General features: G+C 43.0%; 1 protein-coding gene across 1 annotated transcript; it reads right to left on the bottom strand.

Annotated features, from left to right (window-relative positions):
* Positions 1-32,563: 32,563 nt before the first annotated feature.
* On the bottom strand, positions 32,564-70,251 carry LOC134585259 (alpha-1,4-N-acetylglucosaminyltransferase-like). Its single transcript, XM_063440697.1, has 4 exons — positions 70,059-70,251; positions 63,764-63,837; positions 63,199-63,630; positions 32,564-33,151 (listed from the first exon to the last, which is right to left on the bottom strand). The coding sequence occupies exons 1-4, from the start codon at positions 70,249-70,251 to the stop codon at positions 32,564-32,566; spliced, it is 1,287 nt and encodes a 428-aa protein (XP_063296767.1).
* Between the last annotated feature and the right edge of the window lie 1,838 nt (positions 70,252-72,089).

Genomic DNA, 72,089 nt, shown 5'->3' with positions numbered 1-72,089 from the left:
ATATTTATGGGAGATCTAGATAGAGAGGAGGGGAGAGATTTGGGAGATGTTGGGGTTTATTCACAAATAATGTGTAATCTAACTGCAAAATATATACTAAAATAGCCAGGCAGTGACTATAACTGCAACGATAGATAGGCTATAACTGCAATAAGATAAAGCCTATTTTTAACATGTGTTTTTAATTTCACTGTAATTCAGAGTTTAGTCAATAAGACCTATGAGACTTTTAGAGTAGGTTAGCAAAGACTTAAGATTAGGGAAAATTTACAGGATTAGTCCCAAAACATCACTAACAATGATTGAATTCCAACTGCAATGGCAATTCTCATATTTACTAAAGTCAAATACTATCATGGGAAAAAGAACCCTCTTTGAACTCTATGTTTTTACATGTTGGGATATACTGACAATCATCTGTTCCTTATCAGGTCTTAAAATTAGGTTAGTACAGCCTCAAATTAACAACACATGACATATTACACTATGATTTAACAAAAATAAAGTCAAAATGTATAAGCCATTTGGGAAAGTACAACCTTACTGCTTCCATAGGAATTAAGAGACTGAGTAGCAGACATGTGCTGCTAATCACATGATCTTTATTAATTGATTACCAGAAAGTGTGGCTACCTCTATAAAAGCCAAAGTTTTTGCAGTTTGCTGGTCTGGAGCATTCAGGTCTGTGCTAACACAATGTCAAGGAATAAATGAATCAGCAATGATATTAGAGAAGCAATTGTTGCTGCCGAAACTGGGAAGGGTTAAAAGGAAATTTAAAGTCCATCTTGAGGAATGGGACATTTTAGCTATGAAGAAAGTTTAACAAATTTAAACCTCTTTAGTTTTGAAAAACATTGCCTCAGAGGGGATATGATAACATTATATAAATATATCCGTGGGGCCAATACAAACCATTATGTGGAAATCTATTCACAAACAGTACTTTACATAGTACACAAGGTCATGTGTTTAGATTTAGAAAAAAGATTTAGTCTAAGGGAAAGGAAAGCTTTTTTTACCATAAGAACAATAAGGATATGGAATAATCTGCCTGAAGAAGTGGTTTTATCAGAGTCTATACAGATATTTAAACAGCAACTAGATGCATTATTGCAAAAACAGAATATTCAATGATATAATTTTTTAACTGTAGGGTAATAGCGTCTTGATCCAAGGATAAATCTGACTGCCATTCTGGGGTCAAGAGTGATTTTTATTTCCCTATTTGTTGCAAAATTTGAAGTGCTTCAAACTGGGGTTTTTTTGCCTTCTTTTGGATCAACAGCAAAAAAAAAAAAAAAGGAAGGCTGTGAGGAAGGCTGAACTTGATGGACGCATGTCTCGTTTCAGCTTATGTAACTATGTAGCTATCTTTCTACAGTGAGAAAGATTATTCAAATGTGGAAAACACTCAAGACAGGTGACAATATTTCCAGGAGTGGATGTCCCAGCAAATTCACCTCAAGGTCAGACTGTGCAATGCTCAGAGAAATTGCAAACAACCCAAGAGTTACATCTCAAATTATATAGGCATCAGTTAGCATGTTAAATGTTAAAGTTGATGACAGTAAAATTAGAAATCGTTATATACAGGTGATACTCGAAGAATTAGTATATCGTGCAAAAGTTCATTTCCTGGCCATTCATGGCAGCATCACTAATGGGTTAGCTCCACCCCTAACAGGAACAGGACAGGAAACAATCAATTAATCAACCAGACTATAGGTATAAAAGGTCCCTCCTCCTTTAAATTTTATTTTTGAGGCCACCTTCCCATGTTTACCATGGGTTCCTTCCAGATAAAGTTCAGCCTCTCTTTATCTGAAGAACTCAGTAATCAGCCAAGAGCAGGACTAACTGAGTTAGGGTACATTTTAGTATATGTACCTCTTTAAATGGAAAGGGCTGTATAAAAGATTAAATGATGTGGGGTCGGTTTATCCTTAAAAATTCCCCTTTAAGCATCAATAACCCCTCCCCCCCCCCCCCCCCTCAGATTGTGGCAGAAGAGAAGCTGGGTAAGTGATTGATTGGATCTTACCCTAAAATACTGGGCTCAGGCTGGTGTCTGGGATTAAATTCATGGTGTTGGCTTGTGTTCCCCTGGAGTAGAGAGTGCGCATCTATGGCTGTTCGCTGAAGCCACTTCCGGGTTCGGAAGACGGGGCATGCGCAGTAGCACCGGCGTCGGGAAATCACTATTGCGCATGCGCGAACCGCCGGGGCTCTTAAAGCAATATCGCGCCAAAATAAAAAAAAAGGGAAACCATAAATAAGCGTTTTTTGGACGTTCGCAGTGCCCTGGCTGATGTTTGGGAACTGTTTTGGCTGAATTCTACTGAAGTAAGGTAAAGATTCTTCTTCTTGATAAATTTAAAAGTTTTTTCTTGGTGGCTTAGTTGTCTAGTGTATTAGGATAACAAAAAATACTGTTTTTGTTTAAATAGATGGCTTCTCACTCTGTTTCAAGATCTGTGTCTAGAAAACATAGGTGAGCCTCATATATATTAATTATCCTGTATGGGAGGGGGTTAAAAGAGTGCCACTATGGGCCAAAAATATACGATTATAAATATGGCATATGAGTTTCAGCGCTAAGTAGATATTCCCCTTCAAAAATAAAAAGGGTGCATAAATATGTAAAAAAATATATAAAAAATCATATAGATCAGAAAAAAGAAAAAAGAAAAAAATGTGTCCAAAAGTTCTGTCTATAACAAAGTCCTGAACAAGAGTCCAAATTTCGTGATGGTTTGCAGGGACTTGGTAAAGAGTGGAAATACCTTAGAAAAACGGAAACAGGGAAAGATACATAGCGTGATACTGTATCAAAAAAAATATATTGTCCAAAATACAGGAACAAAATAGAAAGGATCCCCCCCAACATAAAACTCTTACATAGAGTAAAATATAGTACTCATCGTGATATGTAATGCAGAAAAAAGATCTGTCCCAGCGGCTCGTGTATTTCCCTGTGAAAGCTCCTCTCCGGTGCACTCGGGTAGGCTGTCGGTAATGTGTTCAGAGGGAAAACGCTAGCTGGAAAATCCGGCTTCTGGTAGGCGCTGGTACAGTCTGCTGCAGATGGTTGTTGCCAATTAATAAAAAAGCACCCTATCAACGCGTTTCGCCCTTCTACAGAGGGCTTTTTCAAGATAGGTGCTTGAAGCTTAGTTTGGCAGTTTTATACCTTGCCGGGTAAAATAAATTCAAATTTCTTAAAGGTGTACACCCTTTTTTTAAAAAATGTGAAAAATAAAATAAATTCGTATAGGTAAAAGCTGAAGAGAGCTTACTTATAAAACATATAGTAAAATATAGTACTTATATGAACTAAAATTAGTGCATCAACACTCGTAATAAGTTAAATTGAAATTGAAATATAAAGCAGCTCTATAATAATACTTATTACACATTTGTAGATCTAACTTACTTCAGGCATGATTATTTACGTTTGTCATGAAACAGTCATAAAAGCAGACATTTGCAATGATTGCATGTAATTGCATCTTGATATAATACCATTAATTGAGAATATTTAAATTGTGTTTAAATTATGTATAAACATAGGGACAAGTTCTTAATAGCCAATGTAGTCATTAGTCCATGGAATATATACTTTGTTTCAAGTTTTCCCATCAGGACTGAAACTTAATAACAAGAAATATCCAAAAGCGTGATAGTCTTATAAATTTATAAAAAAGCAGAAGGGAGGAAAGGCTGATTTATAAGACTTGAGATGAAACTAGAACTTAGAGTCCATGGTTGAAACAGAAACACATGAGAAAATATGGAGACTAATGTAGATTTTACTACTTAAATTCTAGAAAAGCTCCGTACATGAGAAAAATATGAAATCTAAGGCTTAAGCTACTTATTTTTAGTAAATGATGGTCAAAGGCTAGTTCCAGTTCTGGTCCTCCATTATAGTATGTGTCACGTTTAAACATTTGTTATGAAGGAACACAACTGCAGATTTCTTATAGCTTGAATATTTATTATAACAATTAGAAGATATTGTGACTTGAGTCCAGAATTACAGGCACTGTAGCTTTAAATAATAAACGGTTTCTTAAGTCCAGAATTACAGGCACTGTAGCTTTAAATAATAAACGATTGCTTAAGTCCAGAATTACAGGCACTGTAGCTTTAACTAATAAACGGTTGCTTAAGTCCAGAATTACAGGCACTGTAGCTTTAACTAATAAACGGTTTCTTAAGTCCAGAATTACAGGCACTGTAGCTTTAACTAATAAACGGTTGCTTAAGTCCAGAATTACAGGCACTGTAGCTTTAAATAATAGACGGTTGTATTTAGCAGGTTCTGAATCAATTAGAGTCAGCAAGTGAGTTAACAAATTAGGTGATAAGCAATTACAATAGTTGTTCCATAGAATTTATCTGAAGCAAGGCAGGTGCAGCTAACTTGAATAGTGGATAAGTTGAAGATAGCTGTAGCTGGGTTGGTTTATAGTAAAACTTTGGTAACAGGCAAAAAAGGCTTTTGATATGTAACTCTTATCACAGAGGTTTTACTTAGCTTCCGGCAATTAGAAAACTGGTTCCCGAGTTCTCCTCAGAGGTGGTTATATCAAATGAGGTATGTGAAGAGTTCAGCTTTAGTCGTGGATGAGGAGAGGTGAAGGGAACGTGAAGAGTCTTCCAGTCCGGTCCGGTAACAGATGGCTTTCACAACGAAGTTTGTAGCCGGTTCGTGAGTACGGAACGTAGTTCAATAATCCAGCGTCTGTCAGCTGGTGCGGTCGCATTAAGTAAGGAGACCGTGTCATAAGGGGGTGTGGCTAAGCTCCGTGGAACACGGAAGTAAGAGGATACCAGAGTTAAGGCATGACAGTATGTTAGCTAATTCTAGCTCAGCATTCAGACCCAAAGGGGTCAAGGTCTTTAGGGTATAAATCCAGAACATTTCCCGGTATGTTAGGGTTTTGCTTGGTTCGCCTCCTCTCCATGGTATTTACACCTTCTCTATCCCACAGTATGAAAGAAGTGTAGGATCCCTATTGTGGTGTGTTCTGAAGTGGTTGGAGAGCGAATGTTGCTCAAAGCCCCTTTTAATATTGTATACATGTTCTCTGAGTCTAATCTTGAGTATCCTTTTTGTTTGACCCACGTATTGGAGGCCACAAGGGCACTCCAACTTGTAGATCACTTGTTTGGTATTGCAGGTGATGCAGTGTTTGATGTTATAAGTTTCCTTTGTGGCTGAGGACTGGAAGGAGGTTTGATTTTTCCCTTTGGAGCTTGTTTTACATATGTTACAGTTTCCACATTTGTAGAATCCCTTTTGACCTGTTAGAAAATGAGTAGGTTTCGTGGGTTTGTTGTAACTATGTACTAATCTATCCTGTAGTGTGGGGGCCCCCCTGAATATTATCCTGGGTCGTATAGGTAAAAGTGTGGCTAAAGCCGGATCTTGCCGGAGTAGATGCCAGTGCTTTTGTACACTTGCTTTTATAAAATTCGCTTGTGCACTATAGTTGAACACCACCGGACACATGTTCTCCGTATCCTTATCCCTTTTGGCTTTCTCCTGCTTTGTTTGTAAAAGGGTAGTGCACTCTATTGTTTTCACTTTCCGGAGAGCTAGTTCCAGTGATTTCTCGCTGTAATCTTTCTCAGCAAACTGCTGTTTTACTCTTAGTGCTTGCGATTCATATACCTCGGGGTCTGTGCAGTTCTTTTTGATCCTTAAAAATTGGCCAAATGGAACATTTGACAGCCATGATGGATAGTGACAGCTTGAAGTCCAAATGTAACTGTTTACGTCCACACTCTTAAAAAAGGTCTTTAAAAAGGACTTAAGCAACCGTTTATTAGTTAAAGCTACAGTGCCTGTAATTCTGGACTTAAGCAATCGTTTATTATTTAAAGCTACAGTGCCTGTAATTCTGGACTTAAGAAACCGTTTATTATTTAAAGCTACAGTGCCTGTAATTCTGGACTCAAGTCACAATATCTTCTAATTGTTATAATAAATATTCAAGCTATAAGAAATCTGCAGTTGTGTTCCTTCATAACAAATGTTTAAACGTGACACATACTATAATGGAGGACCAGAACTGGAACTAGCCTTTGACCATCATTTACTAAAAATAAGTAGCTTAAGCCTTAGATTTCATATTTTTCTCATGTACGGAGTTTTCTAGAATATAAGTAGTAAAATCTACATTAGTCTCCATATTTTCTCATGTGTTTCTGTTTAAACCAGGGACTCTAAGTTCTAGTTTCATCTCAAGTCTTATAAATCAGCCTTTCCTCCCTTCTGCTTTTTTATAAATTTATAAGACTATCACGCTTTTGGATATTTCTTGTTATTAAGTTTCAGTCCTGATGGGAAAACTTGAAACAAAGTATATATTCCGAAATCATTGACTAATGACTACATTGGCTATTAAGAACTTGTCCCTATGTTTATACATAATTTAAACACAATTTAAATATTCTCAATTAATGGTATTATATCAAGATGCAATTACATGCAATCATCATTGCAAATGTCTGCTTTTATGACTGTTTCATGACAAACGTAAATAATCATGCCTGAAGTAAGTTAGATCTACAAATGTGTAATAAGTATTATTATAGAGCTGCTTTATATTTCAGTTTCAATTTAACTTATTACGAGTGTTGATGCACTAATTTTAGTTCATATAAGTACTATATTTTACTATATGTTTTATAAGTAAGCTCTCTTCAGCTTTTACCTATACGAATGTATTTTATTTTTCACATTTTTTAAAAAAAGGTGTACACCTTTAAGAAATTTGAATTTATTTTACCCGGCAAGGTATAAAACTGCCAAACTAAGCTTCAAGCACCTATCTTGAAAAAGCCCTCTGTAGAAGGGCGAAACGCGTTGATAGGGTGCTTTTTTATTCATTGGCAACAACCATCTGCAGCAGACTGTACCAGCGCCTACCAGAAGCCGGATTTTCCAGCTAGCGTTTTCCCTCTGAACACATTACCGACAGCCTACCCGAGTGCACCGGAGAGGAGCTGTCACAGGGAAATACACGAGCCGCTGGGACAGATCTTTTTTCTGCATTACATATCACGATGAGTACTATATTTTACTCTATGTAAGAGTTTTATGTTGGGGGGGGATCCTTTCTATTTTGTTCCTGTATTTTGGACAATATATATTTTTTTGATACAGTATCACGCTATGTATCTTTCCCTGTTTCCGTTTTTCTAAGGTATCTCCACTCATTACCGAGTCCCTGCAAACCATCACGAAATTTGGACTCTTGTTCAGGACTTTGTTATAGACAGAACTTTTGGACACATTTTTTTCTTTTTTCTTTTTTCTGATCTATATGATTTTTTATATATTTTTTTACATATTTATGCACCCTTTTTATTTTTGAAGGGGAATATCTACTTAGCGCTGAAACTCATATGCCAATTTGTTTTTTAGAATCTGGGAGAATTCTTTTCGTTTTAGCAGCTATCATTGTCTGAGTACCAGAAGGTACCATATGCATTGTATTATTTAAGCTATATTTTGACTTTTTATACAGGTCCTTTATTTTATTTTCATATTGCGCTCTCTTTTCAAGTATGATTATAAATATGGCTCTTGATTTTACAGCCCGAGCAATCCACAAGAGGATTCACCTAGAAAACATATAGAGAAAACGGATAGGTGTGTGAACTGCAATCAAATTGCACCTAGTGGACGTAACTTATGTCTAGATTATCTGACAGAAGCCGCAGAAGGAAGGGAGAGAAGAAAGTCTCCACAGACAGAATTGAAAAAATGGATTGCAGAGGCAATCGCAGAAGGGTTCAAAACCACAAGCAAGATGTCCTCATCTAAACGCCTGAGAAGAGAAGAAATCTCCTCGGAGTCTAGTGATAATATGGAGATGCAGGATATGTCAGACGACGAGGGTGAAGCTGAATATGTTTCAAAAAGTCTGGATTCTAGAGCAGTTGACAAATTGATCAACATAATCAGAGAGACCCTGAGATTCCCAGAGGAAGAAACTGAAATGAAGGAATCTGATAGATATTTTGAGGATTTGAGAGCCAATAGGCCTTGTAACGGATCACCTGGCACCCCGACTGAGTACCTCCGTTAATGGATGCTCCTAGCGCTTCCTGAGGACTCCAAGCACTCTGGCAGACACCACAATCACCGAATCCGAGAAACCTTTTAAATTCTCCCAAGCATATGAATGCTGTAGACCATTGAATAGGAACCATACGAATAGGCTTGTACTCCTAGCAGTCAACTGGAACAGCATGCAATAAATCCTTCCCCCCAATAATGAGACGACACATCACTTTGAGGGTAAAACAGGAACCCTGGACTGGCTCATCCAGCCTGGCTTTTATTTCCAACTCACACATACAGGCCACACCCAGGGGGAGGCATAAAAGAACCAATGACATAGATGTTACATCCCACACATCCCCTCCCCTTAGTGTGACACATAATCCCATTATGCATACAGTGTAAAATATACTTTTACACAACTTTCATAACTTTAAAACCATACATCACATTCACATAAAAATACATATCCACAATCAATCCATTCAGGGGAACAACATATTAAAAAATGGCATGAATCCGACCAGGGGTTCAAAAGTTACTAAAAGTATCTTTTGTTCCTTTCTGGCTGGCAGAAAAACATCCCCACAATGCACCCTGGTTTCCTCCCTTCTGCCCTGGAGTTAATTGGAGAAGTAATCCAATTACCCAGGACTAAAGGCAGACTCCATTAACCACATGGTTGCAAAACGACATAAAACACTTTAAAATATATAAAGTCACATTTACACATAACACACAGACATTTCACCTATCCCCAGATAGCTGGGATCTGCACGCACAAAACTACCGAATAGCGCGCAGATCCTACTCCCACAGTACAATTGCCATGGAGCTAAAGTCTTTCCCATAGTCTTTCATTATATGAATAGGCTCCATGGTATTGCTATCTGGGGTATCACATTCCCATAAAGTCTGGTCCATAGTCCAAAGGCAAGAGGCGGGCAATCAGCCCCCTCCAAGGACACGTGGCGAGGTCGGTTTCGCCACAGGCCTACTTTCCCAGTACACGCTACCATAAAAGAGATAATTTCTCAAGAATGGCAAAAACCAGAAAGAAAAGCGACACTGAAAAGTAAGGTGTACAGATTATATCCTTACGCTAAGGAAGACTGCAAAACCTGGAATTCTGTTCCCAAGATTGATGCCGCAGTCATTCATATGGCAAAAAAGACAGCCCTTCCCATTGACTCCATGGCTTATTTGAAAGAACCTATGGAGAAAAGGCTAGATGCCAGCCTGATAAAGTCGTACCTGGCTTTAGGATCAGCACTTCATCCAGCAGTAGCATTAACAACATTAACAAGAGCTTTTAAGGTATGGCTAGACAACTTAGAAGAAGATATCACTAAAGGAGTTCGCAGAGAGCATCTACTGGAAGGAATGAGAGATCTGAAGCTGGCAACTGAATTTTGCTCAGAAGCATCTCTGGATGTTACCAGAATGGTGGCGAAAAGCATGGGCCTCTCTATAGCAGCAAGAAGAGCTTTATGGCTACACTCTTGGGGGGCAGACTACGCTTCAAAAGCATCCCTGTGCGCACTTCCTTTTCAAGGTGATCTCCTGTTTGGGAAGGTGTTGGATGAAGCGATACATAAGGCTGCAGATGGGAAGAAAGCGTTTCTTCCTCAAGTCAGAAAATACAGCTCTACAACTTGGAAAGATAGGCGATATAAAGAGAAAGTAGAGCATATAAACCGGGGAAAGAATATTCCAGACCAACCTGGAGAAACACCCAGCAAAAATCTTCCAGAGGAAGGGGAGCTAGACAAGGTAAAAATTTCTGAACGCGTGCCGGCCCAGCCAGGAATTACAGGGGGAAGACTACATCTTTTCTATCCTGTCTGGGTCAGAAGTGTGACAGACGCCTGGGTCCTTTCAATTTTGGCAGAAGGATACAGGTTAGAGTTCGAGACAATGCCAACAAAAAATGTGTTTACCCAGTCTCGGGTAGCAAAAGGAGAAAAGGAGAAAGCCATGAAAGATTGCATCTCAAAACTCCTGAAAGATCAAGTAATAGAATGCGTTCCAAAAAGAGAAAAGAAGAAGGGTCACTCTTCTACTGTTTTTCTAGCCCCAAAACCTCAAAAGAAGTGGAGGCTTATCCTGGACTTGAAGAAGCAGAATTTAAAACTAAAAAGAAAATCATTCAAGATGGAATCTATTTCAACGATTATTCCAAACATCAGTGCGGGGGATTAGATGACATCAATCGACCTAAAAGATGCGTACCACCAGATCCCAATCAACATGGGGCATCGGAAGTTCCTCAGATTTTGTGTTTTTGGAAGTCACTACCAGTTCCGGGGACTCCCATTCGGATTAAGCCTGGCTCCGAGAACATTCTCAAAGGTGCTTATCGCATTAGTCGCAGTAATCAGAAAGAAAGGGATAGAGATATACCATTACTTGGACGATTTTCTGATTATAGGACCATCCAGCCAGACGGTAGCACTCCACACCAAGTGGGTCGTGAATATACTCGTGAAACATGGGTGGAAACTAAACTTGGAGAAGAGTATGATGGTTCCCTCTCAGAAGATTATATTCCTGGGGGCTACCATAGATACAGTAATCGGGCAAGTGAATCTATCAGTGGAAAGAATGGAGAGGATTCAGACAAAGATAAGGAATCTTCACTACAAGAGTTGCATTACGGCACGGGAATTTCTGAGCCTTATAGGTTCCCTTACGTCAACTATAGGCCTGGTGAAATGGGCACAGTGGAAGATGCGCCCGATCCAGTTGCAGTTTCTGCGAGAATTCAAGACGCAAGAAGAAAACTGGGATTGAAACATTCCTATTTCTCGAAGAACAATAGACGACCTGACTTGGTGGGAGAATACCAAAAACCTTTCCGTAGGGTTTCCCCTGGAGGATCCAACTTGGATCACGGTAACGACAGACGCAAGTATATGTGGTTGGGGTGCACACTTAGAAAGGGATTGGATTCAAGGATCCTGGACTCAGAGAGAGAGCAAGCTGCACTCAAACCTAAGGGAACTGAGAGCAATATTATATGCCCTGCAAGGGTTTCAACACGCAATATCGAATTCTTGGGTGAGAGTCCAGACGGACAACAGAGCAGTGGCCTCATATGTAAACAGACAAGGCGGAACCAAAAGCAAGGCTCTGTTACGAGAAATATCTCCATTGATGGAATTTGCTCAAGACAAACTGCAGGGCCTGAAAGCAGTATATCTACCTGGGAAAGAAAATGTTCTGGCAGACTATTTGAGCAGAACAAAAATTCTATCGGGAGAATGGCAATTAAACCCAGAGGTTTTTCAACAGATAGCATCAAGGTGGGGCACACCCCAGGTCGATTTGATGGCTTCGTATCGGAATGCTCAAGTCCCAAAGTTTTTTTTCTCTGAAGGCAGAATATCAGTCAGCAGGATAAGATGCCTTTTCCCATCCTTGGGACTTCGATCTGGGGTATGCATTCCCTCCCCTGCCTATGATTCACAGGTTGTTGTGGAAGATTCGGAAGGAAAAGAAGACATTGATTGCTATACTTCCGAGTTGGCCGAGAAGACCATGGTTCCCCCTCCTGAACAAGATGTGCGTGGGTCCTCCACGGCCTCTTCCTCTAAGAATGGACCTGTTGATACAAGGTCCAGCGGTGCATCCCAATCCGAACCAATGGAAATTGGCGGCCTGGCTCTTGAAAAGCAGAGACTTTTAGAACAAGGAGTACCAGAGCCGGTGGTGAATACTTTGCTGAAATCCAGAAAAAGTTCCACATCTGCATGTTACCACAGGATATGGGATGTGTTTCGTGTATGGGCGAATAATAAGTCCAAGAATTTCCTACAGCCTTCGAATTTAGATGTTCTGGAGTTCCTAAACGAAGGTCTAGAAAAGGGCTTAAGCTTAAGCACTCTGAAGGTGCAGTCATCAGCTCTATCAGCCCAGTGTAACACCTCCTGGACATTAGACCCCATCATTGCGAGGTTCTTTAAGGCAGCTATACGCATAAGACCTCCTTCTAGAAACTATGCTCCTCCTTGGGATCTTCCTTTGGTACTGGATGTGTTGTCAGAAACCCCCTTTGCTCCATTGGATGAGTTGGGTATTATTAATCTGACGTACAAGACTTTGTTCTTGGTGGCAATCACGACAGCAAAAAGAATGTCGGAGATTCAAGCCTTCTCCAGTGATCCTGACCACGTTCAAGTCTTTCATGATAGAATTATCCTAAGACCTAGAATGGAATTCCTACCTAAGGTGGTTTCTAGTTTTCATTTGGCTCAACAAGTGGTTCTACCTTCCTTTTACCAGAACCCCTCTTCTGCGGAAGAAGCTAAGCTCCATCAGTTGGATGTGAGGGAGTGTGTCATGAAATATATTGAGATCTCAAACAAGTTTAGAAAATCGGAGCAATTGTTTATTATCCCGTCAGGATACAGACAAGGGGAGGCGGCATCTACAGCTACTTTAAGGCGTTGGGTTTCTAATACCATCAATATGGCATATAAACTAAAGAAAATATCTCCTCCGGAAAAGATAAAGACGCACTCTACGAGAGCATTGGCCACCTCCTGGGCTAATTGGGCAGAGGTTCCTTCTGATGACATATGCAGGGCAGCCACCTGGTTGTCACCTATAACCTTCATCAAACATTACAAACTGGATGTGGTCTCTTCCTCATCATCCTTCGGTAGAGGGGTTTTGTCCTCAGTGAATCTCTCGTGAATAAATTCTCCTTTGCAGCATGATATTGGAGTCTCGTTTTTATTCACCCTCCCTTGATTACGGAGCTTGGGTATTACCCATTCGTGATGCTGCCATGAATGGCCAGGAATATAGAAAATTTTCTCCATACTTACCGTAATTTTCTTTTCCTGGCATAATTCATGGCAGCATCAGCAACCCTCCCAATAATTTTTTTTAAGCTTTATACTAGACTGTGGGTTGGAAGGAGGAGGGACCTTTTATACCTATAGTCTGGTTGATTAATTGATTAATTGTTTCCTGTCCTGTTCCTGTTAGGGGCAGAGCTAACCCATTAGTGATGCTGCCATGAAATATGCCAGGAAAAGAAAATTACGGTAAGTATGGAGAAAATGTTCTATATTATTTCAAACGGGGAAAAGGGGAAACTAATATATGAGATAGACGCATTACATGCAAAGCAAGCTAGTTCAAGCTGTGATTTGTCATAAGTGCGATGATTATGGCTTACAGCTCATGAAAACCCCAAATCCACAATCTCAGTAAATTAGAATATTGTGAAAAGGTACAATATTCTAGGCCAGTGGCATTTGCCAAATCTCAATCAAATACAGACACACTTGTCTGTATTTGATTGAGATTTGGCAAATGCCGCTAGTTTCATTGTTTGGATCTTCAAAATAACCATTTTTCTTATCTATATCATGATAGAAGAGTTTTTCCTTGCAAGTATAAATATATTTGGTCAGAATTACGTCATCTGTGAAACTGTTGTAGAATTATTAGACCCCTTATAACCTATAACCATTAATAGGCCCCTTATAAACTATATAATCCTTACTGGGCCCCTTTAATACTATATTCTCATATTCAGCTCTCAGGCCTCATAGTTTAAACTTTACAAGATTCCTTTGTTCGTAGAAACAGCATGTCAGCAGAAAGTGCTAGAATCTTCTGATTAAATGAAACTCTGTAGCAGATAGTCTTGATAGAGTGCATAATTGCTAAAGAAGCCTCGAGATGCTAACCTTGAAAAGACTAAGGTACCAGTCACTCCTTATGGAAAACTGCCAAGCCCCCCTCCCATCGAGAAAGCTCCCTCGTGCTAGCAAAGATGGCGCTGAAACCTGGAGGAGCTCATCATGACGTTAGTTATGACATAAGACGTAACACCCAACAGGGAGGGCATTTGACTGACCACTTTACACCTTTAGCCAATTGACAATGTTTTCTTACTTTTTATCTTGATTTTACAATGATGTAATTTTGCCTTTAAAAGAGCTTGCAAGCCTGCTTTTAACCAGATGCCATTAAATTTTTTAAAGTGCTTTTAACCTGAACTCCATGTGTCAGTGTGAACTTACTTCTGCGTATACGCAATTTAATCATCTCAGATTTGGACAGGAACAGATAGACATTTAAACATATTTGTTTATTTCTAAATTAATCTACATCAATTTGGCGCCCAGAACGTGGGGCACCGGGCTATGGCCTCTGGCCGGTAAGCCGTCCTAAGGAAGATGCTGTTGGACGGGGGAATCCTGGGGGAAGGAAAGGAGACTGATCACCTCCCTGTACACGGTAGAGACTTCTGCAGAGCCTAGCCGGTATGTTCCAGCCCCTTTGATTGACCCGTCCCAGTGTCTGTGACTGCTACCGGGAGGACATCAAAGACAGGTAATATCTTGCCCGGTGTCTTGTTACTCACTTGTTTACCTGCATTTAGTCTATCTGTTGCCTGGGTGTGTTTGTATTGGTCTGTCTTTAGCTTAAGTGCCTGGGTAGAGTGTTTATCTGTGTACCCCTTTTGGCATGAAGGGGGGGTGGACCTGTGGTAGTTTGCCTGGGGGTCCTCTGTTGCCTGTTTACTCCTTTTAGGAGCCACGTGGCTGTGGCTGTAGGGAAAAAGGGGGGTGGATCTGTGGAAGTTTTCCTGGGGATCTTCTGTTTGCCTGTTTTCCTCTTTTAGGTGCCGAGTAGCTACGGCAGTAAGGAAAAAGAGGGGGGGGGAGAGCTAACCCATTAGTGATGCTGCCATGAAATATGCCAGGAAAAGAAAATTACGGTAAGTATGGAGAAAATGTTCTATATTATTTCAAACGGGGAAAAGGGGAAACTAATATATGAGATAGACGCATTACATGCAAAGCAAGCTAGTTCAAGCTGTGATTTGTCATAAGTGCGATGATTATGGCTTACAGCTCATGAAAACCCCAAATCCACAATCTCAGTAAATTAGAATATTGTGAAAAGGTACAATATTCTAGGCCAGTGGCATTTGCCAAATCTCAATCAAATACAGACACACTTGTCTGTATTTGATTGAGATTTGGCAAATGCCGCTAGTTTCATTGTTTGGATCTTCAAAATAACCATTTTTCTTATCTATATCATGATAGAAGAGTTTTTCCTTGCAAGTATAAATATATTTGGTCAGAATTACGTCATCTGTGAAACTGTTGTAGAATTATTAGACCCCTTATAACCTATAACCATTAATAGGCCCCTTATAAACTATATAATCCTTACTGGGCCCCTTTAATACTATATTCTCATATTCAGCTCTCAGGCCTCATAGTTTAAACTTTACAAGATTCCTTTGTTCGTAGAAACAGCATGTCAGCAGAAAGTGCTAGAATCTTCTGATTAAATGAAACTCTGTAGCAGATAGTCTTGATAGAGTGTATAATTGCTAAAGAAGCCTCGAGATGCTAACCTTGAAAAGACTAAGGTACCAGTCACTCCTTATGGAAAACTGCCAAGCCCCCCTCCCATCGAGAAAGCTCCCTCGTGCTAGCAAAGATGGCGCTGAAACCTGGAGGAGCGCATCATGACGTTAGTTATGACATAAGACGTAACACCCAACAGGGAGGGCATTTGACTGACCACTTTAAACCTTTAGCCAATTGACAATGTTTTCTTACTTTTTATCTTGATTTTACAATGATGTAATTTTGCCTTTAAAAGAGCTTGCAAGCCTGCTTTTAACCAGATGCCATTAAATTTTTTAAAGTGCTTTTAACCTGAACTCCATGTGTCAGTGTGAACTTACTTCTGCGTATACGCAATTTAATCATCTCAGATTTGGACAGGAACAGATAGACAAATACAAAAAGAGAAGTCCTGCGCTTAAGCTGCAAGGACTACAACACACATCAGCCCCAATATATAGTAAAAACCAAAGAAAAGAAAATGTTACTTGCGCTTTTTCCTTAATCCCTATGTATAGTTAGACAAATGGAGGTCAATTAGTTGCTCCAATGGCCATTGGAGGGATGCCCGCCTGCCAACGTCAAGGCAGACCCCCCCTAAGCGGGTCCTAACACTGACCCTTCAGCCTGCTTCCTTGAGCTTCTGGCAAAGATATCTCTAATGAGACAGAAAGGGGTATTTTTTATATACACCCCTTTACTTATTAACCCTTAATAGGGAACACATGGGATGGGTAGCAGCATTGTAACCAGGCTGTGTGATACAAAGTAAATACAAATACAAAAAGAGAAGTCCTGCGCTTAAGCTGCAAGGACTACAACACACATCAGCCCCAATATATAGTAAAAACCAAAGAAAAGAAAATGTTACTTGCGCTTTTTCCTTAATCCCTATGTATATTTAGACAAATGGAGGTCATTTAGTTGCTCCAATGGCCATTGGAGGGATGCCCGCCTGCCAACGTCAAGGCAGACCCCCCCTAAGCGGGTCCTAACACTGACCCTTCAGCCTGCTTCCTTGAGCTTCTGGCAAAGATATCTCTAATGAGACAGAAAGGGGTATTTTTTATATACACCCCTTTACTTATTAACCCTTAATAGGGAACACATGGGATGGGTAGCAGCATTGTAACCAGGCTGTGTGATACAAAGTAAATACAAATACAAAAAGAGAAGTCCTGCGCTTAAGCTGCAAGGACTACAACACACATCAGCCCCAATATATAGTAAAAACCAAAGAAAAGAAAATGTTACTTGCGCTTTTTCCTTAATCCCTATGTATATTTAGACAAATGGAGGTCATTTAGTTGCTCCAATGGCCATTGGAGGGATGCCCGCCTGCCAACGTCAAGGCAGACCCCCCCTAAGCGGGTCCTAACACTGACCCTTCAGCCTGCTTCCTTGAGCTTCTGGCAAAGATATCTCTAATGAGACAGAAAGGGGTATTTTTTATATACACCCCTTTACTTATTAACCCTTAATAGGGAACACATGGGATGGGTAGCAGCATTGTAACCAGGCTGTGTGATACAAAGTAAATACAAATACAAAAAGAGAAGTCCTGCGCTTAAGCTGCAAGGACTACAACACACATCAGCCCCAATATATAGTAAAAACCAAAGAAAAGAAAATGTTACTTGCGCTTTTTCCTTAATCCCTATGTATATTTAGACAAATGGAGGTCATTTAGTTGCTCCAATGGCCATTGGAGGGATGCCCGCCTGCCAACGTCAAGGCAGACCCCCCCTAAGCGGGTCCTAACACTGACCCTTCAGCCTGCTTCCTTGAGCTTCTGGCAAAGATATCTCTAATGAGACAGAAAGGGGTATTTTTTATATACACCCCTTTACTTATTAACCCTTAATAGGGAACACATGGGATGGGTAGCAGCATTGTAACCAGGCTGTGTGATACAAAGTAAATACAAATACAAAAAGAGAAGTCCTGCGCTTAAGCTGCAAGGACTACAACACACATCAGCCCCAATATATAGTAAAAACCAAAGAAAAGAAAATGTTACTTGCGCTTTTTCCTTAATCCCTATGTATATTTAGACAAATGGAGGTCATTTAGTTGCTCCAATGGCCATTGGAGGGATGCCCGCCTGCCAACGTCAAGGCAGACCCCCCCTAAGCGGGTCCTAACACTGACCCTTCAGCCTGCTTCCTTGAGCTTCTGGCAAAGATATCTCTAATGAGACAGAAAGGGGTATTTTTTATATACACCCCTTTACTTATTAACCCTTAATAGGGAACACATGGGATGGGTAGCAGCATTGTAACCAGGCTGTGTGATACAAAGTAAATACAAATACAAAAAGAGAAGTCCTGCGCTTAAGCTGCAAGGACTACAACACACATCAGCCCCAATATATAGTAAAAACCAAAGAAAAGAAAATGTTACTTGCGCTTTTTCCTTAATCCCTATGTATATTTAGACAAATGGAGGTCATTTAGTTGCTCCAATGGCCATTGGAGGGATGCCCGCCTGCCAACGTCAAGGCAGACCCCCCCTAAGCGGGTCCTAACACTGACCCTTCAGCCTGCTTCCTTGAGCTTCTGGCAAAGATATCTCTAATGAGACAGAAAGGGGTATTTTTTATATACACCCCTTTACTTATTAACCCTTAATAGGGAACACATGGGATGGGTAGCAGCATTGTAACCAGGCTGTGTGATACAAAGTAAATACAAATACAAAAAGAGAAGTCCTGCGCTTAAGCTGCAAGGACTACAACACACATCAGCCCCAATATATAGTAAAAACCAAAGAAAAGAAAATGTTACTTGCGCTTTTTCCTTAATCCCTATGTATATTTAGACAAATGGAGGTCATTTAGTTGCTCCAATGGCCATTGGAGGGATGCCCGCCTGCCAACGTCAAGGCAGACCCCCCCTAAGCGGGTCCTAACACTGACCCTTCAGCCTGCTTCCTTGAGCTTCTGGCAAAGATATCTCTAATGAGACAGAAAGGGGTATTTTTTATATACACCCCTTTACTTATTAACCCTTAATAGGGAACACATGGGATGGGTAGCAGCATTGTAACCAGGCTGTGTGATACAAAGTAAATACAAATACAAAAAGAGAAGTCCTGCGCTTAAGCTGCAAGGACTACAACACACATCAGCCCCAATATATAGTAAAAACCAAAGAAAAGAAAATGTTACTTGCGCTTTTTCCTTAATCCCTATGTATATTTAGACAAATGGAGGTCATTTAGTTGCTCCAATGGCCATTGGAGGGATGCCCGCCTGCCAACGTCAAGGCAGACCCCCCCTAAGCGGGTCCTAACACTGACCCTTCAGCCTGCTTCCTTGAGCTTCTGGCAAAGATATCTCTAATGAGACAGAAAGGGGTATTTTTTATATACACCCCTTTACTTATTAACCCTTAATAGGGAACACATGGGATGGGTAGCAGCATTGTAACCAGGCTGTGTGATACAAAGTAAATACAAATACAAAAAGAGAAGTCCTGCGCTTAAGCTGCAAGGACTACAACACACATCAGCCCCAATATATAGTAAAAACCAAAGAAAAGAAAATGTTACTTGCGCTTTTTCCTTAATCCCTATGTATATTTAGACAAATGGAGGTCATTTAGTTGCTCCAATGGCCATTGGAGGGATGCCCGCCTGCCAACGTCAAGGCAGACCCCCCCTAAGCGGGTCCTAACACTGACCCTTCAGCCTGCTTCCTTGAGCTTCTGGCAAAGATATCTCTAATGAGACAGAAAGGGGTATTTTTTATATACACCCCTTTACTTATTAACCCTTAATAGGGAACACATGGGATGGGTAGCAGCATTGTAACCAGGCTGTGTGATACAAAGTAAATACAAATACAAAAAGAGAAGTCCTGCGCTTAAGCTGCAAGGACTACAACACACATCAGCCCCAATATATAGTAAAAACCAAAGAAAAGAAAATGTTACTGAAGGGTCAGTGTTAGGACCCGCTTAGGGGGGTCTGCCTTGACGTTGGCAGGCGGGCATCCCTCCAATGGCCATTGGAGCAACTAAATGACCTCCATTTGTCTAAATATACATAGGGATTAAGGAAAAAGCGCAAGTAACATTTTCTTTTCTTTGGTTTTTACTATATATTGGGGCTGATGTGTGTTGTAGTCCTTGCAGCTTAAGCGCAGGACTTCTCTTTTTGTATTTGTATTTACTTTGTATCACACAGCCTGGTTACAATGCTGCTACCCATCCCATGTGTTCCCTATTAAGGGTTAATAAGTAAAGGGGTGTATATAAAAAATACCCCTTTCTGTCTCATTAGAGATATCTTTGCCAGAAGCTCAATGAAGCAGGCTGAAGGGTCAGTGTTAGGACCCGCTTAGGGGGGGTCTGCCTTGACGTTGGCAGGCGGGCATCCCTCCAATGGCCATTGGAGCAACTAAATGACCTCCATTTGTCTAAATATACATAGGGATTAAGGAAAAAGCGCAAGTAACATTTTCTTTTCTTTGGTTTTTACTATATATTGGGGCTGATGTGTGTTGTAGTCCTTGCAGCTTAAGCGCAGGACTTCTCTTTTTGTATTTGTATTTACTTTGTATCACACAGCCTGGTTACAATGCTGCTACCCATCCCATGTGTTCCCTATTAAGGGTTAATAAGTAAAGGGGTGTATATAAAAAATACCCCTTTCTGTCTCATTAGAGATATCTTTGCCAGAAGCTCAAGGAAGCAGGCTGAAGGGTCAGTGTTAGGACCCGCTTAGGGGGGGTCTGCCTTGACGTTGGCAGGCGGGCATCCCTCCAATGGCCATTGGAGCAACTAAATGACCTCCATTTGTCTAAATATACATAGGGATTAAGGAAAAAGCGCAAGGAACAGATAGACATTTAAACATATTTGTTTATTTCTAAATTAATCTACATCAATTTCGCGCCCAGAACGTGGGGCACCGGGCTATGGCCTCTGGCCGGTAAGCCGTCCTAAGGAAGATGCTGTTGGACGGGGGAATCCTGGGGGAAGGAAAGGAGACTGATCACCTCCCTGTACACGGTAGAGACTTCTGCAGAGCCTAGCCGGTATGTTCCAGCCCCTTTGATTGACCCGTCCCAGTGTCTGTGACTGCTACCGGGAGGACATCAAAGACAGGTAATATCTTGCCCGGTGTCTTGTTACTCACTTGTTTACCTGCATTTAGTCTATCTGTTGCCTGGGTGTGTTTGTATTGGTCTGTCTTTAGCTTAAGTGCCTGGGTAGAGTGTTTATCTGTGTACCCCTTTTGGCATGAAGGGGGGGTGGACCTGTGGTAGTTTGCCTGGGGGTCCTCTGTTGCCTGTTTACTCCTTTTAGGAGCCACGTGGCTGTGGCTGTAGGGAAAAAGGGGGGTGGATCTGTGGAAGTTTTCCTGGGGATCTTCTGTTTGCCTGTTTTCCTCTTTTAGGTGCCGAGTAGCTACGGCAGTAAGGAAAAAGAGGGGGGGGGATCTGTGGAGGGGTGTAGACTCACTGCCTCCTGGGGGTTTCCCATAAGTGTCACTTTGACTGCTAGCCTCATTGGACATCACTTTACTCTGCTTGTTGTGTGCAGAGAGGTGGAACACTGCAGCCTCGAGCGCTGACGCTGAGTGTTCCAGTTTAACTTTTGTGGCAGGTGGATTCAGGCTGGTATTGCTGTTTCCATCACCACGTGGTAGTGGTACTTGCAGGTGGGTCTGCAGGTGTACTACGGGATTGAGTTAGGTGGCTTTTGCCACACGTGTAAGGAAAGGGATTTTTGTTAACCCTGTTTGAACTTATTTGAACTGTGATGCATGCACTGTATTTTACTTGAAATGTTGTCTTAATTGTCTGTCACACAGATTCCTGTGTTTACTTTTATCTTACTCTCTGTACTATTTACACTTTCCCCTCCTGTTTCTCTCTCTCTCTCTCTCTGTATCTGGCACGCCTTATATAGAGGGTATGGGACAGAAATTAGGTAAACCCAGTAAGGGGTGGTTCGCGTGTGATTTGGTAGAGGATGGAGAAGGGGAAGAGATGGTTAAAAAGGTTGATAAGATTGCTAAAGTGTGTGGAATTGCTGTACCTTCATGTGGCAGATTACAGCCAGAGAGCTGGCGCAGACTACTGACAGAGAAGAGTAGCTAGAGTTATTCAGCAGGAAGGTTGGGTTGAGGAAGAGATCGATTTTTGTGTCTCTTTGCTCGCAATAATTGTAACGTAACTGTCCTTCCAGCGCTGACATGGTTAAATAAATTCATGCTGGCTCTCTCCTCACCCCTCCCTCCTTGCCTTCTGTGAGACGCGAGAGGAGGAGAGGGAGGGGTGACATTCCTGGTTTTCAGTTCTGCGTTCAGTAAAGTTATTCAGAAACTACTGATAAGACTTAGCAATGGAATTTTTGCTAGAAAATATTCTAATTGTGTATTTTGTTATTTTAATAGAAGTTGATAGGATGGTTAAGTAGTGATGTGTCGTATAAGAGGTTTCTAGGGTTTGTATATTGTTATTGTTGTTGCCATTTATATGACACCAACAGATTCCGTAGCGCTTTATATATATATATTTTGTGTTTTGTGATAAGGCAGTGAGGATCGTGTGGGAGACTAGCTCACAAGAATACATTCCACCTTTCTGAGGCTGTATTTCCTTTCGCGGTGCAAAGTATTTTCTCCAAGACTGGTGTATAAGATAGGGAGTCGGGGATGTAGCTCAGTGTTGTTTACGAAGGTTAGGAATGAATCTGATGCAAGAATAGAGAATTATTTGGACGAGTTAAAAATGTAAGGGCAAGTGTGATTTGTTGCAATACTATGCAATATGGATAGAGGGAATATGCGAAGTAGCCAAGTTAGATTGTGAAGAGGAAAAGTGATTAATGGCTGGCAGATACATATTGTATTCAACTGTCTTATTTAACCTGCCAGGTTTGTTTATAGTTTAGTATTCCATTTTTTTTTTTTTATTTTTTTTTTGCAGAACAGAATGTTGCTTCTCTGATTTATTTTATTAGCTATGATATAGTGTAAAGTTGAAACACCCTAAAAGAAAATGGCTCCTAGTACAAAAGGAGGTTGGCCCTTCTGCCCTTACCATGCCCACACCTCCTGCCCACATCCAACTTGGCCGCCACTTCCTCACTTCCTTCCACGCCTCCAATATGGCGTCCCCCAGTACCACAGCACCTCTTATGCCGGTCCTTCCGAATGATCTCCTTCCACTAACCCTTAGTACACCGGCAGCCCCAGCCGGAGGAGTGACTGTCCTGCACCCCTTAAACCCCAAAGATCTAACAGGCCCAAATCTACCACTAAGGCCCCGGCACCTCCTTCACCTGATTCAGCCCAAGAAGACTAGGATATTGGCAAGCCTGTGTCATTAACCCCTGTTATGGCAGTATCTGCAGGGGAACAAGGGGGGCCATTAGCCACTGTAACTTTACCCATTGAAGGCCACCCCACCACATTCCTTGTTGATACAGGTGCAGCCCGAAGTGTTCTGCGAGAACAAGACCTGCCTGATTCTTCCTTTTTGTCCAATATTGATGTCTCCTGTGTGGGAGTGGATGGTCTTCCAAGACAAAGCCCATTAACTACTCCTTTGCGGGTTGGCAGCTGCCCTAGTCTGCTTGCCCGTTTTCTGGTGTCATCCACATGTCCCATTAACCTGTTAGGTGCTGATGTACTTTCCCGCCTACAGGCATCAATCACTTTCACACCTGATGGCCAAGTGGAATTATCTTCAGCCCTCTCTGACTCAGATACTTCAGCCTTGTGTTCCTTACCCCTGATGCTTCATCTAGAGACTCCACAGGGCTATGCAGAAGGCATGAGAGACAATTTCCCCAAATCTCTAATGAACAGTGTCCCCAAGACTTTGTGGTCCTCAGGCCCAGAGGACATAGGCCATCTTAAAGTCCCACCAGTGATGGTCAAGCTTATCCCAGGGGCAAAGCTACCAAGAAAGTCCCAATATCCATTGAAACCTGCCCAGGCGGCAGCCATTTCCAAACAAGTCCAGGCATTACTTGAAAAAGGGGCTATTGTTAAATGTGAATCTCCATGTAATACTCCTTTATTTCCTGTGAAAAAGAAGACACCCAAGGGTGAACCGGAGAAATACCGAATGGTCCAGGACCTCAGAGCAGTAAATGAGGCAACAGTCCTGGACACCCCAATTGTGCCAAATCCGCACACACTCCTCTCTGGCGTTCCACCTTCTGCCAAATACTTCACAGTGATTGACCTAGCCAATGCATTCTTCAGTGTTCCGCTGGAACAAAGCTGTCAATACCTGTTTGCCTTCACATATGAAAAACAACAATATACATGGACTGTTATGCCCCAAGGGGCACAGAATTCCCCAAGCCAGTTTGCAAAAGCAATGAGTATCATCCTTGACCCCTGGCAGTCTGACCATCCAGAGGTTGTCCTACTCCAATATGTAGATGACTTGCTCCTTTGTGGAGATGATGTTCCCACAATAGAAAAATGCTCTCTGGATCTCATCTGTTATCTTGCAGATCAAGGATGTAAAGCATCTCTCATCAAACTTCAATTCTGCCAGCCTACTGTGATCTTCCTAGGCCACTGCCTGTCACATGGCACCAGACACCTCACACGTGACCGTGTCAGAGCAGTGTTGGCCATTCCACCTCCAAAGAGCACAAAATCCCTACATGCTTTTCTAGGCCTCATCTCATACTGCAGAGCCTGGATCCCTGAGGCCTCTCTGCTCATGCAACCCTTGTATGACGCTCTCAAATCAGACCCCTTCTGCCTGTCACCAGAGGCACTTGACAACTTCTACACTCTTCAGCGAGCAATTGCCTCTGCCCCTGCTCTTGGCCTACCAAATTATGACAAGCCTTTCAAATTGTTTGTGTCTGAAAGACAAGGCCATGCTACAGGCGTCCTCACTCAACCACATGGTCCTGGCGGACGTCAGAGGCCTATTGGATTCTTCTCCTGTCAACTGGATATCGTAGCCAGAGGCACCCCTTCCTGCCTTCGTGCTGTCTTCGCAGCTCAAGAACTTATTGACTGTACTGGGGACTTTGTTCTTGGTCACCCTCTTACTGTTTTGGCACCTCATGACATTTCTGCAATAATCAACCAAGTCCAAATCAAACATGTCACAGCTGCCAGACACCTTCGACTCCAGTGTCGTCTTCTACTGCCTGACAACGTCACCCTCCAAAGATGCCAGGTTCTAAACCCGTCCACTCTTCTGCCACTCCCTGAGGGGGTACCTATTATGGATTCATCATGGATGAAGGATATGTCCTACTCCTTACACACACCCTGGCGAAACTGCTACCCAACTTGCCTCCCTGTGACGGGCCTGAATATGCTTTTTGCACCATGTGGTACAAGCCAACCATCAACCCTGAACCTCGCTATGAAGATGAACTTTTCCAGTTGGTTGAGATAACATTCACCTTACAGGACTTCTACTATGATACTGAAGGTAACAGCATGGCTTTAGTCCAACTGCCACATGAACTTGAACATCTGTACCACCATTGGGACACAGCCATTCCACATGTCCCTGTAACCAAGTCAAAGACTAAGTCATGGGGTGATCTTGGGCCCATGGCAAAATTATGGGCCACCATGAATGATTCACAACTTCAAGAAATAGGCGTTGCCAAGTATCCATCAACTGAACGTGAACCTGTAAGAGCATGGCCACGTTACTTTCTGGAAGAAGAATTTGAAGACCTGGTCATACAGCATGACTATGATCCAGAAACCCCCCATGACTGCTTTGCACAGATGAAAATGGAAACAACGCACCTACCAACCGTGCATGAGGATCCACTAACAGATCCTGACATCACCCTGTTTGTGGACGGCTCCAGATATGCTGATGAAGAAGGAAAATATCATACAGGATATGCCGTCACCACAACAGATGAAATTATTGAATCATCATCTCTACCATCAACAAAGTCTGCACAAGAAGCTGAATTACAAGCTCTAACTTCAGCATGCAAGATTTCTGAAGGAAAGCGCGCCAATATCTACACAGACTCAAGATATGCACTGGGCGTGGCTCATGACTTCGGAGTGATTTGGAAAACAAGAGGATTTCTTACTACTGCCGGTACACCAGTCAAGCACAGTTTTGCGATCAAGGAGCTGATGGATGCCCTCCTACTTCCAGAAGAAGTGGCTGTTTTGAAGATAAAAGCACATGGGAAGTTGGACTCAGATGAAGCAAAGGGCAACCATCTAGCTGATCAAGCTGCAAAACAAGCTGCAAGAGGACCACAGGAAGTGGAAAGAAGAGTGTCCGGAAAAGAAGAAACTCCAAGAAATGAAGAAATTCCAAGAAAAGAAGAAACTCCAAGAAATGAAGAAATTCCAAGAAAAGAAGAAACTCCAATATTCACTCTGCAGACTCTTCCAACCGACCTAAAGATCTTACGAGAACAACAGGCTGCAGTAGCCCCTGAGGAAAAACAGAAATGGAAACAGAAAGGGGCTGTTCTAAAAGATGGAGTGTATTACAACAACCTCAGATTCTGTCTCCCTAAAAGTTTGTACCCAGCAGTTGTTCAATGGGCGCATGGCCCTGCACACTTATCAAAAGATCTGATGAATGCTCTCGTACAGAAGTACTATGAAGCTCCTGGAATTACCACGCTGATCAATAACTACTGCAAAGCTTGTGTCATCTGTGCTAAATGTAATCCTGGGAAAACAGCTAAAGTCCCCTCAAAGCACCTGGCTAAGCCCATGTATCCATTCCAAAGAATCCAAATAGATCATATCCAGATGCCAAAGAGCGGCAATTATGAATATGCACTAGTGATAGTGGACATGTTCTCAGGCTGGCCAGAAGCCTACCCAGTGATTAACATTACCGCCAAAACAACAGCACGACGTCTACTTACAGAAATTGTGTGTAGATTCGGATTGCCGGAAGTCATTGAAAGTGACCAAGGTCCGGCCTTCACAGCATCAGTTACCAAAGAAATTTGGACTGCTCTAGGAGTAACTCTTGCTTTTCACACCCCTTACCACCCACAGAGTAGTGGTAAGGTGGAGCGTATGAATGGTACCTTGAAAACTAGAATGCTAAAAATGTCACAAGAGACAAAAATGCCCTGGCCAGAAAGCTTGTCAATAGCCCTGTTCAGTGTCAGACATACACCCAGGGAAAGCCCTCATTGTCCCCTTATGAGATTCTATTTGGTACTGCACCCAGGCTAGGTTGCTATTTTCCCCAACAACTACAGCTTCAGACTGATGTTTTAGTAGATTATGTGACTGAACTTGCAAGTGCCTTAAACAAAATCCATGCCCAAGTTTTCTCTTCAATTCCAGATCCTGAATCTGACACAGGCAACCACAGTCTGCTCCCTGGTGATTGGGTCCTAGTCAAGAAATTTGTGCGAAAACACACTCTGGAACCAAGATTTGAGGGACCATTTCAAGTTCTCCTGATTACCGCTACCTCTGTCAAGCTGGCTGGTAGGCCACATTGGATCCACGCTTCCCATTGCAAAAAGACACCCGCTCCAGAGGAAGCTAATTCCACACAACCATGTACTTCTGGTACCTAATCCCCTTGATTGGCCTCCTTAAAGCCCAGCAGGTGGCCATTACCAGAGACGCTAGTGGGTACACCTTCTGGTATAACTCATCATGTACCCGTGTAGCCACCTTTACCTTTGATTACTGTAATATTGTAGATTGCCCATTCCCTAAATCACAGATTCAAGCCATTTATAAAGATATACCACAAGCAAAAGACCCCTACATTTGTGTAGTTGACGAACAGTGGGGGCACGATTGTAACCATTGGGGGGCGGCGGGATGGAATACCGGGCCTGCCTGGGGTTACAAACCAGAAAGTGCTTTATCAAAAGTAGATGATCATGGCAGATCCCTCCTCCAAAGAATGACTTTAAGAAAGCCTGGAGGAAGTACACCTATGAAGTTAATGTTAAATATTGAACATCCTGGCCCAGAGGATGCTGGCCAATATGTAATGGGAATGTACTGGAGAAGAGGTTCCTATATAATAAACTTGACATTTCTACCTCAATGATATGTGTCACTCTCCAGAGTGGCAAGGAGCTGTACATATGGTCCCAAATCCACTGAAACCACATATCCAGTCCTTTAAGGACATGATGGCCATTGCTAACCCTACCTTTGAAGACACCATGGCTGCTGAAACTGGATTTAATGACATTAATTTGTGGTTAGAGTGGATGAGATATAATGCCAACAAGCATAATAGAACCGCATGTTATGTATGTGGTGGTGCCCGACCTCATCTTGGCACCGTTCCCCTAATCCTCCCTTTAGAAATAGAAGAGTGTTTCTTGAGTCTTTTTGCCTACCACTATGATTTTAACAGGTCCCTCTGCGAAGCATGGACAGCAGAGTACCCTATCCTAGTAGGAGGTGTTAAACCCCCAGATGGAATTACAATCTATAAAGGTAATTACACTTGTTACACCATGTATGATGGGATTGGTAAATTCATGGGTAACTTTTCCAAGGGTTATTGTGCCACTTACAGAACTGTTCCTATGCACCTGCTACAACACCATACTAGGTCACTAGGAGATATTTACTGGTTATGTGGGGATTTACAGCTAAGATCTAGACTGGAGTCCGAGTGGTGGGGAGAGTGTACCTTGGTCAAAGTCATCATGCCCATCCACATTATTTCTGATAATCATCCTAACACTCATGATCCAACACACACATCAGCCAGAGTCAAACATGAAACCCCAGTAAAAGGCAGTTTTGACCAACATGTTTACATAGATGCCATTGGGATACCTAGGGGGGTACCTGATGAATTTAAAGCTAGAGATGAAGTTGCAGTGGGGTTTGAATCACTCTTCACTATAGTCACTGCCAATAAGAACCTTAACTGGATAAATTATATCTATTATAACTAACAGCGCTTTGTTAATTATACCAGGGATGCCCTCCAGGGTTTAGCCGAACAATTACAAGCCACATCCCAAATGACCTTCCAGAACAGACTGGCCTTAGACATGATTTTGGCTGAGAAGGGGGGTGTATGTAAAATACTACCCGACACCATGACTTGTTGCACTTACATTCCAGAAAACACAGGCCCTAATGGTAAGGTCACTTTGGCCATAGAAAAGTTAAATAAACTCTCAGAAGAGATGAAAAGGAATTCTGGGGTGACAGATCCCTGGGAAAAATGGTTTGGTTGGATGACTGGTTGGCAAAAAGCTTTAGTTCATATTGGTATGGCTCTACTAATTTTTCTTTTTGTTCTCGCTCTTCTCGTTTGTTGTGTCCTCCCATGCCTCAGAAAATTCCTACAGAAGACTGTAGACCAAACGACACCAACCTTTACTCATCTGGAAATTGGTGATCAAGATCTCACATCGCCCTGCATTCCGCTACAAACTCTTCCCTATGACGACGAAGTGCAGAAATTCTAGGGAGGGACAGCTAAGGGACAGCTTCCGTCTGTATGGGTTAGTCTACCGTGTGGAGAAGTGGTGGACAAGCCACCGTGGGATACCCATGGGAGTGAAGCGTTCGAGAGCCGTACTGACGGATGAGTTGCAGCCTACTAGGGTCAGATTAGGGATAGACTTGCACTTTGCACTAACACCAAAGTAGCGGACATGGGGTTTTATGTGTCTTTGGGCTAACAAATCTTCTGATATTAACAAATAAAGTTTATCTTCTTTTAGCAATTAACACTCTATAGGGGGGGACTGTTGTAGAATTATTAGACCCCTTATAACCTATAACCATTAATAGGCCCCTTATAAACTATATAATCCTTACTGGGCCCCTTTAATACTATATTCTCATATTCAGCTCTCAGGCCTCATAGTTTAAACTTTACAAGATTCCTTTGTTCGTAGAAACAGCATGTCAGCAGAAAGTGCTAGAATCTTCTGATTAAATGAAACTCTGTAGCAGATAGTCTTGATAGAGTGTATAATTGCTAAAGAAGCCTCGAGATGCTAACCTTGAAAAGACTAAGGTACCAGTCACTCCTTATGGAAAACTGCCAAGCCCCCCTCCCATCGAGAAAGCTCCCTCGTGCTAGCAAAGATGGCGCTGAAACCTCGAGGAGCTCATCATGACGTTAGTTATGACATAAGACGTAACACCCAACAGGGAGGGCATTTGACTGACCACTTTACACCTTTAGCCAATTGACAATGTTTTCTTACTTTTTATCTTGATTTTACAATGATGTAATTTTGCCTTTAAAAGAGCTTGCAAGCCTGCTTTTAACCAGATGCCATTAAATTTTCTCGAAGTGCTTTTAACCTGAACTCCATGTGTCAGTGTGAACTTACTTCTGCGTATACGCAATTTAATCATCTCAGATTTGGACAGGAACAGATAGACATTTAAACATATTTGTTTATTTCTAAATTAATCTACATCAAAACCATCAAGGGGTAAATAGAATAAAATTGTTTTACTCTATTCCTTTAACCTATTCCTTTAATTTATTCATGTATACCACCTCATTTAGACTGTAAAGATTACCGTATATACAATATACACTCAACACTTTTCGACCTAATAGTCCCTTTAGATACTGTTACTTTTAAGATCTGTAATGCTTCTTTATACATTTGTTATATTTGTGGTAATCTCCAGGTTTTCTATTATGTTATGTTATAATTAGGCACAAATGTGATGAGTTTTGGGTCACTTGTAACTTACGTTATGTTACATAGTGTCCAGCACTCAGTGCCAATAAAGTTTTGTGCGTTCCAAATCGGCCACGCATGCGCACCGATAACTTCCTGAAAGCTACTGGTCTTTGAGAGTACCCGTAGCTGAACGGAACTCTGTGTCATTGTGCGCATGCGCAATGGCGTTTTTGGCGCGAAGACAGAAGATTTTCGAAGACTTAAAAGAGAAGCCGGAAAAGGAACAACAGCATCCACAGCTCCTGAGGAAGTCCCGAAAGGCGCGGGACGAAACGCGTTGAGCCTGAACTTTGTTTTTATAGCAGTCCAGAGACCGTTTACTTCACCATCACGATTGTACTGAGAGCCGCAAGTATATCTAGCCTTTAGAGTCACGACCTAGGGCTATTTGGAACATCTCTATACTTGTGAGCTAGTGGCTGGTGTTTGTTTTTTACTATTGGTCTTGGAATTGTACTGCTTTATAATCATTATTTTTATATGAATTGTATTAATACATTTGCAGTCTTTTACACTATATCTTTTTTGTCACAGTGATTAGCGCCCTCAATAGGGGAGATTAACACCCTCCCCTTCTCTATTTTCTATCCTTAGCATTTAACAAACATGAATTTCACCATTTGTATATCTTGATAACATCTGTATTACTATAGTGGTTAAAGTAAATAAATTTTTATTATAGCGTAAATATAATTCATTTTTATTAATAATAATTAACCTCTTAAGGACGGAGGCAATTGTACAAGTCCTGAACAAAACCAAAACCTTGAATTTGAGCTATATGTTTGTCCACCCATAATTTACCTTTTTTCATATTAAGTGCACGATTGTAAAGAGCACTGGTGAGACCTTACTTGGAGTATTGTAGACAGTACTGGAGACTGTATCTTCAGAAGGATATTAATACTTTAAAGAGAGTTCTGAGAAGACCAGACAGGGGGATATGATAGAAACATTTAATCACATAAAAGGAATCAACACAGTAAAGGAGGAGAGTATATTTAAAAGAAGAAAAACTACCACAACAAGAGGACATAGTCTTAAAATAGAAGAGTGAAGGTTTAAAAATAACATCAGGAAGTATTATGTTACTGAGAGGGTTGTGGGTACATGAAATAGACTTTCAGCTGATGAGGTTAACACAGTGAGGAAATTTAAGTATGCATCCGAAAGCCATAAGGCTATCCTCGATATAAGATAAGGCCAGGGACTAATGAAGGTATTTAGAAAATTAAGCAGACTAGATGGGTCAAATTATATTTGCCATCACATTCTATATTTCTATGTTTCTATGTTTCTATGTTTCTACGATATATAATTTTGTTCAGGAGATATTGGGGTTTTCATTAAACATCTAGTATTTATAAATTAAACATAATTTATTTTAAAAAATGTGTGAGAAATTAAGAAATGCTATTTTCCAACTGGCATTTTAACTGTGAATGTAATAATAATAATGTTCGCTTTTACTGCAATAAAATAGACATGTTTGTGTTCAGCAATGTCTCACATGTATAAAAGTATACCTGTGTACAGGTTTTATGGGGTTTTGGAAAGTTACAGGTTCAAATATAGGGCTTTCTGCGTTTCAACTTATACACACTGAAATTTATATTTATGTGTATGAAGTGTCAGTGTGTGAATGGGAGTGCATTTGTGTAATGTTTGTGTCTTTGTAAAGACTTCTTTTTAATTAAATGTCTGTTTCTCTATTTCCCCTAGCGTGTAATCTGTCTCTCCTCTTTTGTCTCTGTCTCCCCTTACTGGTCTCCACATCACCCTCTTGTGACTCTCCATCTCACGCATTTCAATTTCCCCTGTTCTCCCCAGTGGTGCGTTGCCCCATCACAGCCTATCCTTCCCTTAACACCTACATGAGTCTCTGATCCATTTTCAGTGTGTTACCGCATATATTTCATCACTCCAACTGTCACTTCGTTCCAATTGCACATGTATTTCATTTACCCCCCTCCAGTCTGCTCCTTCTCTCACCTAATCATCCCCAGTGTCTCTGTTCTGCTCAATCTCAACCTCAGTGTGCCTTTACTGCTCTATCTCACCCTCTCTGTCAGTCCTGTCCCACCTCACCGTCAGTGACTCTGTCTTGCCCCACCTCACCCTCTGTGTCTGTCCTGCCCCACCTCACCCTCGGTGTCTGTCCTGCCCCACCTCACCCTCTGTGTCTGTCCTGGCTTGTCCCATCTAACCCCCTTTTGCAGTTTTCTGTCCCCCTCTATCCCCCAGGATTGATGCCTCAAATGAAATCCCTCTGCTACTGCTCCTCCTCTTCTCATTTCACACGCCCTTCATGTCACATCCTGCTCAGTGTTAGAGTAAACAAATTTTTTCCATCACTATTGTATTGCATGTATAATGATTATGTAAGAAGTATTCGGCTATGTTATATTTGTTTAACCCCTTAAAGAGGTTTTTGATTAAAATGGATTAGTTTCATTTCTCTTAAGAACTCCATACATGGTGGGACAGTGTTGTGTGTAAATATGCTCTACCAATGTGTTACTCCCCGGAACCATAGTCATATGTTTTGCATTCATTTTATTCCAGAGATGCAGTGCATAGCTGTCATTAAATGTTGGAAACTTGTCCCAGGTCTCGAAGTATCTTCTCCAATTAGGGTATGAAATTGGAGAGAAGCGTTGTGGGTGCAAGAAGGAGATATTTCCACAATTGACATCTTCGATTGTTGTAAATTTTGGTATGTCACAAAATTTCTTCAGGACACGTGTGAAAAGCTGAGGACCTTGATGTCCCCATATTGCTCCATTATAGTTCTTCACAAAATTTTCCATGGCACTCCAAGTAAAATTGTGTTGTGGAGTTAATCCATAAATACAATTGCCTGAAAATTGTGAGGATTGTGCAGCAAGGAAGTTTTTTTCTGGAATGGGTCGCATAGAGATGATATCTGAGTCCATATAAATCCCACCGTGTTTCCACATAAGGGCCAATCTGCAACCATCTGAACTGATGTACGGCCAGTAGGATTCACGAGCATGGTTAATCTAAAAAGAAGTAAACATTATTTGTGAAAAAGTAGGAAAATAACTGTAAAGTACTGATCAATAGCTTTTTGGCTGATGTGTATATATATATATATATATATATATATATATATGTGTACACATATTGTAGATTGGATTAGTCGTATTAGTCCAGTAGACAAGCTGCCAAAATACCAGAGTATTGCAGTATGAAATGATACCTTTTTTATTGGACTAACCTAATATTTCAAAGACAAGCTTTGGAGAATTTTCATGACACCCCACTCACCCCCCTCCCTCCCCTTCTCTAACATCAGTTGTTTTAACTGTAAAATCTATCAGATTGATCAGTATTGCTTCTAACCTGAGGAAGAGAGGAAAACTCTTGAAAGCTTGTCTTTGAAATATTATGTTAGTCCAATAAAAAAAGGTATCATTGCATACTGCAATACTCTGGTATATTGGTGTGTGTGTGTATATATATATATATATATATATATATATATATATATTTTAAGGCTTGGCCTGTAGTTGTGGGAGGGGCTTGAATTCCCTTTAAAAGGGCTGCCAATCCACTCCCACCTTACCGTTGCTGGTCTGGTGAGTCTGAAACGTTTTACTTCCGGTTCAGATCGCCATTTTGGATTTCTTACCTATCTTCCTCATGGTCTCCTGGTCCGGTGCTTCCCTGGCTTTCCTTCCCGTCGCCGGCGTCCGCACAGCCCGTTCGTTACTTTGCCACCGCATTAAACTGTAAGTCAGGCCCACCGTAAAGCAACCGCCGCAAACTTCCTAGCTTTACATGGCGGAGCCCCATTTGTTTGAACCAGCATTCGGTTCTTTTCCTTTTCGTACATTATGCCATTCGGCTAAATTTCCTTATCTACTCGCATGTTTCACATTACTTAATCTAACGAACGCTATCATTTGGTTATATACAAATACATTTTCAGTTTGGTTCAAATTACACTTAGGATGTATCCATTCGTATGTTTCAACACTCTACCTAGTTCTTTCGGTGATTACAACAACTCAAGAAATAGGCACAAATTCAACCGGTACTCCAGGGGACTTTGCCCCTACTAGTTACAAACGCTATTACAGTCACTTATAAAAATTCTAATTAAGTAAATATCAATGTTTAAACCTGGATGTTGTGACCTGATTTTTCCTGACTTTTTCCCACATGTTCGTACCAGGGGGTCCATACTAGAAATTGTGATTTCTGACATCTGTGTCAAATTGTATTTACTTTCTAGGTTAGTTGGAATTTAATTATGATTCATTCTTGGGGCCAATGATACATATTAAATTAGTTAAGTGTGTAATTTACTCTTTTAGGTTCTTGAACGTCGGACGGTAGCTTTTACAAGCACAGAAGCCGTCATTTTCTTCCGTTTAAATCTACCCTCTGCATAGTGTCGGGTAAGTTCTTGTTTTTTTTAGGGCCCATGATCTGGCCAAACTACTATCTTACACTCAGACATTTATATATCAAATCTCATGTCCACAGGTCAACACCTTGATACTATTACAGTTGCTGTTTAACTCTACATTGACAGCTCGGCCTGACTCACATATCAGGTACTACGCCAGAACCCACTACTTTCTATGTTTAGAGTGGTACTGGTTCTAGGTTACGTGGCCCAATGAGGTAGAAATTTTCTGGTGTTAATCCATAGGCTATTGGTCCCACGAGGCCAACATCCCCATCCTCATACTCGGAGGTATAAGTCCCTCGGGCCGAATCATAGCTACCCGCCTCGCACTGTTGCAAAGAGAGGGCCTCACCTGTCACTTTCTTATGCTTTAGTTGACACAGAGAGGCAAACACCAAGTTCGGTGGCCTCATTTTCCCCTCGGGCGACTTGATAGTGCCTCTCAGGCCGCTTGGCAATTAGCAGGGACTCATCTGTCACGCTCACAAAGCATAATTGTTTCACCGCTTGGTATTTAGCTAGCCCCACCAGTACCCACCCAAATTCATTACAAAATGACTGATTAAGCCACTTTTATATTTTTCAGTTATGTCACAAACTCCTGATATACCTGAGGAACTTTCACTACCCAGCACACCCGCTAGGCCTGGTACCCCTTGTACAGATGTGAATAGCCCTTCGTCGCTTAAATCATGGACCATCCCACGTCTCAGAGCAGAACTCAGAAGACGCTGCATCCCTTTCCCAGCTACTGCTAGGAAGGCGGGGTTGTTAAGATTACTGAACACTACCACCGACAACTCCGAGGCAGGGGAAGGCCCTAGTGGGACTTAATTACCAGCTTTCCATGCCATGATGACTTCTCTAATGGCATCCATTGGTACAATTAGTGACAGGCTGGATAAATTGGAGGCTGGTGGTGCTAATCAGCCCACTGCTAATACTACGGTTACCAGTCATCCTGTCACTAATACTATGCCCGGTAATTCCTTTGAATCTATGGCGGTTATAGAATCAATTAATCCCTCGCATATGGTCCCATCTCACCCTAAAAGGACATTCTGGAAGGCAAGGATGTTAACTGTCATGCCCCAACTACCGGTAATTCCTTGTCTCTTCCAGGTTGATGGAGTTTAGCCACACCCCCTCTGACGCGGTCTCGCCACGCTACACAATGCGACCGCGCCAGATACAAGACGCTGGATTATTGAACAGCGTTACCGCGAAATCAAACCGACTGAAAGTTTCTCTGCAAACCCACCTGTGTACCGAACCGGACTGGAACTCGAATTAACCTCCTTCTCCTCTCCTCGACCATGCTAGTATCTGGACTTCTCTCATCCTGTCTCGGAAAGAACCTCCCCGGAGGAGAACTCTGGAACCTGATTTTCACCCTCTGGAAGCTAAGTCAATTGTTTCATCTGTGATAAGAGCTTTCCTTCTCTCAAGCCTGCTGAGCATTCCTTCCATAGTCTGCTCTCAAGTTTTCCAAGCATTTCTGCTACAGCCTGCTCTCAAGCCCATTAAAGGGAAACTCCAGTGCCAGAAAAACGATCCGTTTTTCTGGCACTGGAGGGTCCCTCTCCCTCCCACCCACCAATCCCCGGTTACTGAAGGGGTGAAAACCCCTTCAGTCACTTACCTGGGACAGCGGCGATGTCCCTCGCCGCTGTCTCCGCCTCCGCGACGCTCCTCCTAATGATTACGTCGGCCGGTGGGCGAGACTAATCTCGCTCACCGGCTGAGGAGACCTAATGCGCATGCGCGGAAATTCCGCGCATGCGCATTACGTCTCCCCATAGGAAAGCATTGAAAAATCATTTCAATGCTTTCCTATGGGGTTTTGAGCGACGCTGGAGGTCCTCACACAGCGTGAGGACATCCAGCGACGCTCTAGCACAGGAAACCTGTGCTAGAACCCAGGAAGTGACCTCTAGTGGCTGTCTAATAGACAGCCACTAGAGGTGGAGTTAACCCTGCAATGTAAATATTGCAGTTTATGAAAAACTGCAATAATTACACTTGCAGGGTTAAGGGTAGTGGGAGTTGGCACCCAGACCACTCCAATGAGCAGAAGTGGTCTGGGTGCCTGGAGTGTCCCTTTAAGCATTCAGGCACCAGCTGCTCCCTGACCTGCTATATCTAAACCCAAAACCAATCTCTCCTGTTACAACTTCAATTATAGCTTTCTACATTAACCTAAATCTTGCAAACACCAAATGTGCTAGAATGCATGTATATATGAAGCTGCTTACTCCAATTAAACCAACAGTGAAGTATTTAAAGATACAGAACCTGTATTCTCCTATATTGAATAGACAGTTCCTATTTTATTTTCTAATTTTCTAATCAACAATTTAAGTCCTAAGAAATCTGCAGTTGCGCTCCATATCAATCTATGTAAACATGACATTAACCTGGTCTCATTGCTCATTGCCTCCCAGGATGTCTTAGAGAACAGGACCTTTGCATAGGGGGATATTTCAGTAGTACTAAGGGCTAGAGATCCCCAGCTGAATAAGAAATTGTCCATCCCTGAATTTGTGCTGGGGTTTGGGATCTATAGAGATGTCTACTGCTCAGTTTGCCCTGAGAAAAGAGCAGAGTTGGATGCATACATGCACAAGATGGTGGATCTGGGGCACAAATACGGTGGTACCGCTTTTTACGATTACCACCGTTCCTTCTCTGCAAAGGTGGCTGCGGCTCTGGCTCAGTTCAATTTAAGCATAAATTGGAACAAAGTGGACACTGAGCTATTCTGCAGGCACTTTGCAGGCCTCAGGCCCCCAGCTTGTGCAGTGTGTGCATCGGCAACGCATAGCACCAATTTCTGCCCGAATTCAGCAGTAATTGAACAAAACCAACCGGCTTCTAACTTCCAAAGACCTACTAGAGGATTAAAAGACAAACTGGGCAGGGATATTGTATTTTTAGGCAAATCCCAAGTTTGCAATAATTTTAACGTGGACAATTGTGGTTTCAGCTCTTGCAGGTTAATGCATGTATGTTCCAAGACAATGTGTCCAAATAAAGCATTTCTTAAATCAAATCTCACGTGCGTGAACCTCAGATTATTCACCACTATTTTACAACTACACCCATCACGCCATTTTAGTAACTACCTTATAACAGGACTGACTGAGGGATTTCACACCGGGTTGATACATTTACCTACAGGCACGCTGGAATATGACAACCTACTATCCACATTAGATGACCCACAGTTGGTACACAAACTTATCATGACCGAGGTGAACCAAGGGTTTTTGTTGAGCCCATTCTTTTCCCCACCCTTCACATCTTGGAGAACCAACCCCATTGGGGTTGTCACAGGAAAAAACTCACTCAAACCTAGACTGATCATTGATTTATCTGCACCACATTCCCCCACGGTCCCCAGCCTAAACTCACTCATACCTTCCGAAGAGTTTTCACTACATTACGCCACTATCGACTATGCCATAGGTGCCATCATTAAAGCAGGCACAGGGGCATGGTTAAGTAAAATGGATGTAGTGAATGCCTTCAAGTTACTTCCCATGCACCCTTCCTTTTGGCACCTTCACAGCCTTAAATGGCAAGGGTTATATTATTTCTTCATCCGTCTCACTTTTGGCTCCAAAAGTAGCCAACGTATTTTTGACACATTTGCAGAGGCTTTGTGTTGTTTATTACTTAATGTGTGTAAATGTCCTTCGGTTATTCACTATCTGGATGATTTCCTCACGATTGAGAACAACACACTCCCCCCAAGTATTTTGAAACACATGTTGGCTTTGTTTGAATCCCTCACTAACCCAGTCTCCCCGCACAAGACGTTGGGCCCACACATCAACATGCAATTTTTGTGGATACAACTAGACACTGTACACATGCAGGCTAGCCTCCCTCAGGACAAAATTAAGCGTACCCTGGAAAGCATCGAGCACTACCTACTGCAAGGGTGTTGCACCTGGAAAAGAACTGCAATCACTGCTGGGGTCGCTCAACTTTGCAATGAGGATCATTCCACAAGGTAGATCTTTCATTTCACATCTACTATCCCTATTTCCACAATTCACCTCAGACACTTCACGTATCACGTTAGACGACCACGCAACCTCTGATTTACGTATGTGTTTTTTTTTTCTCACCTCTTGGAACGGGCGAGCCATGTTTATACCACCCCACTCTGACACTTTACCTACACTGTGGACAGATGCCACAGCAAACACAGGTTTTGCAGCCATCTGGGGAGATCAATGGCTTTGGGGACCATGGCCGACCGAAGTCAAATCACTGCCCAAATTCACAGAGACCTCAGCTTTATTTGAGTTGTACCCAATTGTGGCGGCAGCCATTGCCTGGGGACCACATTGGTCCAGTCACATGGTTAGGTGCTACTCGGATAATATGGCTACATGCCATATTGTCAATAAAGGCCAGTCAGCATCCCTGGTAATTATGAGACTCCTAAGACGACTCACATGGGTAGCAGCCACCTGTCAATTCTTTATCACATGTATTCACGTTCCGGGGTGCACAAACACTGGTGCTGATCACTTGTCTCGATTTCGTTTTCAGGATTTCTTCACGACACTACCCTCCGCCTCCAGACTGCCCCACTTTTCCGAGACATGATAATGGATTAAAGGCTTTGTTAGATCATGTACGTCACATTTCTCACCTCACACTTTCAGTAAACACTAGGAACACATAACACAGGGCTTTTCACGTATTCAAGAAATTCATCACTGAATTCCACATCCACGACATGTTCACGTTAGAATCAATATTCTCCACCACACCACATGCTTATCCAACAACCCAACACTACAGGTAGTGATGTACCGAACTGTCCGCCGGCGAACAGTTCCCGGCGAAATTAGCGTGTTCGCGTTCGCCGCGGCGGGCGGACACATGCGCAGTTCGATCCGCCCCCTATTCGTCATCATTGGGCAAACTTTGACCCTGTGCCTCTCGGTCAGCAGACACATTCCAGCCAATCAGCAGCACTCCCTCCCTTCCACACCCTCCAACCTCCCTCCCAGCATCCATTTTCGATTCATTCGGAAGATGCATGCTTAGTGAGAGGAGGGAAAGTTTAGCTGCTGCTGATTAGATAGGGAAATTGATAGCTAGGCTAGGGTATTCAGTGTCCACTACAATCCTGAAGGACTCATCTGATCTCTGCTGTAAGGACAGCACCCCAAAAAGCCCTTTTTAGGGCTATAACATCAGGCTGCTTTTTTTTTCCCTGTGTAATGTAATTGCAGGTGCCTGCCTGCCAGCTTCTGTGTGAGGTTCACATTGGATACTGTGTGTATTTGCCCAGTGCCACCACTCATATCTGTTTTAACAATAGGTTAAGCTTTACATTTAAAATAAATATATATTTTTTCACTGTAATAGAAGAGCAGTTGCCTGCCTGCCAGCTTCTGTGTGAGGTTCACATTGGATACTGTGCCCACTAGCCCAGTGCCACCACTCATATCTGTTTTAACAATTGGTTAAGCTTTAGATTTAAAATAAATATTTTTTTTTCACTGTAATAGAAGAGCAGTTGCCTGCCTGCCAGCTTCTGTGTCAGGTTGGATGCCTTGCCCATTTGCACAGTCAGTGCCACCACTCATATCTGTTTTAACAATAGCTTAAGCTTTAGATTTTAAAGGAATCATTTTTCTTCACTGTAATAGAAGATCAGTTAGTTGTCTGCAAGCGTCTGGGTGTCAGGCCTACTTCAGCGTGTGCTCTGCAGACCTGTGCCAGCGTGCTTTGACAGTTGCCAATCATATCTGGTGTCTCTTTAGCGTGCTTTTACAAAGAAAAAAGGTTTTGCAGTGTAAGCTAATAGCAGACAGTCAGTGTCCTTCAAGCGGCTCTGTCAGGCCTTCCTTCAGCGTGTGCCCTGCACAAACCTGCCAGCGTGCTTTGACAGTTGCCACTCATATCTTGTGTCTCTATAGCGTGCTTTTACAACCAAAATTTTGTTTCCACTGTAATAGAAGAGCAGTTGCCTGCCTGCCAGCTTCTGTGTGAGGTTCACATTGGATACTGTGCCCACTAGCCCAGTGCCACCACTCATATCTGTTTTAACAATTGGTTAAGCTTTAGATTTAAAATAAATATTTTTTTTTCACTGTAATAGAAGAGCAGTTAGTTGTCTGCAAGCGTCTGTGTTTCAGGCCTACTTCAGCGTGTGCTCTGCAGACCTGTGCCAGCGTGCTTTGACAGTTGCCACTCATATCTTGTGTCTCTATAACGTGCTTTTACAACCAAAATTTTGTTTCCACTGTAATAGAAGAGCAGTTGCCTGCCTGCCAGCTTCTGTGTGAGGTTCACATTGTTTGCCTGTGTGTGTGTGTGTGTGACAGGGTGAAGATTTCTTGTACATGGGTGTGACAGGGTGAAGATTTCTTGCACAGGGCGCCCAAAGGCCTAAGGCTGGCCCTGCGCATGGGTCAGTGGCTCTGCACCAGACTTCCCTCCAATTGATCAAAGTTAAAGGATTTCAAGTGGACCGATTACAATTACAGGGCCTCTAAAGAGTCCTGTATTGTTATTTGTCGTCACTAACTTCCCGCGTCGGGAGTGGGTCATTTGCGCCCCTGCTGCCTTCCTTGCATGTGGTAGCTGTTTGTCAGGGATTTGTCAATCCATATCTGCCAAGTGACCCTATGACAGGGTGAAGATTTCTTGCACATGGGTGTGACAGGGTGAAGATTTCTTGCACAGGGCGCCCAAAGGCCTAAGGCTGGCCCTGCGCATGGGTCAGTGGCTCTGCACCAGACTTCCCTCCAATTGATCAAAGTTAAAGGATTTCAAGTGGACTGATTACAATTACAGGGCCTCTAAAGAGTCCTGTATTGTTATTTGTCGTCACTACCTTCCCGCGTCGGGAGTGGGTCATTTGCGCCCCTGCTGCCTTCCTTGCATGTGGTAGCTGTTTGTCAGGGATTTGTCAATCCATATCTGCCAAGTGACCCTATGACAGGGTGAAGATTTCTTGCACATGGGTGTGACAGGGTGAAGATTTCTTGCACAGGGCGCCCAAAGGCCTAAGGCTGGCCCTGCGCATGGGTCAGTGGCTCTGCACCAGACTTCCCTCAAATTGATCAAAGTTAAAGGATTTCAAGTGGACTGATTACAATTACAGGGCCTCTAAAGAGTCCTGTATTGTTATTTGTCGTCACTACCATCCCGCGTCAGGAGTGGGTCATTTGCGCCCCTGCTGCCTTCCTTGCATGTGGTAGCTGTTTGTCAGGGATTTGTCAATCCCTATCTGCCAAGTGACCCTATGTAGGGGTAACAGTCCCTATTCTGCTCTATGTCAGTGTGTATCATGGTCTCTGTGGACAGGGAACAGTCTCTATTCTGCTCTGTGTCAGTGTGTATCAGGGGTTTTGAGGACAGGTGTCAATCCATATCTGCCAAGTGACCCTATGTAGGGGTAACAGTCCCTATTCTGCTCTGTGTCAGTGTGTATCATGGTTTCTGTGGACGGTGAACAGTCTCTATTCTGCTCTGTGTCAGTGTGTATCATGGTCTCTGTGGACAGGGAACAGTCTCTATTCTGCTCTGTGTCAGTGTGTATCAGGGGTTTTGAGGACAGGTGTCAATCCATATCTGCCAAGTGACCCTATGTAGGGGGAACAGTCCCTATTCTGCTCTGTGTCAGTGTGTATCAGGGGTTTTGAGGACAGGTGTCAATCCATATCTGCCAAGTGACCCTATGTAGGAGGAACAGTCCCTATTCTGCTCTGTGTCAGTGTGTATCAGGGATCATTAGGATAGGTGTCAATCCATATCTGCCAAGTGACCCTATGTAGGGGGAACAGTCTCTATTCTGCTCTGTGTCAGTGTGTATCAGGGGTTTTGAGGACAGGTGTCAATCCATATCTGCCAAGTGACCCTATGTAGGGGGAACAGTCTCTATTCTGCTCTGTGTCAGTGTGTATCAGGGATCATTAGGATAGGTGTCAATCCATATCTGCCAAGTGACCCTATGTAGGGGGAACAGTCCCTATTCTGCTCTGTGTCAGTGTGTATCAGGGGTTTTGAGGACAGGTGTCAATCCATATCTGCCAAGTGACCCGATGTAGGGGGAACAGTCTCTATTCTGCTCTGTGTCAGTGTGTATCAGGGCTGGGCTTTGAGGACAGGTGTCAATGTTAGGTGATTTCTGCCCTTTATGGATTAAAAGCAGACTCTGCATCAACTGTGCAATTTTCCATGGGAGTTTTGCCATGGATCCCCCTCTGGCATGCCACAGTCCAGGTGTTAGTCCCCTTGAAACAACTTTTCCATCACTATTGTGGCCAGAAAGAGTCCCTGTTGTTTTTAAAATTCGCCTGCCCATTGAAGTCAATGGCGGTTCGCGCGGTTCGCCGGTTCGCGAACATTTGCGGAAGTTCGCGTTCGCCGTTCGCGAACCGAAAATTTCGGGTTCGCGACAACACTAGCTACAGGTTTCCTGACCTCTTATCAAATTAAGACTGTACTTACAGGCATTAAAAAAATTGGATGCACACGTCCCCTCACAAAGACTACCCATAGACAACAACATATTCCATTCACTAATCAATTTATTAGATTCTTCTCCTTTCGAACCCATAACTAATACCGCAATAAAGACAGCTATATATTTAGATTTTTATGTGTTCCTCTGACCCAACGAATTCACGACTAGGACCATTATAACCTCCGACTACCTAAGAACTATGGACTTGCAAAAACACAATGACCATTACTTACTATTTTTAAAACAATAAAAAAACAGCATCATAGGTCATACTATTGAAATCTCCTTGTATCCTACCCATAATAAATGGTGCCCAGTACAAGTTTTTGACGCTTATTTTCTTTCACTCCACAAACAACCTCTACAACCTTTGCTCGAACTGCATTGACACATTCTGACTACAAAAAAATGTATGCTTTATGTACTACTACTGTTGACTAGGCTCAGCCTAAACCGCAATAATTTCTCAGGTCACGCTTTCCAAATTAGAGAAGCACCTACAGCATCTGCTAATCACGTACCCACTCACATTATCAAGGCAATGGGTCACTTGAAATCCTCTGCCTACACACTCTACATACCTAATCCTGTTAAAGAATTAAGACAAGCTTTCTGTGACTTATCTAAATAAAGTTGGTTAACCTTATTACGTCTTATTTTCTTTTGTCCACTTTTATTACAGGCCTACTGCTTTGTCGGTTCCGGCACACCACAACCGACTGGTTCCAACTCACTGATGTTATGGTTATTATATGCTAGATTTCTGTATACGACTATATTGCCCCGACTACAAATATATATATATATTCCTTAGTTGTGTTTCTAAGCTGTTGTATACAGCAGACAAATACTCCAAGGAATCCATGTATAAAGACAAAAAATAATGGCAGTTTAGTTACATTATATGATCACATATTGCATAAGACTGCCACAACGTCAATGTACCCCATTCTTGGCAGGTCCTACTCTAGCAGCCTAATGCCTGCCCTTGTGAGAGCAATCCACTTACTTGGGAACTACTTCCTCCTGGGACTCCCTGCAGGTCACGGCTAAATATAATACTGGAATACTGGAATACTGGAATACTGGTTTTGCACAACTCCCCGTCACAGGTGCCTATATCCAGGATCCTATTTAGCATTGACTTGTACAGAGTCCTAGGAGGAAGTATTTCCCAAGTAAGTGGATTGATCTCATAAGAGCAAGCATTAGGCTGCTAGAGTAGGACCTACCAATCCTGTTTATGAATAGATTTTCAAAATTAAAAATAGGTAGGCACACTCTGTCAAATGTTAGTAAAAAGAATATCACAAAAAAAAGAAAAGAAAATGAAACTGGTTGCTCACTCAAACAGGGTCCTATTCCCCAAGGACCAAATAAAATTCAACATACAATCCAATCAAGGAGCACAACCGTAAATATTAACACAATTTGATTTAGATAGGTTCACAGAAAGCCGATATCTCACAATGCATATCAATAAGTTAAAGCATAATCATATAATAATGGTACAAAAAAAATATACCAGAGGTTCTATCATTACATCCAAGCAAACTATATATACTATACAATTACCTGAATACCAATATCATAAATGAGTAATAGAGATACCAAGTCCTAACAACCCACCAATAAATATATATAAGAGAAGCAATAGCGTACTCAGCAATCAGCAAGCCCCCAACGTTTCGGAACAAATGCCTTTACAAAGGGCACCCTGTCAGGATTACAGAATGATCTAGCATGTAGAATTGTGTAACACAGAGGACTGATAGGTAACGTATACCGGACCTTAGAATGGCCGGACTAACATACCAAAGAATAGTCAGGAATAGCCGAGGTCAAGGGATACAGAAATAGACACAATGATAAGGAAAGGCCAGGAGTCAGGGATGCCAGAAAACAATGCCAAAGTCAAATAACCAGAATAACCAGAATCAATAACGCACTCTCGGACAACCACAAGGGAAACCATGACAGGGCACTGAGAAGGATGAGAACTTGGCCTAAATTCCCCTCCTCTAGATCTGATAGGCTGTAACCGGCCATTGACCCAAAATGCAGTTACCCGGTTCCCATTTGCATACTTGCTGCTCAGCATTAACCCTTTTGTGGATTTGGTTGCTGCTCGGCACAACTTTTCCTGTGTGGACAGTAAATGCCATTAACCACATTTTTATAAGCAGATGAATACGTGACATACCCATGATGAAGGCATTTGTGCCGAAACGTTGGGGGCTTGTTGATTGATTTTTCTTCCCTCTTCTCACTTATTCTGGTATGCTATTGCTTCTCATATATATTTATTGGGGGGTTGTTTGGACTTGGTATCTCTGTTATGCCTTTATGATATTGGTATTCAGGTATTTGTATACTATATATTTTGCATGGATGTAATTATAGAACCTCTGATATATTGGAAGGCATGGCCTGAAGTTGTGGGAGGGGCTATAGACCTACTTAATGGACTCCCCCCTTTCCCTCACTTACCTTCGTTGGTCTAGACGAACAGCTGGGATACTCGCCGTCCTTTCCGTACCCATGTCCCTTCCGGTGAGACACGGCGCTTTCCTGGCGTCACACCATGAGTATTCTACACGCCGGCTCCACTGCCGACTGGCTCCACTGCCGACCGGCTCCACAGCCCGGCCCAAACAACCTTCACCCCCCAGCTCAATGGGGGGCAGTAAACCACTGGGGAATGTTTGCTCGACGGGCAGCACAGCTCGGACGGGAACAGGGACAAAGACTCCATCAGCGTTAGGAGTCCCTGTTCCCGCCAGCCGCCGGCTATACATATGTGAAGGGGGTATGTGTAACTACACAGTATGGGCGGGAACAGGCCTCACAGACTCCTGTACCATAAGGAGTCCCTGTTCTCGACGATATTACACAGGGATGGGGGGGGGGGGGGAGTGGGCTGGTTTGTCTGTATTTAGACACAGTTTAATTCACTAATTAAGGGAGAAGGAGGGCATGGTTCTGGTAGGGATTGCTGACCCCTTATTTCAGCATAAAGAATGCTTTACATGCTTTCAATTTTGGTTAAATATTGTGTTGTTCTGTATAATTTACTGCATAAACTCTGGTTAAAACAAATTATGTTGTACTACATGCATTACAGATACAATAATGATAATAATATGTGCATTACTTAAGGTTGGTTAGAGATCATTACACTAAGCTGCTTTTTAGACTTTAAATTCTAAGATAAATTAACCTCTGCTGATATTACTGTACAGGATAACTGTGAACAAATGTCTAAAAAGGGGGACAGTACTCTCTGCAGTCACCCCCTAAGCACTTACTACTTTCAGTTATACAATCTTATGTGTATGTCCTACAAGAGTACCTTATCTAGATTTCATACCCCCAGGAACCCCGAATACCCCTGGACGGGTCATCTAGTCTAAACCCCCTCTTATTCTCTTATACAGGAACCAGGGCTCATTTTTCTGCAGGTATGTTTTTGGTTCACGTCTTTTCTCTACACGGCCGTCTTTAGTTATTTCCCCTGCCCCTTAGCCTAGCGATCCGTGAGGCCAACTCCCATCCTCTACTTCGAGGTACTATACGCCCCTCGGGCCAAATCATAGTTAGTCGCCTCGCAATTATATAGAAAGGGCGACGCCAGTCACTGCCAACCCCCCCCCCCCCGTCTACTCATGGAGAGGCAACATCCCATCACCGGTTAGGTTACCACACCCCTCGCGCCAACTCATAGATAGAGCCTCTCTAGCCACTTGGCACTAGCAGGGCCTCACCTGCCACAAATCCTAGAATAATCTTTCGCCACCTGGCACTAGCAAGCCACCGGCTAAATTCCCAACCCGGGTACCCAACAATGTCTATTATTATTTTCAGTATGTCCTTACTCCCAGACGATGGTGAGGATATGTCAATCCCTAGCACCCCGGCTAGGTCACTTACCCCGACTCGCAAGGGCGACATGGGAAGTCCCTCGTCCATCAGATCATGGACTATCCCACGAATTACGGCAGAATTACGCAAACGCAGTATCCCTTTCCCGGCTACTGCCAGGAAAGCAGAACTGTTTAAATTGCTAAGAACCGATACCCTTAATACAGATGCAGGGAAGGCACTAGCAGCTCTCAAGATCTGACTCTCCATGCTATGGTTGCCTCCCTAATTTCTTCTATGGGGAAGGTCAACGACAGTCTGGAAAGGCTGGAAGCCCGCAGCTCCCCCATACAGCCTCCTGGGCCTCTCACAGAAGTAACCCCGGTCATACCCACAGCAATAGCGGGTAATTCCATACCCACCAAGGCAGCTGCCCACGTTATTAATCCTGCCCACATGGTTCCGGCTAATCTTAAGAAGGACATCCTGGAAGGCAAGGATGTTAACTTGGTCTCACTGCTCATTGCCTCCCAGGATGTCATGGAAAACCGTTCTTACGACTACGGGGACATCTCTGTGGTTTTAAAAGCCAGAGACTCCAGACTCAGTAAGAAACTGACCATTCCCAATTTTGTTTTAGCTTTCGGTATCTTTAGGGATATTCTGTGCATGGTTCATCCCCATAGGAGAGAGGAACTGGACCTATATATGCATAAGCTGGTGGACCTGGGTAATAAGTATGGCGGCTATACTTTTTACGACTATCACAAGTCCTTTTCATCAAAAGTGTCAGCCACATTGTACCAGTATGACATCCAGATGGATTGGAGCCAACTGGACAAAGAGCTGTACCTAAGACACTTTGCGGGGCTTTGGACACCAGCTTGTGCCATATGTACGTCACCCGCTCACACAGCTTATTTGTGCCCACTCTGTCTGGACAGCGCTCCCGGCTCATCCTTACAGCATCCTCCTAAGGCTGAGAAACAGACCAGAGACAAACTGGGTCATCCAGTAGTGTACCTAGGCAAATCTCAGATTTGCAATAACTTCAATGAGGGCTCCTGTGGTTACAGCACCTGCCGCTTATTACACATATGCTCACATTGTTTCTGGGCACATGCAAAATCTATGTGCCCAAATAAAATGTTCCAGAAACCTTATTTGTCTCCAGTGAACATTCCTGTACTTGAACATATGCTGTCCACTCACCCCTCCAAACACCTTGTGGAATTTTTATGCACAGGTCTCACCCAGGGTTTTCACACGGGGCTCATTTACATGCCAACAGGGGTGTTAGAGTGTCACATTTTGCAGTCAGCCACTAATAACCCTACTGCAGTCACTACCTTGTTACAATTGGAAGTGGATCAGGGATTTGTCATCGGGCCTTTTTGTAGCCCCCCCCCCCTTTTCCAGCTGGAGAACTAACCCTATGGGGCTGGTTACAAGCACAAATTCTGAGAAACTAAGGCTTATCATTAACCTATCCACACCCCACTCTTCAGCCATCCCCAGCCTAAACTCATTGATTCCATCTGAAGAGTTTTCCCTACAATACTCCACTATTGACCACGCTATTGCAGCTATCAGATTGGCAGGGTTGGGGGCCTGGCTTAGCAAGACGGATATTGTCAATGCTTTTAAATTGTCACCTATACACCCCTTTCTGTGGCACCTACATGGCATTAAGTGGCAAGACGCCTACTACTTTTTCACAAAACTCACTTTTGGGGCCAAGAGTAGTCCGAGGATTTTCGACACATTCGCAGAAGCTTTGTGTTGGCTCCTCCTTAATACCTGCAGGTGCCCAAATGTGATAAACTACTTAGATGATTTTCTGTTCATCGAAGCCAATTCCAACCCCCCACGTAGTCTAGACAAAGCAGTCAAGCTATTCACCTCACTTGGTGTCTCCGTGTCACCCACTAAAACTGAAGGACCAGACACAATCATAACCTTTCTGGGTATTCTGCTGGATTCATCAACAATGATGGCCAGCCTCCCTAGAATAAAGATCGATCACATCCTACACGACATTAGCCACTACATGCACAGGGGGTCTTGCAATCGTAAAGAACTACAATCACTTTTGGGTTCACTAAATTTCGCCATGCGCATAATCCCCCAGGGCAGGGCTTTCATTTCTAGGCTCCTCGCCCTGTTCCCCACCTTCTCCAACGACTATGCCCGCATATCCTTGGACTGTCCTGCGACCGCTGACCTCCAGATGTGGTACAAATTCCTCTCGGACTGGAATGGTAGGAGCATGTTCCTCCCACAGATTGATTTACGGTCACCTGTCATTTGGATATGCGGCCATTTTCAGCATGGAATGGCTCTGGAGGACCTGGCCAACAGAAACACAGGTCATTGAGGGGTTTCACACTAACTCAGCCCTCTTTGAGGTATACCCGATAGTTGCTGCAGCTGTCACTTGGTGTAGGTTGTGGAAAGGGCAGTCCGTACGCTGCTTTTCTGACAACCTGGCAATATGCCACATTATAAACAAGGGTCACTCTTCCTCCTTGGCAATTATGAATTTCCTTAGGAAACTGACATGGCTGTCAGCTACCCATCACTTCCATATTGTATGCTCTCATGTTCCCGGCATATACAATACGGCAGCTGACCAGCTATCTCGTTTTCAATTTCAGGCTTTCAGACTGTCCCTACCCTCGGCAGCTCGTGTGGCAACCCCAGCTCCAACTTTCCAAGACCTTATCATGGAGTAGATGAACTACTTCAGCACAGCCACACTCTCACTAAATTAGCTTTATCCACCAGCACTCAACACGCGTATCACAGAGCTTTTCACTTGTACAAACAATTCATGTCTGACCATCACCTAGCCAACTGGATCGAGGTTTCTTCACTGATAGTTTTTGCATCTTTTTGCCACCTTATACTTAAATTCTCACATAACACGATTAAGCTTTACCTCATGGGGATACAACACCATATGCAGGGGCGGGCTGAGCCGGGGGGCAGGGAGGCAATTGCCACCCAGGCCGCCCAAAATTAATTTAGGAAAGGCCGTGGCGGGCCGGCCCTTTAAATGCTGCAGCTGACTGAGCGCTCTGTAAAGAGCGCTCAGGCGGCTGCCGCACTGCCTCACCTCCCCTCCCCTGTAGCGTGGCCGAGCTGCTCTCCGGTCCGCGGTGCCCGGCCGGAGTGATGGGAAGGTGCACACTGAGTGTGCACTTCCTGTCATTCCGGCCGGTTACAGGAAACAGAAACTCCTGTTCCACGCGGACCGGAGAGCAGCTCGGCCACGCTACAGGGGAGGGGGTAAGAAGAAGAGGGGAGGGGGGAGTAAGAAGAGGGGAGGGGGGAGAGAATAAGAGGAGGGGAGGGGGGGAGAGAATAAGAGGAGGGGAGAGGGGAGAGAATAAGAGGAGGGGAGGGGGAGAGAATAAGAGGAGGGGAGGGGGAGAGAATAAGAGGAGGGGAGGGGGGGAGAGTAAGAAGAGGGGAGGGAGGAGAGTAAGAAGAGGGGAGGGGGAGTAAGAAGAGGGGAGGGGGGAGAGGAGGGGGGGTGTAAGAAGAGGGGAGGGGGGAGAGTAAGTGGAGGGGGGAGAGTAAGAGGAGGGGAGGGGGGAGAGTAAGAAGAGGGGAGGGGGAGAGTAAGAGGAGGGGAGGGGGGAGAGTAAGAAGAGGGGAGGGGGGAGAGTAAGAAGAGGGGAGGGGGAGAGTAAGAGGAGGGGAGGGGGGAGAGTAAGAAGAGGGGGGAGAGTAAGAAGAGGGGAGGGGGAGAGTAAGAAGAGGGGAGGGGGAGAGTAAGAGGAGGGGAGGGGGGAGAGTAAGAGGAGGGGAGGGGGAGAGTAAGAGGAGGGGAGGGGGGGAGAGTAAGAAGAGGGGAGGGGGGAGTAAGAAGAGGGGAGGGGGAGAGTAAGAGGAGGGGAGAAGGGAGAGTAAGAGGAGGGGAGGGGGGAGTAAGAGGTGGGGAGGGGGGAGAGTAAGGAGGGGAGGGGGGAGAGTAAGAAGAGGGGAGGGGGGAGTAAGAGGAGGGGAGGGGGGAGAGTAAGAGGAGGGGAGGGGGGAGAGTAAGAGGAGGGGAGGGGGAGTAAGAGGTGGGGAGGGGGGAGAGTAAGAGGAGGGGAGGGGGAGTAAGAAGAGGGGAGGGGGGAGAGTAAGAAGAGGGGAGGGGGGGAGAGTAAGAAGAGGGGAGGGGGTAAGAAGAGGGGGAGGAGGAGTAAGAGGGGAGGGGGAGTAAGAAGGAGGGGGGAGTAAGAAGAGGGGGAGGGGGAGTAAGAGGGGAGGGGGAGTAAGAAGAGGGGGGAGAGTAAGAGGAGGGGAGGGGGAGAGTAAGAGGAGGGGAGGGGGGAGAGTAAGAGGAGGGGAGGGGGGGGAGAGTAAGAGGAGGGGAGGGGGGGGAGAGTAAGAAGAGGGGAGGGGAGGGGGGAGAGTAAGAGGAGGGGAGGGGGGGGAGTAAGAGGAGGGGAGGGGGGAGTAAGAGGTGGGGAGGGGGTAGAGTAAGAAGAGGGGAGGGGGGAGAGTAAGAAGAGGGGAGGGGAATAAGAAGAGGGGGGGGGAGTAAGAAGGAGGGGGGAGTAAGAAGAGGGGGAGGGGGAGTAAGAGGGGAGGGGGAGTAAGAAGAGGGGGGAGAGTAAGAGGAGGGGAGGGGGAGAGTAAGAGGAGGGGAGGGGGGAGAGTAAGAAGAGGGGAGGGGGGAGAGTAAGAGGAGGGGAGGGGGGGAGAGTAAGAAGAGGGGAGGGGGGAGTAAGAGGAGGGGAGTGGGAGAGTAAGAGGAGGGGAGGGGGGAGAGTAAGAGGAGGGGAGGGGGGAGTAAGAGGTGGGGAGGGGGGAGAGTAAGAAGAGGGGAGGGGGGAGAGTAAGAAGAGGGGAGGGGAATAAGAAGAGGGGAGGGGGAGTAAGAGGGGAGTAAGAAGGAGGGGGAGTAAGAAGAGGGGGAGGGGGAGTAAGAGGCGAGGGGGAGTAAGAAGGAGGGGGGAGTAAGAAGATGGGGATGGGGAGTAAGAGGGGAGGGGGAGTAAGAAGAGGGGGAGAGTAAGAGGAGGGGAGGGGGAGAGTAAGAGGAGGGGAGGGGGATAGTAAGAGGAGGGGAGGGGGAGAGTAAGAGGAGGGGAGGGGGGGAGTAAGAAGAGGGGGGGAGAGTAAGAAGAGGGGAGGGGGAGAGTAAGAAGAGGGGAGGGGGAGAGTAAGAAGCGGGGGGAGTAAGAAGAGGGGGAGGGGGAGTAAGAGGAGAGGGGGAGTAAGAAGGAGGGGGAGTAAGAAGAGGGGGAGGGGGAGTAAGAGGGGAGGGGGAGTAAGAGGGGAGGGGGAGTAAGAAGGAGGGGGGAGTAAGAAGAGGGGGAGGGGGGGTAAGAGGGGAGGGGGGAGAGTAAGAAGAGGGGGGGAGAGTAAGAAGAGGGGAGGGGGGAGAGTAAGAAGAGGGGAGGGGGGGAGAGTAAGAAGAGGGGAGGGGGGTAAGAAGAGGGGAGGGGAATAAGAAGAGGAGAGGGGGGAGTAAGAGGGGAGTAAGAAGGAGGGGGGAGTAAGAAGAGGGGGAGGGGGAGTAAGAGGGGAGGGGAAGTAAGAAGAGGGGGGGAGAGTAAGAGGAGGGGAGGGGGAGAGTAAGAGGAGGGAAGGGGGGGGGAGTAAGAAGAGGGGAGGGGGGAGAGTAAGAAGAGGGGAGGGGGAGTAAGAGGAGGGTAGGGGGGAGAGTAAGAGGAGGGGAGGGGGAGAGTAAGAGGCGGGGAGGGGGGGAGTAAGAGGAGGGGAGTGAGGGAGTAAGAGGTGGGGAGGGGGGAGAGTAAGAAGAGGGGAGGGGGGTAAGAAGAGGGGAGGGGAATAAGAAGAGGGGAAGGGGGAGTAAGAGGGGAGTAAGAAGGAGGGGGGAGTAAGAAGAGGGGGGAGGGGGAGTAACATGGGAGGGGGAGTAAGAAGAGGGGGGAGAGTAAGAGGAGGGGAGGGGGGAGAGTAAGAAGATGCAAGAGGAGAGTAGGAAGAGGGGTGGGGAATAAGAAGAGGGGAGGGGGGGAGTAAGAGGGGAGGGGGGAGTAAGAGGGGAGGGGGGAGTAAGAGGGGAGGGGGGAGTAAGAGGGGAGAGGGGAGTAAGAAGAGGGGAGGGTGGTAAGAAGAGGGGAGGGGAATAAGAAGAGGGGAGGGGGGAGTAAAAGGGGAGTAAGAAGGAGGGGGGAGTAAGAAGAGGGGGGGAGGGGGGAGTAAGAGGGGAGGGGGAGTAAGAAGAGGGGGGAGAGTTAGAGGAGGGGAGGGGGAGAGTAAGAATATGGGAGAGGAGAGTAGGAAGAGGGGAGGGGGGAGTAAGAGGGGAGGGGGGAGTAAGAGGGGAGAGGGGAGTAAGAAGAGGGGGGAAGTAAGAGGGGAGGGGGGAGTAAGCGGAGGGGGAAGTAAGAAGAGGGGTGGAGTAAGAAGAAGCAAGGGGGGAGAGTAAGAAGAAGGGGGAGTAAGAAGAGGGGAGGGAGTAAGAAGAGGGCAGGGGGATAATAAGGGGGGAGTAAGAGGGGAGGGGGGTTAAGGGGAGGGGCGGAGTAAGAGGAGGGGGAGTAAGAAGAGGGGAGGGGGAGTAAGAAGAGGGGGAGTAAGAAGAGGAGGAGGGGGAGTAATAAGGAGGGGGGATAAGAAAATGAGGGGGGTAAGAAGAAGGAGGGGGAGTAAGAGGGGAGGGGAAGTAAGAAGAGGGGGGGAGAGTAAGAGGAGGGGAGGGGGAGAGTAAGAGGAGGGAAGGGGGGGGAGTAAGAAGAGGGGAGGGGGGAGAGTAAGAAGAGGGGAGGGGGAGTAAGAGGAGGGTAGGGGGGAGAGTAAGAGGAGGGGAGGGGGAGAGTAAGAGGCGGGGAGGGGGGGAGTAAGAGGAGGGGAGTGAGGGAGTAAGAGGTGGGGAGGGGGGAGAGTAAGAAGAGGGGAGGGGGGTAAGAAGAGGGGAGGGGAATAAGAAGAGGGGAAGGGGGAGTAAGAGGGGAGTAAGAAGGAGGGGGGAGTAAGAAGAGGGGGGAGGGGGAGTAACATGGGAGGGGGAGTAAGAAGAGGGGGGAGAGTAAGAGGAGGGGAGGGGGGAGAGTAAGAAGATGCAAGAGGAGAGTAGGAAGAGGGGTGGGGAATAAGAAGAGGGGAGGGGGGGAGTAAGAGGGGAGGGGGGAGTAAGAGGGGAGGGGGGAGTAAGAGGGGAGGGGGGAGTAAGAGGGGAGGGGGGAGTAAGAGGGGAGAGGGGAGTAAGAAGAGGGGAGGGTGGTAAGAAGAGGGGAGGGGAATAAGAAGAGGGGAGGGGGGAGTAAAAGGGGAGTAAGAAGGAGGGGGGAGTAAGAAGAGGGGGGGAGGGGGGAGTAAGAGGGGAGGGGGAGTAAGAAGAGGGGGGAGAGTTAGAGGAGGGGAGGGGGAGAGTAAGAATATGGGAGAGGAGAGTAGGAAGAGGGGAGGGGGGAGTAAGAGGGGAGGGGGGAGTAAGAGGGGAGAGGGGAGTAAGAAGAGGGGGGAAGTAAGAGGGGAGGGGGGAGTAAGCGGAGGGGGAAGTAAGAAGAGGGGTGGAGTAAGAAGAAGCAAGGGGGGAGAGTAAGAAGAAGGGGGAGTAAGAAGAGGGGAGGGAGTAAGAAGAGGGCAGGGGGATAATAAGGGGGGAGTAAGAGGGGAGGGGGGTTAAGGGGAGGGGCGGAGTAAGAGGAGGGGGAGTAAGAAGAGGGGAGGGGGAGTAAGAAGAGGGGGAGTAAGAAGAGGAGGAGGGGGAGTAATAAGGAGGGGGGATAAGAAAATGAGGGGGGTAAGAAGAAGAAGGGGGAGTAAGAAAAAGAGGGGGAAATAATAAGAAGAAGAGGATGGAGTAAGAAAAACAGGGGGGAGTAAGAATAAGAAGAGTGGAGAGTAAGACGAAGAAGGGGTAAGAAGAAGAAGGGGGAAGTAAGAAGAAGGGGAGATAAGAAAAAGAGGGGGGTAAGAAGAAGAAGGGGGAGTAAGAAGAACAAGAGTGGGGAGTAATTAGAAGAAGGGGGTAAGAAGAAGAGGGGGGTAAGAAGAAGAAGGGGAGTAAGAAGAAGAGAGGTGAGTAAGAAGAAGAAGGGGGTAAGAAGAAGAAGGGGGAGTATGAAGAACAAGAGTGGGGAGTAATTAGAAGAAGGGGGTAAGAAGAAGAGGGGGGTAAGAAGAAGAGGGGGAGTAAGAAGAAGAAGGGGGTAAGAAGAAGAAGGGGGTAAGAAGAAGAAGGGGGTAAGAAGAAGAAGGGGGTAAGAAGAAGAAGGGGGGTAAGAAGAAGTAGGGGGGTGTAAGAAGAAGAATGGGGTAAGAAGAAGAATGGGGTCAGAAGAAGAAGGGGTTGGGGTCAGAAGAAGAAGGGGTTAAGAAGAAGTGGGGGTAAGAAGAAGTGGGGGTAAGAAGAAGAAGGGGAGTAAGAAGAAGTAGGAGGGTTAAGAAAAAGAAGGGGGGAGTAAGAAGAAGAAGAAGAAGAAGAAGGGGGGAGTAATAAGAAGAAGGGGGTAAGAAGAACAAGGGGGGAAGTAAGAAGAACACAGGGAGGAGGGGGGTAAACACAACACGGGGGGTGAGGAGAACACACAGAGGGAGGAGTGAGAAGAACACAGGGAGGGTGGAGGGGGGGATGAGAAGAGCACAGGGAGGGTGGGTGAGTGTGAGAAGAGACCGCTAGGGGAGGGTGGGGGTGAGGAGAGACCACTAAGGGGCAGGGGAGAGCTCTAAGGGACAGAAGGGACAGCTCTATAGGACAGGGGGCAAGACAGGGAGCTCTTTCACACTACGCGCGCACACACACACACACAATGCATCCCTATACATACACAGAAACACACAATGCATCCCTATACATACACAGAAACACAACATGCTTCTCTTACACACAGAGAAACACACAATGCATCCATTACACACACACAATGCAACCCTTACACACAAAGACAATGCATCATTTGCACACATACACAGAAACATACAAACCCTTACACACACATGCAAACACACACACTGTTTTTCTTACATACACACAGAAACACAATGCATCTCTTACACTCAATGCACACACATACAGACACACACACACCTTGCATCCCGTATGCATACAAACACAGATTCACACAATGCATCCCTTACACACAACCAGAAACACATAATACATCCCTTATACACAAATACACACTGCTTCCACTACACACAAACACACTGCATCACCTGCACAAACTGGTATTCCTATACACTACATACCCTAAGCACACATATTAGATCCTCTACAATAACACATAACACATCCCCTACACACTCCACTCCCTGTGAACGAACTCATGGGTGGGTGGAACATATAAGTGGACTTATGAGTGGGCCTTATGGGCATACCCACCGTCAGGCCCTGGGGCCCAGACCTTGAGCTGCGTAAGAGGCCCCCAAAAAATGGAGCTGCTTCCAATTCTCCCAGAACATTGAAGTTTGTGACCACAGTTGCAAACAGCCTCCAGAGGTCCTGTTCTACACCAGACCAGTGGAGCCAAACTGCAGCCCATCATCATCCTCATCTAATTGTAAGTAGGCAATCTAGTATATTATTAGTGACACTAATCTATAATTTACCTCACATTAAAGGGACACTATAGCTTAATGAAGTGGTTCTGGTGTCTATAGCTGGGCTTTTTAATGTAAACACACACTGTGTGCAGCACTGGCGTTAGTTCATATGGCAGATCATATGGGTGGGGCATTGTGATGTCACATGGGGGGGCGGCAAATTTATATTTTGTCTAGGGCAGCAAAAATCCTTGCACCGGCTCTGATCCTGGGCAGGTGCACCAGTCTACTGGTGACCCACAGGAGGGGAGTGCACTGATTGCACTGCACTCTCCTCCTGCCCAGACCCGTCTTGACCGCAGTGCAAGTGCCCTCTGCCCCTAATTTACAGTGGGTCACACTCACAACAAGCAGTGCCTGGAGTCCTTTGCAGAGACGGAAACAAAGAGGTTCTGCGGCAGCTGCCGTCCTGTTTAAGGACACTGACTGCTATTAGCTTACACTGGAAAACTTTTTTTCTTTGTCCAGTCAGTGCCACCAGATATGAGTGGTGGCACTGACTGGGCAAATGGGCACAGTATCCACTGTGAGCCTGACACAGAAGCTGGCAGGCAACTAACTGCTATTCAATCTATTACAGTGAAAAAAAAAAAAAATTTTAAATGTCAAGCATAAGCTATTGTGAAAAAAGATATCAGTGGTGGCACTGGGCAAATGGGCACAGTATCCACTGAGCCTGACACAGAAGCTGGCAGACAACTAACTGCTCTTCTTCAATCTATTACAGTGAAAAAACTTTTTTTGGTTTTAAATGCAAGCTTAAGCTATTGTGACACCAGCAGTGAGTGAGTGGTGGCACTGGGCAAATGGGCACAGTATGCACTGTGAGCCTGACACAGAAGCTGGCAGGCAGGCAACTGCAATTACAAAAAAAACAAAAACTTTTTTTCTTTGTAAAAGCACACTACAGAGACACCAGATATGAGTGGCAACAGTCAAAGTACACTGGCAGGGGTCTGCAGGGCACACGCTGAAGGTCTGAAACACCTGCTTTAATGACACTGACTGCTATTAGCTTACACTGGAAAACTTTTTTTCTTTGTAAAAGCACGCTATAGAGACACCAGATATGAGTGGCAACTGTCAAAGTACACTGGCAGGGGTCTGCAGGGCACACGCTGAAGTAAGGCCTGACACACCCGCTTTAAGGACACTGACTGCTATTAGCTAACACTGGAAAACTTTTTTTCTTTGTAAAAGCACGCTACAGAGACACCAGATATGAGTGGCAACTGTCAAAGTACACTGGCAGGGGTCTGCAGGGCACACGCTGAAGTAAGGCCTGACACACCCGCTTTAAGGACACTGACTGCTATTAGCTTACACTGGAAAACTTTTTTTCTTTGTAAAAGCACGCTATTGAGACACCAGATATGAGTGGTGGCACTGACTGGGCAAATGGGCACAGTATCCACTGTGAGCCTGACACAGAAGCTGGCAGGCAACTAACTGCTATTCAATCTATTGCAGTGAAAAAAAAATATTTTTAAATGTCAAGCATAAGCTATTGTGAAAACAGATATGAGTGGTGGCACTGGGCAAATGGGCACAGTATCCACTGAGCCTGACACAGAAGCTGGCAGACAACTAACTGCTCTTCTTCAATCTATTACAGTGAAAAACTTTTTTTGGTTTTAAATGCAAGCTTAAGCTATTGTGACACCAGCAGTGAGTGAGTGGTGGCACTTGGCAAATGGGCACAGTATGCACTGTGAGCCTGACACAGAAGCTGGTAGGCAGGCAGGCAACTGCAATTGCAATTGCAAAAAAAAAAAAAATGTTTTAAAAAGCAGACTGATGTTCTAGCCCTAAAAAGGGCTTTTTGGGGTGCTGTTCTTACAGCAGAGATCAGATGAATCCTTCAGGATTGTAGTGGACACTGAATACCCTAGCCTAGCTATCAATTTCCCTATCTAATCAGCAGCAGCTACACTTTCCCTCCTCTCACTAAGCATGCAGCTTCAGAATTAATCTAAAATGGATGCTGGGAGGGAGGTGGGAGGGTGTGGAAGGGAGGGTCTGCTGCTGATTTGCTGGAATGTGTCTGCTGACCGTGAGGCACAGGGTCAAAGTTTGCTCAATAATGACGAATAGGGGGCGGATCGAACCGCTGATGGCAAACCTATTGCCCACGGCGCCCTAATTACTGATTTACTTAATGCTATCAAGGCCCCCCTACAGGTAGCCATTATCCATTGTAAAGCACATACCCTTGGAACAGACTTTGTCTCACAGGGCAATGCCCTGGCAGACAAAGCAGCAAAAGAGGCTGCTCTTGTTTATCCTACAGATCCAGGAGGTAACACTCATCTAGTTGACACTTTTCCTCTTTTACCACCCTCATGCCCTGATGTCTCCCTACTCTCCCAATTACAATCATTTGCCACACAAACTGACCTGGATTTTTGGAAAACACATGGTTTGGAGAAAGATCAATTTGATCTTTACTCCAAAGAGGGGAAGATAGGCATCCCTGAGGCTAGCTCAGCCATTTTTATTAGCCAGGCACTGGGTATGGGCCACAGACGCATGGCAAACACCATGAAAACCCTGCAAGATTCTTTTTACATTAATAACCTTTGCAAACATGTTGAGCAATTCTTACAATCATGTGAACCATGTATGAGAACCAATCCAAACATACCCCACAAACCGCAGCATGACCACCTTCCACCACCTACTGCACCTTTTACACATTTACAAATCTATTTTACCCATATCCCAAGAACAGGGAAACACCAACAATATCTACTGGTCATTGTTGACGAGTTTAGTGCTGGCCCGAGGCATTTGTAACAAATAAAGAAGATGCCAAAACGGTAGTTAAAAATTTAGCTACAGAAATCATACCACGGTATGGATGCCCATTACAGATTAATTCAGACAATGGGCCTGCATTTGCAAGTAAAGTTACACAAGAATTGGCCAAATGGCTTCAGGTTACATGGAAATTCCATATTCCATATCATCTGCAGAGTTCAGGGATAGTGGAAAGAATGAACAGGACTATCAAGGAAACATTACTTAGAGCTACTGCAGGCACATGGGTGAATTGGACTAAATATCTTCCAGCTATTTTAGCTGAGATAAGAATGACTCCCCACAAGGTGACCAAATGATCTCCTTTTGAGATCCTTATGGGACGCCATTTTCCCACTCCTTGGGCCAGGGAACCGCTTATAATAATGCTTGGTGATTTGCAACTAATACAAGAACAATATGTGCATGAATTGTTGATTAAATTGAATTGTATATATGGCAATGTCTCTTCGCAGTTTCCTTTGCCTTCACAGAAACCAACTCATCCTTTCAAGCCCGGAGATGTGGTGTACATCAGACAGTTAAGTCATCATAAGAAGGGAGGATATCCATTTGGGCCCCCAACCACCATCATCGCTGTGACCCGGACGGCCGTCCTCACAGACTCCCAGGATAAAGACATCAACCAAGAGCCTGACCATGAAAGACCTGGATGCCAGATTCCTGATTGTCCTTCTGATTATTTTCATATGCATCTTTCTCCCGATCTTTTTGATCAGTGATTGCTACTACCATCCCGACAACCCCACAATACCTCCCTGTAAGACCACACACAATGTTGACCAAAGAGGGGCTCACCACACTTCTAACTATTCTGTTCGAGTAAAAAGAAGCCTCCAATGTAAGCCACGAAGCCTTCCCACTGATAATAAACCCCAAGTGACCATAGTTAAAGGAACTGATAATATCTATCGATTTTGGTTTAATTCATCAAGTACGTCAGTGGCAACCTTCACTTTTGATTACTGTGATATTGTACCCTGTAATCCAAGTAATGAATGTTATATGTACACATCCCTCGAGAACATTATATATGTGTTACTGATAACCATTGGGGAAATAATTGTGATTATTTGGGACTTGTAGCATGGAACACTGGTACTGACTGGGAATATAAACCTGAGACTGCTATGGATAGAAGAGATAAGAGGGGAAGGTCACTTAAACCACGTATGACCTTGACTAGAACAGAAGCCAGTGATTTATGTTTTTTTAAGCGAGGTAAAAGAATGCCCCTAGTCTTAAACATAGAGTATCTCAGTAAAGGTGATGAGGGCCTATACATACTAAGCACTCATTGGAAACTCCATATAGGCCCGCGGAGTAAATTCCAGTTAAAAGATATGTGGAACTCCTCAGAATGGGAGAGCCTCACCTCTAGACAAACCCTTGTTAATCCTCTAAAGGCTCACATTCAAACCCTTGGTGATATGATGGCCATAGCAGATCCTACGTTTGAAGATATCATAGCACTAGAAACAGGGTATACAGATACAAACCTATGGCTAGAATGGATGAGATATAATGCCCACTCCAATAACAGGTCAAACTGTTATGTATGTGGTAGTGCCAGACCTCATCTAGGAACCGTACCCTTACATGTCCCTGATGAGTACTGGGAATGTTTCCTAAGCTTGTTTACAGGTACTACTGTTAATACTACAGGATGTGCAGAATGGAAGAGGGATCACCCTATTGGTGAACCCAAGTTTAAATTAAATGATGCTGTCTCAGTATACTCTGGTAATTATACTTGTTTTCAGGGAAATAATGATGGTAAGGTGGGTAAACAATTTGATAACTTTTCTTCAGGATTCCGCTCCACCTACAGTAATTTTACCTTAGTGAATCAAACACAATCTGTTGGAGATGTTTATTGGATATGTGGAGATATGAAAATACGTTCTAGACTCCCCACCCCCTGGAGTGGAGAATGTGCCCCAGCCAAAATAATCATGCCCCTCCATATATTTGTCGACTCTCTCCCTGAAATTAAGGTTGTAACTGATTCCACAAGAAGGAAAAGGGAATCCCCACAATGTAGTTTCGACCCACATATCTATCTAGATGCCATTGGTATTCCAAGAGGGGTCCCTAATGAATTTAAAGCTAAAGACGAGGTGGCAGCAGGATTTGAATCAATATTTCCCATTATAACAGCTAACAAGAATGTTAACTGGATTAATTATATATATTATAATCAGCAAAGATTTGTAAATTATACACGAGATGCATTACAAGGTCTTGCTGAACAATTACAGGCTACCTCACAAATGACTTTCCAGAATAGAATGGCCCTTGATATGATTTTAGCAGAAAAGGGAGGAGTCTGTAAATTACTTGACTCCGGTGTTTGTTGTACCTATATTCCAGAGAACACTGGCCCTAATGGTAAAGTAACCCTAGCTATAAATAAATTGGAAGACCTGTCCATAGAAATGAAGAGGAATTCAGGTATTGATCACCCATGGGCAGATATGTTTAAGTTTGACAGTATCCTAGACTGGCTAAAGAATATTGCAATAATTATTGTTATGGTTCTGGTCCTTGCTTTACTTGTCTATGCTATTTTTAAGATTATTGTATTCTGCATTTACAAACATACACGCAACACTGTTCCTGTAAAATCCCCAGCTTGCTATGATGAGTATCTCCAAATGTATACACATAACCGAAGCAATGGTAAACATGCTGATACATATCTATAAGGTTATGGTACTGGTCAGATGCCTAGTCCTATGCTATGGGAATAGTGGCCGAAGACATAATGAAAGACCTGCAGGATTGGCTAGCAATCCTGAATATACCATGGCAGATGGCTAGTTGTCTGACCAGGACTCCTTAAATACGGTTTGAGCAAAATATTGCTCAAAGAGGGGAAAATGAAGGAATATTAAACATTAATCTGTCAGTATTGTATAAGTTGAATTATTTTGTAAATGTAGTAGCAAGCTCTTTTGCAGAACCGCTTACAAAACATAACTGAAAGGAAGTCACAAGCTATAACAGTTTCTATGTAAAAGGATGCGCTTAACCACAATGTACATGTGATATTTTGTAAGAATAGATTACTGAATATTGAACGTAACAGCAGAAACTACTTCCTCTTTTATGTAACCTTTTTGTAACCTTTTTATAATCTTTTGCAACCAATATTCGTGGCAAGTACTGTATAAATATAGAACATCTTGAATACATGATTAGAAGATTTTTGGAAAGCAAAGAGTGTGTGTCTGGTTATTACGCTTCCATAATTCTTCCCTGGATATTCAGCTGACAATCGAGGGTTGGAGAACCGTGGACAGAGAGGGATCGAGTCACTAGACTAGCAGATTTACCTTTCAGAGATGTCATTAGTATAGGGGTTCACATACTTTTTCCACCTGCACTGTGAATGTTTACATGGTGTGTTCAATAAAAACATGGCAACATTTAATTTGTTGTGTGTTATTAGTTTAAGCAGACTGTGATTGTCTATTGTTGTGACTTAGATGATGATCAGATCACATTTTATGACCAATTTGTGCAGAAATCCATATCCTTCCAAAGGGTTCACATACTTTTTCTTGCAACTGTATAACCCATTTACCTAATTTAACTGTATGGGAAGGATTTGTTATTGTACAATCCATTTTAGATAAACTCACCAAGAAGGTGTTTTATTTCACTGCATTTGACTATGCAGACTGTTTAATAAAAATCTGTGATTCCCATTGACCGACATGATATGACATGATATGACATGATATGAAAATATATATTTTGCTATGGCACATTAAAAAATAAAAAAGGCCCATAATAGACACATAAGAATCTATAGCACCAGGCCCACACTGCTCTTAATCCTGCTCTGCCAAGACCCCATATCGCCATAGTTTAAATTGCTTGTCTGTCAATTAAAAATATATTTCTTCCCTCAATAAACTTACCCTTTGATACCATGGTAAAAGTGGTGTGTCCTTAAATGCTTCTTCTAAGTTTAAATGGAAGATGTAGACGTTTGGAAAAGATGAGAGGATCCTCCTTTCTGCTGAATCCTTATCATTTACTGAGTTAATTTCAGAAAATCGATTTTTGAAGAAAGCTATTGGTCTATCATGATATACACGAGCAGCTGATTCAATTGCACATAGCGCCAAGGAAGATGATGTCCTGTTTCCAGTCTCAATAAATATTATACCATTGCCTTGGCTTAGAATATCTGATGGATTTACATGATTGTAAAATACACTTTCTGTTTCGTTCAACAATTTATTTGTGATATTCACAGTGAAGACACCATCTCCTTCAGTTGCAAAGTCATCTTGAGTTATCTGTTTAGAACTTGTAGCTTCTATGTTGCTAGTGGTTGATCTTGCCGACTGTTGAAATATTGTATTTTTTATTTGAATTATATTTTGTTTCTTAGTGTTAAAAGTTATATTTTCTAGCAATTCAAAATTCCAAAGATGGATGCTGTTCTGTTTAATGGTCTGTCTGAACAAGAAGCCAAACGATAACATGGACAGCAATAAGGCAAGTATCTTTAGTGTTCTTAGCATTGTTGTAACACTGTGTTCCTAATTTAGCTGTAGGAGAAAACAAAAGAGAAATTAGTTTACTACAAAAACTAAAAAAAAAAAAAAATATTTTAAATAAAAAATTTTTATTTTTATGAATTGTATTTGTATTGAAGGTTTTTTTGTTTCCATACAGATGTTCAAAGCACATAGACATGTAGTATATAAAGTCCAGTGAAAGGGATATGTCAATCAAGTGTGATGGGATATATAATATAATATAATACCATACAATAGACATAGATCACATCACAACAGTGTAGCCAATTTCTTGTCTCCAAATTTCCCAAGGTTAGGCAAGTGTAGTTATGATTCTATATGAAGAGCAAAGACCCCAAAGGCCTTACATAGTATACTATAGTTATATATACCAAGCTCTGTAAGTGAACTGCCATAATAATCAAATCACTCCTAAGAGTTTTAGACAAACATTTGTTTTGAAGGTGCACTCACAATCATATATTGATTGTAGGCATATCAGGTTTCTAGAGATGATAAAGAATCCTCAAACACAATAGTGGGCATATAGGAGAAAGTAAAAAAAGATATAGGACAATAAGTGCAGACTATTAAAAGCTGTATATTGCGCTTTTATTAGTAACACTTACAGAATGGTAGTAGAGTTTAAGCATATCACAATCCCAAGTTGTATCTCCAACAGTTACGGTCCACAGGTCTCTGTGTGTATCAAAGGTAAGGCCTCTTATGTGGTGTCAAAAATGTATTAAATATAAACAATATAAAATAACTTAACAAAACTAGACAAATTTATAAACCAACTACAATGGCCCTACCCAATTGCCCGGACTTCCTCATGAGTAAAGTTTGTTCGGTCTCCCGTGTGTGGAGTTAATTTGATTCCTCTAAGTCGCCAGCTCGATTTTTAAATCCCTCAAACCACTCACGTGGCAGCTTTCAGCCTATCAGCTGAGAGTGGTCATAGCTGTGCTTCTTCTTTTTTTTGGAAATGCACTCCAAGCCTCATTTTCATGAGCTGTTTTCTCTTGCATGCGTGCAGGCGTTGTACTATGTGTTCCATTTCCTAGGAGACTGATATTGCACTTGTGGTTCATTACTGACGCTACGTGTCATCAATTCATCATATCATCTCGTGCAAAGTCCCAATAGTGGTAAATTATTATATGTAAATAAAAGACAGAATCATGACAGAACTGATACACATCGCAAACCAAATAAATATGGGAATTCAGATACACGTCTGTTTAATCACCAACCCCCCAGTACCAAAACTTCAAATCAAGTAATTTCACTTACTCTCCGCATAAGACACGTACACACAGAACTTACACTAACCAACATCATGGCCCCCCACAAAAATCACAAAATCACAACACCAACCAATATCTCTTACCTCAACAAAATAAAAATAATTCATATCGAACTCATCACACTATTTCCCAATCACCAATATATCCCAATAACAGGCACCCTTCACCTAAACCTCAAAAATCCAGATACATCAATGATCACAGAGAATATTCCAACTCTTTTAAATCACCCACAATTCCAAGTCACCAAAATAGATATCAACTACTATCAATAGACTCAGAATTTGAAAATGAAGATCATTTTTTAGAAATTCGAACACATTCCAATACACTAGCTCAAACACCTCATCCCTCACGATCACAAAAAAGGATTTTAAGTTTAGAGGAAGAAGAAGTGGCAGATGTGAGCAAAAAAGAAAAGCTATAAAGACAATGATTACACAAAACGATACTTGTTCTGGCATTTTCAACCTCTCACAAAAAGTTCTAAGCGTAGCACAAATATCAGTTTTAAATAAAGGCTTAAAATTTGCCCCAACAAATTCTTTTAAACCTTTTGAAGCTTTCCTTCGATGTAAACAAATTTGTTCGCAAAGCTACTCCAAAGACATTTTTTATAGACAAAGATGCAGCTTCTACTATCTCACCTTCCCCTTCACCTCAAACAGACCATCAGATAATTAACACACAATTAAGAGAAAATTCTACGTTTTACCCTGCCCATTTAAAATCTGCTCCTCTAACAATGTTTGAAAAATTAGTGACAAATGATCTCGATAAAATTAAGAAAAATAAAAACGACCCTCATAACTTAACATACGCTGAAAGGAATGCACTTAAAGAACTCCTAGAAGATACCAATATAGTAATTAGACCAGCAGACAAAGGAGGAGGGTTAGTCATTTTATCTAGCACAATGTATATAGAGGAGGCTCATAAACAATTAAACGATATAGATGTATATATAAAACTCTCATCAGATCCAACAGCCAAGATACAAGTTATTTTAACCCAATTTTTAAAGAAAGGCTTAGATCGAGAAATTTTAAACAAACAAGAATATAATTTTTTAAACAAATCATTCCCAAAAATACCTGTTATATATTTCCTTGCTAAAATACATAAAAATGAAACCAAACCCCCAAGGAGACCAATTATGTCAGGTATTGGTTCCCTCCTCTGCAACCTTTCACAATATATTGACACCCTCCTCCAACCCTCTGTAAAAAGAATGAGATCTTATCTGCAGGACTCCATGGCACTACTAACATTTTTGAAAATTTTTAAATGGAACTCTCATTTTATTCTTGTTACTTGTGATGTCCAATCCCTCTACACTATTATACCTCATAATATTGGATGCCAAGCAATTCAAGAAATTTTAAAAGAAGAAGGAAAGATAGCAGATATACAAATAGATTTTATTCTTGAAGGTATAGATATTATTTAAAAAAATAATTACTTCTGGTTTCTCAACTCTTTTTATCTCCAAAAAAGATGAACAGCTATGGGGACTAGGTTTGCCCCCAGCTATGCAAATTTATTTATGGCACATTGGGAGTCTGAAGCCATTTTTGGAGATCATACCTGGAGGGCAAACCTATTTTAGATATATTGATGACCTCTTTTTTATCTGGGAAGGCCCAGAAGATTGTCTTATTTGTTTTATTGATTATCTTAATATTAATAACAGAGGTATTATTTTAACTTACGAATACAGTAAGGAACAAATTAATTTTTAAGATCTGAATATTTTTATTAAAAATGGACAAATACATACAAAGACGTTTTTTAAGAAAGTTTGCGTAAACACTGCAATTGATAAATCTAGCTGTCACTATCAACCTTGGCTGGATAGTGCCCCTAAGAGCCAGATTTTAAGATTACGAAGAAATTGTTCAGAATTAAATGATTTTGACGAACAAGCAGAATTTTTAAAAAATAAGTTTATTGAAAAAAACTATACTGAAATAATTCTATCAGATAAAATTAATCATATTAAACACAAAGACAGGGATGAACTCTTAACATATAAAACTAAAAGTATAGACAAACCTATGCCTCTGCCTATTTTTTTTAATTATAACAATAAAAGTGGCAATATAAAAAAAATAATAAAGAAACACTGGCATATTTTAAAACAAGATGAAACTCTTAATAAAATTTTACCGGAACATCCCAATATAGTATTTAGAGGACTATATATATATAATTTTAAATCATTTTTAACAAAATTGTTTTACTAGAGAAACAAAAATGAATTCAGCTCTAACCTTATTCCCTCAAATTAAAGGTTTCTGTAAATGCAAATCATGTATAGTCTGCAAAACCACAGATCCTACAGTAGCTACCAAAACTACCGAATTCACCTCCAAAGTAAGAAATAAGGTTTAAAAAATTAATGATTTTATAAATTGTACTACTAAAATTTTTATTTATCTGCTTGAATGCCCTTGTGGCCTCCAGTATGTTGGAATGACCACAAGGTGCTTAAAAACAAGACTAAGTGAACACTGCAGAAATATCAAAAATGGATATCTGAATCATTCAGTGTCCAAACATTTTATTAAACATAATAAAGACCGTAGAATGCTAAAATGTATGGGCATCAAAAAATGTTCTATCCCCTGGAGAGGAGAAGACATAAAAAAACATCCTGGTAGAACAGAAATGAAATGGGTGTATGAGCTTAAGACCCTCTCACCCCATGGTTTAAACTCAGACTTTGATTTATTTAATTTTATTTAATTGTATTTGATATACTGTGGTATTTAATTTTGCTCCTCTTTAGGCTGTACAATGACCTTTTCTGTATATGTGTCTTTTATATAAATCTTTTACATATGTTTTATATATATATATATATATATATATATATATATATATATATATTATATTTATATTTTATATATGCCTTTGATTATAAGTCTCATAATAGTTTTATTTATTTTAGCCCTTTTATATATGCTATTTGGTTCATCTGTAATGTCACTTATTTGTTTTTTATATGTTTTTTATATGCTTTTTATATACTTCTATCCCACACCCTCTATATGTGTTTGCCTTTTTATAAGGCATCTGCCCCACCAATCAGGAGGTTACCCTGGCGGCACGCTTTCTGATCCTGCGGCCGTCATTTATAATGTTTTACTGTCGGCCGCATTCACCTCGTGTGCCGACAGTTTATTTAAATATACCCGCCCACCTCCCTTCTTATTGGCCGCTTAATATGCTGACGTCGGCCGCATTACCGTGCGAGCCGATGTATGCTATTTCCATTCCCCACTAAAAATGCATGCGTGCATGCGTTTTTTTCGTACTACATATCCCATCCATCATTGCGGTTTTAAAGTCATGTGACTGCATTAAAAAAGTAATTATTTAGTGAAAAACGCTAGTTTTTACTGTTTATCACTTACAGTATGTTGCACTAAGTATGTAACAGTTATAATTAATGTTTTAAATGTATTTTATTAACATTATTAATGTTTTACTTTCTGTATTTCTATTGGCTGGCCTATGGTTTAGGCGCCATTTTCAAACATCTGTACCCCTATTTAAAGTCACCTTGCCAGGTAATATGTTTGATTCCATATTGATAACGCCTTTTAGGCGAAACGCGTTTATGGTTATTTTTATTGTGTATTCTACTTATTAAAGATTTTTTGGACAATTTTTATTGTGCCAATCATCTTTATAATACACCTTATATTTTATTTCATACCTGGCATTTTTATTATCCTGGACTCCAAGCAATCCGCGTTGGGGATTATTCCACCTATGCTATCACCAAGGAGCAGTCTGTCTGCTCCATCGTTGTGAGTACCATTTTATACTTATTTTATTTCTATGCCATTTTTAATCAGAGAGCACTATTGGTTGTCTCCTTTTATTATTTTTGAGGGGTCCATACACCTTTGAAGAAAGAAGGTTGCGTCATATCCCATAAGCGGGGATTATACCGCTGTACGTTTTCTATACTAGAGCTAGCTATAGCTCTAAAAAACTTGAGTGCATTACCATCTTCTTCTAACATTTGTCGTACCCTAGTGAACATATTACACTATTTGGCTATTTATCTGTTTTATCTTTTATCTGTTTTATCTTTTATCTGTTTTATCTTTTCATATTATTGAATCCCCCTGAGGAAGGTCAGCGAGAACATTGCTCCTGATCAAGCAAAGCACAGACTATTTGATCTAAGGAATATCTATTTTTTTTTTTTTTTTATTCTTTATTTTGGTTGTGCATATAGGAGAAAATACAGACAGGCTTACTATATGTCACATCAGCATGAGCAAGCATCAATAAAACATGTTTAAAGCATTAAGTGACATATGAGGAACATGCACGTTTTTATAGTATATGTTTAAACAAGCTTCAACATTTTCGTTTTATCTGAGAGGGGTGGCTGTTAGATGAGGAAAAGCTCCCATTTATTAGGTTTTTAGTATATTCAGGTTAGTCCCGTATGGCTAAAGTAAGAAGGTACAACAAGTCGAAACTAATAGCAGGACTTGTTAGGCCTAGAATTTAGTTGCATGGAAATTAACACATGAAAGCCTGCTTAACATTGTAGTGTAGCTACTTTAAGATAGGCTTGTGTGCAGACTTAATGAACACTCCTAATACTGTAGCACTCTATTATGGGAGTGAGACAGGGTTTAAAGGCCGGTGAAGATTGTGAGCACAGGCGGTGGAATAAAATCTAAGAAGTACTGGGGCACAAATAAAAGTGGCTAACTTTAAGTAACTTATAGGAGATTAACTGCGGGTCTTTTGGACTGAACCTGCTACTGTACACTGCAGAGCATGATTAGTCCTTATGGCAGTCCATATTGGTCATCCCACTCCGACTCTGGAGGCTTGGTACTGGAGCTCAGTGTGAGGGTCATGGGTGGGCCATCGCTGGTCACCTTCATGGTGTGAGGCCGCCATTGCCTCCATGTTGTAGTCTTTCCGATCGTCCATGGATGGGATCTGAAACGGAGCGGGATGTTGTAGGGTTCTGGTCCCAGGTATCTCCAGGTGGGGCAGGTGAGCATGTCGGGTCCTGTTTCTCCTCTGTGCAGTGTGTCCCCGGTGACGTCTCATGCGGTGTTTCCGCCTCTTGTGCAGCTTGGTCCTCCGCCATGATGGGGCCTGTCCTGGGAATATCTATTTTTAGCTAAGATTTTTATATTTATATTTGGACTACCTAACTATCTATTATATTATATTATATTTGATAGAGTCCTAACCTCAACATCTGAGGAAAGGGATTTAGGGGTGATTATTTCTGAGGACTTAAAGGTAGGCAGACAATGTAATAGAGCAACAGGAAATGCTAGCAGAATGCTTGGTTGTATAGGGAGAGGTATTAGCAGTAGAAAGAGGGAAGTGCTCATGCCATTGCGCAGAACACTGGTGAGACCTCACTTGGAGTACTGTACACAGTACTGGAGACCATATCTTCAGAAGGATATTGATACCTTAGAGAGAGTTCAAAGAAGGGCTACTAAACTGGTTCATGGATTGCAGGTTAAAGGATCTTAACATGTATAGCTTGGTGGAAAGACGAGACAGGGGGGATATGATAGAATCATTTAAATACATAAAGGGAATCAACACAGTAAAGGAAGAGACTATATTTAAAAGAAGAAAAACTACCACAACAAGAGGACATAGTCTAAAATTAGAGGGACAAAGGTTTAAAAATAATATCAGGAAGTATTACTTTACTGAGAGGGTAGTGGATTCATGGAATAGCCTTCCAGCTGAAGTGGTAGAGGTTAACACAGTAAAGGAGTTTAAGCATGCGTGGGATAGGCATAAGGCTATCCTAACTATAAGATAATGCCAGGGACTAATGAAAGTATTTAGAAAACTGGGCAGACTAGATGGGCCGAATGGTTCTTATCTGCCGTCACATTCTATGTTTCTATTTGGCGCAGCTTTTATCTTTGTTCTTTTGTTATATGTATCACAACTTATTAACAAAACCGTAACGTTTAAAATTACATACATCTTGTATTTTGTCAGAAATAATTCAATTAAAAACAAAATGGAAAATAAGGCTTTTGTGAATTATAGTGGAAAAACTTGTAAAAATACAATTACAATAGAGGAATGGACAGAGGAGGTCAGAGGGATTCACATCACCCTAGGAATATGTATTTTAATAGAAATATGATTATATTGGCAATGGTACAAGAGTTTTTTTAGGGAAGGGGTGAGATCCAAAAAGAGGGGAGATAACGGAATATTTTCAACCAAGATCACAAACTCTCAGTCTCAGCAACAGATTTACACCACTAAAAAAGTCCCAACACCCCAGGAAAGAGAAGAAGTATGAGTGGAAGGACTGAAATATAGAAGAATTGGGAATTTTTAATATATCTAATTGTCCCCTTGTCATGGTTCCCACCGAAACATCCAGACTGCCAGACGAGGATGCCCCAGGCAAGCCCAGCCTGGGGCATCCTCGTCTGTGTACTTGAACTTGTGTACTTTGCAGTCCTGGGGCTGCTATTTTACCTCTGAGCCACCATTCAGTTCTAGTATTAGCAAGCAGGGCCAGATTAATAGCCCGTTGGGCCTGGTGCTGACAATTATGATGGGCCTAATTACCGAATATTTTCGACCAAAAACAATAAAACAGTCATACCTCACAAGTGTCATGTATCGATGGAGATGGTGATGGAGGGAAACTCAAAAGATGCAGCTATAAGAAAAAACATACACGATGCTAATCTCTCTCTAATTTATGTTTTCATCTTTCAAGTAAATCCATACCTCTTGACAGCAGTGTCCAGTGAAGCAGGAAGTCAATGGGCAGGGTAAAAGGGTGGGCCACTGTTGCAAATCACGTAACCAGAACTGCCAAAAGGGGTGAACATGCCGAAAAAGGGGGCATGTCTGCCCGAAGAATTTGAAGGCCAGCATTGCATGAATGCATGTCAGGTTGCCTGCCAATCATGCAGGCTGGCAAAC

This window comes from Pelobates fuscus, chromosome 2 (genome assembly GCF_036172605.1).
Source record: "Pelobates fuscus isolate aPelFus1 chromosome 2, aPelFus1.pri, whole genome shotgun sequence".
Lineage (NCBI taxonomy): Eukaryota > Metazoa > Chordata > Amphibia > Anura > Pelobatidae > Pelobates > Pelobates fuscus.
The sequence above is the reverse complement of the archived record's forward strand: the minus strand, read 5'-3'. Positions and strand labels throughout refer to the sequence as shown.

Coding starts and splice junctions, on each gene's coding strand:
- LOC134585259 (XM_063440697.1), bottom strand. CDS start 70,251: ATGGCGGAGGACCAAGCTGCACAAGAGGCGGAAACACCGCATGAGACG. Junction 63,838..70,058: donor GGAAAGACTACAACATGGAG/GCAATGGCGGCC, acceptor TTTCTCCTACAG/CTAAATTAGGAACACAGTGT. Junction 33,152..63,198: donor TTTTACCATGGTATCAAAGG/GTAAGTTTATTG, acceptor ACTTCTTTTTAG/ATTAACCATGCTCGTGAATC.